Genomic DNA, 72,089 nt, shown 5'->3' with positions numbered 1-72,089 from the left:
GCAACAAAGAGTTAAATATTAGGTTATATCCCTTTATGTCTGGACTCATGTAATTTAGTGGAAAATCTGAAGGATTCGATTAATGGTTTGTCAAAGGCAAAACCTTAAAATGCCTTGCGGGTGGAAACATTTAACAATGTTCCCTTTAGCAATATTGATTTTCCTGCTGCTAAATGCCTTTGTGACCTTGCCAGACGTGACGTATTTTGCACAGACTACTATCCTAGAATCAGTGGTTGTGCTAGGTGACTGGTTTCAGACATTATTAAATACCTTCATTTTTTTCTGTCATTTTATCAAAATGTGAACTCCAGAGTGTATCTGACAGACAAATAAACAAAAGAAATGCTATCCTCTTAAAAGACAATGTTGAACCTGAACCGCGCTGAAAGTTAAGTGCATGGGTGATTGGTGATTGGTTTCTAATATGCTCCCTTCATACAGCTGCCACATGGAACCCTCCCTGTACGCAGCACGCTTACAATTGTTGGCCATTAAACTTTAATTCACCCTCCCTGCACAAACATCCCCCTTGTCTCTCTGAGAATTCAGCCGCTTCTCTGATCTCTGCCCCTTTGAATGCCCGAGGCCCCTGCGTCTGGACAGGAGCAGACCTCAGACCAGACACGCACAGAGGAGACAGATAGAAGGAAAAAAAAAAAAACAGTCCTCTGTGCTCTTTGAAGTCTACAAAAGTCGATGGCCCCTTTCATGGTCCGCCTTTCAAGCCCGTGCTGTGAGGAGGCCCCACAACACGCCCTCTGAAGGTTAAAGAGAGAGGGCCAGCTTGTCTGTGTGCAGTGAAAAGGGCATGGCAGCCAAACACATGACCAGGGAACTGAGAAAAGGGATTATGTTGACTGCAATAATGATCGTGAAATCGCAAGGGGAATGGTGGGAATAATGACAGTAGGAGTGACACACTGCGCTCACTAGAGTTTACTGTATCACAGTTGTCCAATGACGGCATCCAGTCTAAGACACAAGCTGTGATACAATGACTCCAGTAAAGGTAAGGGACACTGGGGTTATGGGTATAAACATTCTGGAATCACAACCACAAAAGCAGGACTTATTTGGCAAATCAGCCAAATCCTACAGTACCACAGGATTCATCCAATTTTCCAAAGAATCCTACTTTTAACAAATTGATCTATCCCATAGGAATGTTTCATTGGTGCATTTCCACATATTGCATGGCATTGATCACTTGCTTAGCATTCCATTATCCCGTACAGTGTATGTTATACATTTTGTTAATAAATCCATGTCGGCATGGCGTGTTTGTGCACTGTGTATGTTTTCCTTTTGGGGTGGGTTCAATGGTGAAAATTGTGACACTGCAGAATGGAGGTGAAGTCAAAGTGTTTTTGTAGCACATTTACGCTGGCTCTGGACTTGACCTCCTATCGGCAGTGAAATGTTACACAACATTTTGCCTCAAACTCAAATGGTTTAGTAAGCACAGCCTCTTCTGAGAACTCTGGCACTTTTCTGGCTGACATTTGGATACCATTTACAGGCAACCTGTGTGTGAAATGTCACTCCTCAAAACATTCAAACAAGACCAAGCCCCTACCCATGAGACATTCACCAACAGCAAAGAAATTCCCATTACTCTACATCAAAAAGGCCTGAAAGAGAAGTACATATTTTTACATCACTCAGTAAGGGAAATAAGGGTACATTCAGGGGGAAAAATCTTAATCTTTGGTATGACAATGGGATTCTACAGCTAAACGCTCCCATTGGAAAATATTTTAAATTCAGTAATTTCACACAGACATACAAAGCGACATCAAATTAAATAAGCACATAGATTGGCAAATAAATAAATAAATAAATAGAGGAAGAGAAAATAAATAATTGTGGTAATAATTACATAGTTTGGTTTCACAATTCCACAAAGTTGTACATCCAAGATGAAAATGAGGACGAGTCTTTAAAATTTCCTCAGTGGATCAACATTACTCTGGAGGAATGTTGTGATTCCAAAATAATGCTTTTTTTATCTTTTAAAAACAGCCATTCTTTATCAGTGTGCTTGACAGTTGTAAAAAAGAGCAAAAGGGACCATTTCCCTCCTTTTTTCCAGATATTTCCTGTAAAAATGGTAGGAACTACAGCATCCTTTCATCATTTTCAAACATGAGAAGTTAAAGCACCTACAACATAATACCAGCATGAAATTACACCATACATGCTGTGGCATAGAGCCTCCTTCACATTGACATTTTTGAAGAGTTGGTTGAGCCAACATGGCTCCATATCTTCCTTGACTAAGTCAATCACTGTCAAAGTTCAAAAGTGGAAAAATCCTTCCCAATACCTTATTGTAGCCGAATCTAACTAACAGGCCCCTGCAGTTTTCTGATCCTGCCCTTATCTCTTTAAATGAACCCTCACTGCACTGTAAAGATGCACCTCTAGTCATGGAAAATACGTCTTTCATGACTTTCAAGGACGGAGACGCTGGGGTATGATTAAACAAAAACAAAGCCTTCACCCCACACCTCCAGGAGAAACAGAACACCAAAAATGACTTTATGTCCCTTTTTGCCACCGAGGCAAGCTATCCAGCTCTGTTAGTTAATGCTTACTGGATCCAAAATCCATCCCTCTGAGACAAAAGAGGTTAGTAAGTTTGGTAAAAAGCACTTCTCTTAAAAGAGTCACTAGATTGAAGGAGTCAGTGGAATTCCACACCATGAATTGGTGTGATAAAACTGACCACAGGGGCCTTAGTAAAACAAGAACGTTGCTCCACTATTGTAAATTATTCCAGATTAAACAATCCACTAACTCACAGTGTATTTGGAAAGTAGGGGTAACACCTTCTTTAGGCAAATCACATTGCCCCAGAAACACAGCAAACAAGGGCCCCATTTTTTGTGAAGATCTATTTAGATCTTGCAATCACCCTTCAACAAGGGGTGAACAACTTTGGTTGATTGAAATGTGCTGAGATTTTTTTTTTAAAAAAGCAAAAGACAAAAACAAATATGGAACCACCCCCAAAGTTCACGTTGGCTTAGATTACGTTGGGGTTGTATCTTATCTGCCTGGGCTCCTGTCCACCCAGACCCTGCCCCCCATCCCGACGCTTCCTCCCTCTTTCCCATCAGGCCGTGCTGCAGGACACAGCAGAGGAGGAGACGTTGGAGCCAGAGGAGCCGGTGGAGGAGGGGCGACCCTCGTCAGCCCATCGGTTCAGGTTGCGTCGGCGGGCGTTCATGAAGAAGTTGCTGACGGTGGAGAGCTCCAGGCCCAGCTGCTGGGAGATGGTGATCTGCAGGTCCTTGGGCGGACGCTGGTTCTCCCTGAAGATGGCCATGAGGGTGCGCCGCTGCAGGTCCGTGAACACAAGTCGTGTTCGCTTGGGGCCCTGGTTACGCTCAAGTTTGTTTTGCTCCTGCTCCTTCCGTTTGCAAGCTGGACCAAAAACAGAGGAGAGATTTGGTTAGCAGTCCCACTGTGTTTAAGAAAATGACTGATGTGATTAAATATAATATGCCATAACTGTCACCGCTATGTATGATGTACCATGACTGTCTGATGTGTTCAGCAAAGCGTAGCTTAGGTAGAAAAGCCCACTGATTAATTTAGTGATGGTATCAGACTTGGTATCAGAAGATTATCTAATCTTTCCATCACCCGAAGCTAGGAATTATTTTTTATCCAGTGGGTACACTGGAAGGTCTATTTGGACAGATCAAATCAGCTGTGATTGGACTATGCTATGCATTGCAATTGTACTTTACCGCTAGATTTTATGTCTCTTGTTATGTGTTGTATATGGGGTCTACGTGTGCTCCACATATGTATTTCTCATTGAATACACCTGATTGAATTAATCTACAATGTAGGTTAATGTTTTTCTCTTGCTATATTACTGCAGTATGAGGCGCTTTGTGTTTTTGGCTTCTCCATCAGTTTTGTGCTGTTTGGCTTTTCCATGAGTTGCAAAATATTCAAAATTTGTATGCAAATACAGTTTTTATACACATATCTATCCGAACATAACATTATGTATTTTGAAACATTACTTTCACTTAAACCTTCACTCTGACAACTGATCATATATACATGAAATCGATAAAGATCTGATTTACAGAATCATTGTGAGTGAGTCTTTACACTTAGATATTGTAGCAGCCAGCCCAGACTCACACAGTCCTTCAGCGGCTGGTGTAAATTAAGATTCCCATCCTTTGGCTTCTCACAGAAATGCCAAGTCCACAGTTTTTCATCATTCATCCCTCATTATTCCTCATAAAAGTCTTTTGCATGGAGTGGAAGGAGTGACTGATCATCACTTTAAGAGTACTAATTTATTTTTTATTGAGATAGAAAAGTCAGAAACCAGTTAAACACACAGAGCCACCCTGCCCAGTGCATTTAAATGGCTAAATGGGTTCGAATATATTTTTGGTGACTCTAGTAATTATCTAAATGCTCTCTTTAAGAGGTCTTGATCAGCAGTGCTTAATGGGGGTGCTTGTTTCTGCTGACAGGAGGAGAGTCTGTCCTCCCAAACATATGGCTCCAACAAGATGGTGCAGCTAATTTTCAAATGCAGGAGCTGCTTCCTTCAGAACTTCAGGGATGAGATGGTATTTTTTCCATGCAAGACATCAGCATCATAGTCCAGAGTGCTAAATGCAGCTTAGATTTTGTACTGAATATCTCTAAAGACCAGTTGAAAGAGAAAGTATGGATCCCCAAAAGTAACTTCCTCCTCAGTCCTCTGCAAGTATTTAAGTTTTTTTCCATGGATTAAACAAAACAAACAAAAAAACTAATGCTAGTGTTAAATGGATATAGTTTGTGGGGTTTGCACTACCATAGACATTTCAACTACACGGCACACAGTATACATTAAGCATAAGCACTTGGATAATTAAACACAAAGCTGTTCATTTCAGTCTGTGCCATAATTACCAGCCCTTAAAATGGTGAACTAATCAACATCTTTTAAATGGGAGTATTCAGTGAAATTATCTTCAAACCCTAACCCTTACCCTAACCCTGAGAACTGAGCTGTAACATTCAGTTACCGTTAAAAAAATGCATTGCGTAAAACATCATCATTGCACATACTGTAAGTACATGTTATCTCTTCCTCTGTATTAGTGTTAAAATCACACTGTATTCCAGACAGTGGTTGTCTCTTCTCTGAAACTGTAGTTTTTAAGATAAGTACAATAGCTTGTGATGTCAATGCATTTCACTGTTTTACATGGAGGATTACAATACTGAACTCCTTATGGCCTTTCTAAAGACAGAGTTGGAGTTCTGCGATATTCCAAAATGTCACTAGATTATGTTGTAATACAACAGCTACATTTTACCACACCCAGCAAAATAAAAGAACTTAAAATTGCTCCCGGACATACACTATACAATAATCACAGCTACTAACAACAAAGCAATGACATGATGGGATTTTTTCTGCCTGTAGCGTGGATTTATGGGGTTACAAGCTAGGCCTCCTTCCTCACTTTCTTTTCTGCCTCCTTCCCTCCCTCCCTACCTTCCTCACTTAGGATCATAACACCAGCCATTAAGTAAATGCTTCCTTATGCTGTAATCATCTGTAAAAAGCCTGCAATTACCATGCTATAAATTCCCGCCATTGGGGTACATTGAGAAACATAAATATTCCCCTATAGAGTCCTTATGATCGTGGGAACGGTAGCTAATCGTGATGTATGCTCCTGTCTCGTGTTGCTGAAACGTGATCGAAGGCCTTTTCCCTACCCCCCAGCCTCCGAAACCATACTCCCTCCTGCCTGCTCCCTTCTACTCTCCCCATTCCAAGCCCACCCCCCACTGATGTCTTGGGCCATGGGCTGATAGAAATTATTGATTAAATCTGTGCAGCTCAGACTCCTAGACCCACCAAGGCAGGTTAACCCCTTCAATACCGGGATTTGTGTCACTCCCGAAAAAGAAAGGGTATGTTTATTTGAGAGTTTTATGGTTGACGCTCATCACGTTTTGCTTTCTTGAATATGCATTTGTTCTACTCTACCAGAGAAGAGGTGACTGAAAATAACTGCATCCTGGGCTGGACAGCATGGCTTCCATTGCTACAACAGACATACATACAACTAATGACACAAAAACCTAGCTTACCTACCTTGGCCATTTAAACGCTAAATTCAGGGCTGTATTTGGGCCTCTATATAATGATCAAAAGTAAGATTGCCTTGTATCTCTTTCCTTGGTGTGTTAAAGTAGAACCCTGGATGGTCAGTATCTCTGCACTCCCTTCTTCAGTAGGTGATATGTTCTGCAAGCAGTCCTGATTTATTATACAGAATATTGTTGATTTGGCTGATGTAATCCATAAGGGTAGAGAATCTCACACACAAGAGAGAATACACCAACAAAAACCTACTGCTATATTTACTTCTCCTTGGCACTATGCACAGTAACTGATTCATGCATGGCTGTGATTACTCAGTCTGCCTTTTTGTTTGTGTCAAAGCCATTTTGACTAGTGGTTGAAATTATAAATGATAAAAAGGCTTACTGGGAAATCAGACATGTACAGGAATCAGATGACTTTTTTCAATACCACTGTATGAAGCCATATCATGGTAACATTTGTAAAACTTCAGCTTTCTTCAGATAGGGGGGATTGGGCGTTGTGCATTATAATCTCAGCCCCGATTTCCTGATGCGGGTGAGGTGTGTGTGTGTGGGCAGTGTGTGCTGTTCTTTCCCAAGGAAATCAATATGTGCTGGTAATTAAACAAAGGGGGTCAGTCAGAAAACCCAACCCTCATAGAAAGTGGGTTGTGAAGAAAAGTGCCCAGGTGCCCGACCACAGCCTTTGTGAAGGACTAAATCTGCAAGGGTTTACTGCACAGAGAAAGCATCAATGCCACATTTGGTCATTCCAGTAGAATAGAATAGAATAATGTCTGACACGCCCCATATATGCATATCAATGTCTGTTGTGTGTTACACCCCAAAGTCTACAGTACAGTGCAAAAAAACAATTGACAAAAATGGCTTGAATAATTGCATTACTCAAAATAGAAGTGTTTAATCAAGATTAGACCGCTACTGCATAAATTACTTATCAATGTAATAGTTAGAACTAGATTGTGGCTGCATAAGTGACTGTGGGGTTATAATAGCAGTTGAAGAAGAAAATAACTAATAGGAAAACAATGGGGAAACAGCTGCCATTGTCACACCCACAACATTATGTGGAAATTAAACATCAACTAGTTACATGCTGTTGATGAATGACTGCTGCTGACACATACAAGTTCATGTGCAACTTGTAAGTGGATAGGGACTGTAACATAACAAACAGACATAAAACTATCCATTGAGTGTACAAGAATACTAAATGGACTGCAGTATTCTAATGGTCTGATGATTAGACCATGAATGTAGTAGTAGTAGCATGCAGTTTGCTCAAGAATTATTGGCCATCTGGTATCAAATGCATTGCAAGATGCAAAGACCGACAGCGCCAAAATTACACACTATGGTTCACAGACCTCATACTGAGGGGCTTGATGGCTGACACAGCGCTAACCAGCTCCCCTTAGCCCATCTCAGTGTTTTCTTGGATGCTTTCCTGCATACAGTGCCATGGTACAATACTGTATTTTACAATCATGGCCTTATAATGCCAAACCACCCATGATGATCTACAATGGCAGATTCAATAGACAGCTTTAACTTTTATATAATGTCATTTTATTCTGGAGCAAGATTTTGTTAAGATCCTGATACTGAATGAGATCTATTCTGCATTGATGGAAATGTGTAAAAAAAAGAACATTATTGCAACCACGCCTGTTATACAGCTTATGCTGTTTTACATGACTACCATCCTGAAATCTTTCATAATGGCACAGCTCACAGCTAGGTCACAGTGATGTGCGGATCTTATGTTTACTGTACCAGCCGTTGATAAAATATCAATGGTGAGTTTATGAAGCATGTAGAATTTCAAGCATGTTCCACTGCAGCATTGGTATTAAATGAGCTTCGCATTTCAGGGACACGCAGTGCATTGCACAGCTGTAGCACAAGATTTTCCTTTCTACCTCCAACAATAACCACATGGACCACAGGTCCCATTGTTTGCAGTCATTGGCATTGATTGTTTTAATATACAATATACAATACAATGTATAATTTACAGTTAAAGGAATGAATTCTATAAATATGGTCAAAATGTGAGTTCAGATTACGTTTTGCAGTGCAAGCTAGAAATTTACCGTAATTCTGGCAATGAAAAATATATATTGTATGTACAGAAGAAGATATATTTTTATGCTATGACTACGAGAATACCAGAGCTTGTATAATGCATAATGTAAATAATGTATATAATGTATATGCATATATATAAACCATCAATTTGATTGATGTGTAGAATACTCACAGACACACAGACATGAAGTCAACCTAACAGTTGCTGTAATAACATTTTACCCTGTAACACCAAAATTATTTCAGCTGCTAACATAACTAAAGCCATTGTGTTAGTTTTGTTCTAGTGATAGATCATATCTTTGCTTTTAGGAGACATTAAAAAGAATTTCGCTCTAACTCTTAAATTATTTCCCCTGTCTATGTATACAGATGACTGTAAATACTATAAGCATTGAAAGTGAATGTAAAGAAAATGAGTATTTCATGTGTAGATAGAAAATAGGAGAGGAAATAATAAATAATAAAAAAACACCCTGATGATCAATGAAGGAAGAAGGAATGTGAGTTGGAATACAGATGTTGTCCGCATGAATAGATAATCTTAATTTAGCAAGAAAATTAAAAAATGTGGCTAAAATTGATAAATCTGAGAAGCATTTCATACGTATCAGGTGACGAATCTCTGAAATCTTACCTTCTAATCTCAGTGACGCCATCCTTTGGAACTCTGGCTCCTGAAGCCATCTGGACATCCTCTTGAAGGTCTCACGGCCCGACTTCAGTTTCCCCCACGGTTTGGGATTCCGCAGAAGATCAGAGAGAGTGCCCTGCGACCTGCACAGCACCCTCTCCGCAAAGATGGCCTGTGGGATGCTGTACCTCTTCAGCTCTGTGATGATCTTCTGTGCCACTTCTTTTGTGTTTATTTCCTCTCCTCCCCCTCCGCTGCTCTGGGAGCTGGGCAGCACGTTATCGTTGGGAGAAAAGCTGGAATGGAGCTCCCCGACTTTGGAGGAGTGCTGGCTTGAGTGGTGGGGTTGATAATGGTGACTGTAGCCATGAGGGTGGTGACTATGACTGTGTCCGTGCTGGGGCAGCTCCATCTTATTTAACTGATGACCAGGTCCCAAATCACCCCCCTCTGGGGGCGAAATTTCTCGTCCGAAATCTGCTGTCCTGCAGAAGATGTTGCCGCTGCCGCTGCCGAGGTGGACCTCATAACCACCTGGAAGCATCTGCCCCTCTGCACCATTAGGGCTACTGCCCAGGCTGCCATAGCTGTGCATGGCTGTCCCAAGCCCAGAGCCCACTGACGGCGGAGAGAGACCCTGTGGCATTCCCATATCTTTGGTGTAAGGGTTATAGAAGTTGCCCCCAAGGCCCCTGTCCTCGCGCATGAGTGTGAAGCTCCCGATAACATTGCTGACTGGCAAACAAGGATGATGATGGTGATGGTGGTGATGGTGAAATCTGTCCTCCAGAGGCTGCAGGGGTGTCAGTGTGGTGTATGTGCTCCCACAACTCCCTGGCGAGTCCCCCCCATAGCCAAGCGCAGACAGGGAATGGTCCAGCCCGAGGGGCCGATGTTCGGGGGACTCCAGGGTCATGGTGGAACCCCCCAACGAGGGCCTTGGGAAAGCAGTGGAGAGGTCACGGGAATGCAGCATCGCTCTCCCATCCTGCGTGTGTGCGAGCTCAGCATGGCTGTGGATGGACATTTCTCCAAGATGTCCCTCCATTTCTGATTATACTCGATTATTTTTGTTCTTGCCCTCTTTTGCTGGTTTGTCAATAGAGTACCCGATGTTTAGCTGTTACCTTCCTGTTCAAGTTGATTATGTATTTATTGATTATTAATCAAATTATCTCTTGGGTGCATGCTCAGGCTGATTAATAATTCACTGTTGAGTCAGTCCGATGATCAGTCCATCATGACAGTCTCTTGAGACGTAGTAAATATAAAACCATTAAATGTCAGTTGTCTTTATCGTAAATACACTCGGACTGCCCTAACTGTGTGTTGTGATATCCTCGCAGAACAACCTTATGAGGTAACATTGGAAAAAATGTTCACAAAAAATACATGCAAATTATAATTCAGTCATACCACTCCGTCACTTTGCACATCCCGTAAACACTAAATTCAGTTTACCAGTACAACGACCGAAATGTAATTGAACAAAACAAAAACACATCGGCATTTCCGTCGAAAAGAATCAGTTCGATTGGACGCCAAAAATCGTGTGGCATTAAAGAATTGGCTCAGAGGTGGTTAGCTAGGTTCAATCAAAAGTTTCCCTGTTTCCCATCGCTTTGCCTAAGTTCTGAATATTCAATGAGTAGGCGATTCTGGGGACATTAGCGCGCGTTACAGGGTTGCTTACCTCACTAAACAGACGATGTACGATGCTGGGGTAGGGTGAAGTAGCCGAAAACATACAGAATAATTTTGTAGTAGATAAATTGCAAAAAAAATAACACGTAAATCCCACGCTGCCTTTTCCAAAAATGCGAGCGCATCTGTGGCTGTTCTAGGTCAATTAGATATTTTTCAGCTCCTCGCTGTCTGGTCCTGTGTGTCCCTCCTCCAGCAAGCTCGTACGCACGGCTCCACACAATTGGTCAGTCCTGGGTTTTGAAGAGCAGATGCACTGAGACGCTAAATCTATTGTAACGAGAGGCCAAACAATCGACTGCTGACCAGACAATCCTTTCCGACCCCGTCCTTTGCTCCTCTTCTGAAAACTGATAGCCTCGCTCTTCTTTCGCTATCTCCTTTTCTCTTTCTCCTTCATTCTCTCAAGAGATTTTCAACCTCCGTCTCTCTCATTCTGCCACTTCATCGATTTCCACACCAACTCTTTCCTCTCCTCTCCTGCTCGCACGCTTGCTCGTTTCAGTACGTCACAAGCTTAAAAATCTGACAGATGTGCAATGAAATTCCAACTTCAATTAACCCTTTCGCTTCGGTAGACGTCTCCGAGGAGGGGGCAGGGTGGGAAGAACGAGGTGAAGACAGACCAAGTCTTGCATCCCTTCTCTCAGTACTGCCTCCAGTCGGGCTTTTGCCAAGTAATCTGCAGCAACACGTAAATAATAACTCTTAATAGCTAACATCACATCGAAAGAGCATCTTGCGATGTAAAATAGCGATAATGTCAAGTGGAGTCCTTACACACCACTATAAAATACAAGTAATCATAATAAGGCCACTCACGTTTTATTCGTCTTTTACTGTTCTTTATATGTTATTATTATTATTATTATTAGAAACTGTCATCAGTATTGTCGTGTGTTAAATAGCTTGGTCAATTTATTGACACTGCTTTCAATAACGAAAAAGCCATTGAATTATTCATAATGCCTGAAAAATTGTCTACATTTTGTAATTATTTGCCCTGATTTTTTTTAACAAACAGAAAAAGATTATTGTAACAAATGTTAATGTCGTAAACGGTTGTTCACACTCTTGTTGAATATACTCTTTGTACCGTAATACATTGCAGGTGTTCAGAATGAATTAATGAATAGCTAAATGAAATTAATAAAATGCACGTTTGTAGCTGAAAAAAAGTAACTGTAACGCTCCTTTGTTGATTTTTTATCGGACCACACTGAATCTTCAAAACATAAGTTCTCAACAATAACGCGTGTAAAATGTAAAATGTTACTTTTTTTCTCACATAGCTAAAAAAGCGATATTGAAATGCATACTTGCAAATGAATTCAGTTCTGGAAAAAAACGATGCAGGCATCCATTACACTACAGTTGCACACTGATAGGAAGTCGAGATGAATTTCAACTTTAAAATGTATATGAAACCAATCGTGACAATCTATGCCTGTAAACCACGCAGCAAATACACGCTTCCACAAAATAAAATTACACTGTCTTCCTCCTTTTATTCAACAGCGCACTTTGTGCGATAAGAGTGTGAACTGGGAGCTCAAGAAGGGGAGAATGGTTGGTACAAGGCATACTAATCATATCTGACTGTCAGTTTAATTTTCAGAGATGAGCAATTCTGGCGTTTGAAAAATTCCAAGTGCGGTGTGGGACCGCTGCCTTCTCAGAACAGATGCTGCCTTATCGATCCGGAGCACGAATGGACGGAGAGATGGATGTATGGATAGCGGGTAGCTGGAGGTAAAATGGTCAGTGGCTCCGGTACAAATATAAAAGGTTTTTGAGGGGGTAGGGGTGAAAGTTCACCTTCTGCTGCAGTAAAACCCGAGCGGACAAACCGACACCAAATCCACTGCACTCAAACGCAAGATAGGACTAGCTGTGAAGATCCCTTAACTTAGTCTTGAACCCCCCACCCCCCCCCCCCCAAAAAAAAAAAAAAAAACAATTAGGGCTGCTTCTGCCAGCTCTTAAAGGCTTTGATTAAAGAGATGTGATTTCTGAATATACTGGTCACCTTTGCAATCATGTACTGTATGTTCGTATTTGGAATAAATGCATTTACTCTGTTTAAACTGTAACCTTAAGTAGGCATCCCAATTGCAGCTGCGATCTTATTAAAACAGAACTTCAAGGATTTAGTTCTATCAGTCTTTACTATTTTTACGTATTGATAATTAAGACTAACAATTATAACAATAATCTTTATTTAGCATGAAGTTTGTTATGAACAGTATGTGTGTGAGTATATAAACATGATTAAATACAACTTTCCTGTTTAATTCTGTTGTAAAATACCTCCAGCTGAAAACTTTTTGTAGTTTGTATAGACATACCGTACGACAGTAACACAATCACCCGTGTCAAGACAGTCCTCCTACCACGGCGTGTGTCTGTCAGTGCACACAATATCCCACGTTCACGCGCACAGACGAGTCCGTTGTCCAGTCGCGATTGGAATCAAACCATCACCTTTAACCTTTTCGTATTAGGAAAAAGAGCAGAAACCAGTTAGCAAAGCTGACCGGCCGCGCAGATGGAGAGCAAAAGGTCAATGGACATGCAAAATCCACTGTGTAATTATTTTCCATTAACAACAGCTAGGCTACAGCAATAATAATGCTAACAACAATAATAATTGTCATTACTATTGTACAGACGTTCGTTTTCAAATGAATTGTAGCATGCACTGACTTTTAGCTACACGTTTTCTGACCGAGGCGAAAGTTGAGCGAAAATAAAAGAGGAAATAAAGAGGCATGAAACGTTTGCAGTGCGTTATATTTTACAGGCATATTCTTGATATTACCGGGAATGAATATTTTCATGGAATGGAATGGACCAGCTTTTGTAGAGATTTGAATTTAAGGGGAAAAAAAATTCAGCACCATGTGGGGTGAACAGTTCCTGGCCTCATGTAGGCTATATCCTTATTGATACCGTTTACATGCGGATATATTGCGCATACAAGTGGATATAAAGTTAATTAAACATAAACATTTAAATTATGTACTGTAAATATAAAGTCGCTTAAAATGCTTTCCTCCCTCTGTAAACACAAATTAAACGTATTCCAATGTTAGAGGCCCTGTGACATGCATTTCTTCAGACGGGAGGGATCAAATCTAACCATTACCCTAAAACAACCGTGTTATAGTTTACCTCTTGGGTTTGCCCTTCTACACTCAACAAATAATATCTGCACTTCGCCAAACAGATAACTTTTAATGTCTGCGTGGATCAATTTTTTCATTTTCAATTTGACTGTTTTTTTTTAATGTAGTGTACCTCGTCCAGCCATTCAGTCCTGCTGTAGGTAGTATACGTCTATCTTTTGCTTATTTTATTAATCTCTAATTTCTGATATTTTGGGTTAGGTAAACATCACAGTAGGTGGAATGTTGGGCTCATGGTTGTCTACTTGACTGTCACTATTAATCATTTAAATAAATCAATAGAACCACCATGCTTTGTAAAACATAAAAACACAAATGCATAACAATGTATTGTCCTCTTCAACACCTATATTCAATTATACCAAGCAATATTTCCGTTGTAAATCATTATGATAATCGTGTAACAAATTCCTATTAACATATCACAACTATTCCAGATGAACTTCGTCCGTTTTCATTTATTTACGCACAATGGAAAAGTATTATGATTTAATAATAATAATTTGATGTCTTTTAAAATAAATAAACAAATGCATTAGAAGTACACAATTAAAAAAAAAAACGGACCAAAACCTTCTTCCCAAATGCCAGATACTTAAATATATATTTCATCTACAACGGCCCCGGTGAAACACACAAGCACGTTTAAGTGTACACACAGTACATGTAAAACATTACTCCCGAAACCAAATACATGTCCAGTGCGTTAATTATTTAAACCATTTTCTTACAGGATCTTAAAAGACACAGGAACACCTCATGTCCCTACTTCACCAGGCTCAAGTGACTTTTCAGTGTGGAGGGGGGCTGGGGGGCTTCATGCTATCACAGTCAATAATTGTCGTAAACTGACACTGTTGTAAATAGTTCAAGCGAGAAATTGTGAGTATTAGTTTATGCAATGAATGATTTACCCTTTAAGTGAAAATCCCATTACATTTCAGAAGGATTAATTAAGGGATAGTGAAGCGAAGCAGTCAACGACGAAAAAGGAGAACATAGTTCGTGCTTGTGCAAGACTTGTGGACGACTTACGTTTACAGTACATTTTTTCACATTGCAACATTCCTACAAAACTTACTATTTCATTTTACTTCATGACTTGTCCTCCGAGAATATAACTGTAAACACTGATAATCTCCAGACCTGTTGCTTGATATTCATTATACTGACGTATTTCTTTTTTAAACCTATGCACGTAACAACATGAATTGAAATCCATACACTTGCCGTTCGGTTTGGCTAAAGCCAAATAGCATTTCAACTCTACTTATGCATGTTATTTTTATCACCATCATATTTTTACCTGATCTTTTTGAGTAGGACGTTTTACCTAAAAGTATGGTGTGTTCGGATGATTGTTGGTTTACTGGAAATAAAGCCATATCCAGCTTTTAGACTCATTATTTTGTTAACAACATGACCTGTTTCAATGTTTCGTACATATGCTCAGGATGACGGAGTAAATTGTTCGGGAGTTCTAGCTGATATGCAAAAAGGCAAACTGGTTTTATTACACATACAATAATAACGTTATGTGACTATCTTGTAACCTTTGTTATTACACATGATCATTTCCATTGATTGTATTTCAATGAATGTGTAAGATAAGCTAACAGATCACACTTTTTTCTCTTCCACTGTAGATAACCGATACACAACTACAACCCAACAGCCTCATATAATAATAATCAGAAACTTTCATTGTTAAATTGTACTGTTTCTAAAACAAAAGCAAAAATAATTTTGGTCCAATAATTTTAACTGTTTCTGTGTCATTTAAGAATACTAACAACAATATGTTATTACATTGTTAGAAAAATAGTTTTAATTATAAAAGAAAAGGAGAATTATTCTTCCCAAAATTACGCAGGGAAATTTCTGACACGACTGACATAATATGGCACTAACATGCAGGCTCAGGTCAGAAAATGGCGTGAAATTTAACTTTCTGAAGTTGGACCAGAATAAATTAAAAGGGACACACAGGCCAAGCCATTTCTTATTATTTTGAATAAACGTATGATTTTGCATGTCGGTGTAATAATTGTTGTCCTTTACTGCATTTCTGCAATTTCTCATTTCTTCAGTTTTTTCAATTTCTCAAAGAAAAATATTTTCTCTAGTTTCATGGCTTTTTTTCTGTTAACATGGAATGAACAGCTTTGTTTTGTGCATGTATACCATAACCAGAAAGCACAACAAAAGAAATGTTAACCCCCTACACAAATCAATAAAATCAATTATTGCCATACGTACTTTAGTGACCTCTGTGGAAAAACAGAAATATGTAGGCTACGTCAATGGAAGGTAAGCACTACACTGTTAATAATAATAATAATAATAATAATAATAATAATAGAAAAAAAACTTAAACCTTTTTTTTTTCAAAAACTCAAGATGCAATCAAACTGTGGACGTAATTGTTATTTATTCTTATATCCTATATTCGTTTTCTTACTGGCAACGCTTGTATATTACGTTTTACTGAGACAGTACAACGGGGGTAAATAGAAGTAGCAACAAAAGCAGAAAATAGGTCAAAGGCCTGAGTTTATCGTTCTTAATGTGGGTTATACTTGATTACCAATCAACATTTTGCAATGAAATATGAAAACGTTCTATAATGTGTTTAATGGCATTACACAAAGTATACATTTTATATTTTTGATACATTTACTGTTTACTGGACATGATAAACTTCTAGCTATATAAACTGATGTGTGGTGAGCGTTTTGGTGCAAAATGGCTGCGTGCATCACCTACACATTGGTGGTGGTTGAGATGATCCCCTTTTCACTATGAGATCATTGAAAGATACTATATAAAGTGCAATCTACAACAACAACAACAACAATGATAATAATAATAATAATAATAATAATAATAATAATAATAAGCGATATGTCAACAATATACCAGAAAGTTTACATTTTTTTGTTCTGGCACATTTTGCTCGCTTCCTCTTTTTTATCATATATTCGCGCAGATATCACCGCGAGTTGATGGGTTGAGTGTTACCGGACAGAATTGTGCCTAAATTAAGCACTGCGCATGTTCATTTTCGAATCACTACAGAAATTACAGGCTAATTATACAGGCCCTACTTCTTACTGCCCTGAATTTATTTAAATTGCTCATTAATAAGAGAACAATTTTCACCTGAAATGACTTGAATTCACAATGTGTATATCTACGACTATAGTTATTGGGGGTTTTATAAAATCAGTAAAACCGAAGCTAAGGTAATAAAGAGCCGAACAGGCCTTCAAAGGTAGCCTATTGTCCAACATCAAATCCAGTTCCTGCTGTCCGGCTGGATGCTTCATTCTACAGTAATCCAACGGTATAACGATTACAATGGAAAACAGGCACGACAACAACGATGTTACAGTACAAGAATATCTTCATGATAACCTATTACCTATTATAAAAACAGACACGATATAATATAAGAAAAGGGACTACGTTCGAACTAGTGCTAGAATAGGACCATTTTCTCAAGGTTCGAGAGGAAATAAAAAACACGGAAATAAGATTTAAACTGGAGAAGCCCTGTTTAAATATTAGTTTTAAAATATAAAATGCATAATTTATTAATAACACTGTTGTCAAATTAAATTTCTCATTAAATAACAGAAATAAAATAATTCCAATATTTCATTTTCCAAAATAATTTTCCTTACATGAATATTTTGAGCCTGATGATATTTGCGTTAGAACCAAATCTTATGTTGTTTAATGAACCAATTGTTGATTTGAAGTGACTGTTTTCAGCTTTCCAAAGCATGCAAATTGTAGCCTTTCAGACATTCTGCTTGTGTCAGTTGTAAAAAAATATATATATTCATTAGTAAGACCATATCAAAAAAAATTACATCCATGCCTCAGCTAAGTTTTCAGGTTTTCTGTTAGGCCAAAGCATCAGGTAAAGGATAACAGGGCCGTGGTAAAAGAATTCAGGACAGTCTGCCAGGCTGTCTGCAGAAATGTGTTAATATGTGCAAGTCATGTTTGACCTCCTTACACGCCGTTACCATTACTTAACCTGCTGATGCCCGCAGTTTCTGCATCGAGGACACATTTAACATTCTTCCCACCATCTTGCCGTCTCTGCGAAGGCAGACTCATGCAACCAAGTGCCTGAAATGTGGGAAAGTCTTACATTAAAAGGCATGTGGCCAACAAAATCATCAAAATCAGACCTGTCTGTCATGGCCCATCCACCATGTACTGCTGTTTCTCGTGAGATGGTGCCTCCTTACACAAGAATGAATATTTGGAATCAATGGTGTGAATTCTGGAATCTAGGCTCCAGTTTTCGCAAGTCAAACTTCAATTAATATCAACAGCAATAAGACTTCCTAGTCCTAAATTAGCTTCCTTGTCATATTTTTTCTAATTCACTTCAAAAAGGCAGAGTTAGAAATGACTTACAACTGACACTACAACATCACAAACCTTCATCTTATTTTATCTAGACAAATATTTTGGTTGAAACAGAACTACTGGGCTGGTGTGGCATGCCTGTGAGCCCTGTGAAAAAGACAGAGAGGTCACAGTAGTGTGTCACTAAGTGTGCAAAAGTCATATTATAATATGCCTTGGACACCATCTAGCAGCATGTTTATGAATGAGAATGAGCAATGAGCTCAACATGTCTCCAGAGACAGAAATATGTGTTAATCATATAAGTAAGAAATTACAATGGACAAATAAAAATGGACTAAATAATTCTTCATGAAATCAGAATATTTTTTACTTGCCAGCTCACAAACTAGTCAGTTCTGCGTTGTGACCACATCATTCCCTTTCTCTCACTGTGCTGCCACATATATACTTACAGATTGTGCGAAGCAGAGTAAATGTGTAATACACACACTGTATTTCATACTGTGGGTAGAAATGTCAGGGCCTTTATGTGCTAACGCCCACTTCCGTACTGTTCTCTTCTGTTCCTCACTAACCTCTCAAATGAAACTATGATAGATGTAAATAATATGAACATCTTACAAATATACCTCAAATGAAAGCTATTGACTTTGTTAAGGGGCATTTAAAAGGTTTTCACACACTTTGGAACATATCCCTGATCTGTTCATTCATTTTAATTTTACAATAGACTGCACAAATAATAAATAAAAGCAGTCTATTGGTTTAGTGTGTATATGTTTAACAAGGGAAAACAATAGAGCAATGGAGGAAGCCATGACTTCATAATGATAATTAAAGATCCATAACAATCAAGAATGCAATACGTTAACCCTTTCAATGAGTGATGTCAGAATATGCAAGCCTTGTATGTTAGTATTCCACAGAAATAATTTGAAAGAGGGTAAACAACCCCCCTACACAAAGCCTCCCGCCCCACACCCACACCCCCGCCCCCTTTCTTCAAGTTCTTGGCTTGCCCCTCACATACAGTTCCACTCCGTAGAGGACTGACGGCACGTAACAACAAGAACATTGTCAGGCATGCATGATAACAAACACCCTTACTGATCAATACATACTGTTCTCCCCTCTGCAAGACAGTGTTGCGTTCCTCCGTGCGTCAGTCTATGGGACTATGGCTTTGATACATACTGTAAGGAGGTATCAGTTTACCAAGGTTGTTGTCCATCAGGGTCTGTTTGGAGGCTCTAGCCCAGGCAGGCTGGCTCTTGTCTCTCCTCCTCACAGCGCCGCGTGAGCGCCGGCCGCAGTCCGTTCCCCACCTCCTCCCTGACCTCAGCCTTGTAGCGATCCCGCCGTCTTGCCGGAACAAAGCTCCCCATGCCCCTCTCCAAATAACGCTCCACTCCAAACGATTCCCCCCTTGTCCTTTCTTCCCTCCCGTCATTTCTGCTCCATGCTTTCCTGTGCTTCTCCATCCGTTCCTTCAGCAGGGATTCTCTCTGCCTCTCCCCTGCTTTGGATCGCTCAGAAAGAGCCTGCATCTCTCCCCCTGCCTTCTGTTTCTCTCCCTTCTCTTTTTAATCAGCATGTTAATAAGAAAGGTAACTAATCAATACGGTCAATGGCTAGGCCCGGCAATTGATACCATCTCGCTCAGTCCACCCCCCCAAACACACACACACACACACGCAAGCACATGTATACATACACTCAGGCTCAGAGCACTCTCAGCTACAGGGGCCCTTTGGTGCAGATCAAAATAAATGATCATTTCACTAATGTGAAGAGTGAATTTGTCACACTAGTCCAATTAACAAGCAAACCACTGGGCTCTATTTTCATTCTTGTTTTCTTGTCTCTGTTTTTTTGCCCTGTTGTGAAACCGTGGCTTTGTTTTGAGGGCTCAGGTCTGTAAACCCCCATATCCCTGAAAGGTTGTGTTGTGTTGTGTTGTTTTTCTTTTCCCTTTAAATCCACAATATCCTTTAGGGCAAAGAATGTTGGTCTCCATGGGAAAACACTCTTTTGAGAGAAATATACACAGCTGAGGGCTTCAAACAGAGAGGAGAGAGAATAGCTCTCTCTCTCTCTCACACACACACACACACACACACTCTCTCTCTCTCTCTCTCTCTCACACACACACACACACACACACACACGCACACACACACACACGCACAAACCTCCCAATAACACAACACTCCCACCCTGAATAATAAAATTCCTACTCACCCCAGGATATGGAGTCAACAAACATTTGGTCCCGCATCTGCAGAGACATCTGGAGACAGACATAAGAGATGTGGCAAAGGATGAAGGGAAAGAACACATACAACAACAACAGAGGAAAGGTTACAGATACGAGGAGGCCTCTCAGGTTGACATGACAGTAGTATCTGTCTGATCATGAGCCTGTATGCTTTTGCCTTCCAGTAAATTTCTTCTGTGGTCCTGCTTGGTTTTGCAAAACCTTTGCCTTTGATTCTAAACTTGGATGCTTTTTCTTCAATTCCTTTGTAAATCAATATACTATAATTTTCAGAGACAGAACTGGAACCAAGAATATTTGAAGAGATGGAGAAGTTAGAAACAGTTTCATGGGCAAAGGCCAAGTGAGATGTATGAAGGAGTTTGCTGAAAAAATCTTTCAAAACTCATCAGGTTTATTTTAGATCTCTCATACTGTTTATACAGAGAATCCCATAGTATAAGTAATTGGGTGTACATGTTAAATCAGAGATGAGGCACTCTCCCTAAAACCCCATTCAAGAGTTCAATGTCTGCTGCTCTTCTATCACCCCAGGGGGACTCAGAATGACCACTGCCCTAAGTGCACAACCTCCCCTCTCCCCAATCCAGTGCCCCTTGGGTTGTCGCCCTTCATCACCCAGGCCTCCATCTTGGATGTTGCAGTCGCCTAGCAACAGTAACCAGGGTGGCCGCTCAGAGGCCAGGGGCTATCGATCCCGAGATAATAAATGGACCACAGCCAAACTCAGCTCATCCCCTCCCTGTACACTTACAGCTTTGTCAGGGCCCTGCAGTTCTCCCTTATTTTCAGAATTCATTTTGTAAACACGTCGCCTGTTCCGGGACAGCGGGCTGAGAAACCTGCTTGTTCAGCCCTGGAAACCTCTGAGATCAATGATTCTGAAACCAAGCCACCATTCTGCTGGCCCTTCACTAATGAGAGGAGCTGAGGAGAGGGAAAATAGAGAATAGAGAAATAAAAAATTGTCAAGGCAGGCAAACTGACAGGAAAGTTCCTCTGAATTAACAGTAAAGGTTGATGTGGGTGCCAAAGGCGTAGCACAATTGCTGTAACTCTTTGTTTGGTTTAGCACAGGCTGGACATAAAATAACTTACATGAAGTAATAAGCAATACTTAGGCCTTGTTCCCTGGCCACAATTATGTGGGATAAAGAAGATTTAAAGATTTTAATTTTCTTCTAAAGAAGAAAATTCTAATCCCACTCAGGGTGCATTTGAGGGATGATAAATTAGATAAAATGAAATGTATAATTTTCTTCTCCACTTCATACAACCTTATTGATTTTATAAGTTGTATACACGGAAGACAAATATACTTGACAATCTCTTTAATGCAACTGTTGGTTTAATACATTCTACAGCTGATGCCCAATTCAATCTATTAGAGACTTCTGTCTATGCGCTCACATCTGCAGTTTTGAGCAAAATAGGTTTAGTCGGACACAATCTGATATCCAGATGGAATTATAACAGCAATGTTATATGGAGGCATTATTATATGTGAAGACACAGATAAGTGTTCTGTTGCAGACTTGTTTTTTTCCCTCAGATTGTTATTGCTTTTCTTATTTGTATTCTTCCTATCATTTGTGATAAATTACTCATGCTTTAATACCCCCACCATTCACAAAAGAATGTGAAAATGTGAAATTGATCAAATTGTATTAGTTATATGCAGCTGTACCTTTTTCTACATGTGATTATCCTGTACGAGCATTGGCAGTCTGGTTATATAATTGTGAGCATGGAGATCTCCCATAAAAGTCATATAGCTGATAGAGGTGCTGTCAGTCAAGAGATTTTTTTTTTTTCACAGTAAGTAAAGCCTTGCCATAAAATGTCCAGAAGCAGCCATGAAAACTCTGTTATGTTCCTGTATACATCCAAATCATCATAAAACTAGCATTTTCCTTAATAATTAATATAATATACTATCACCATTTTCCCATTTGACCTATCAACAGCTACAGTCAAAAGAATGGATATATATATATATATATATATATATATATATATATATATATATATATATATATAAAATACAAAAAAGCACAGAAACAAGAATGTCAATGCTGCCGGCTCACCACCATTCATTAGAGATACTTGGCCTTTAGCATTAGGCAGGGGTCAATCCCCTTTGATCTCTCCTGTCTTAGCTAGGAGGACATTGTGAGTACAATCATATTAATCAGTTAAAGCAAGAAAGGCAGCAAGAAAGAGGTGGTGAAAGGGTGAAGTTTTTGAGAGTGAGGTAATTACAAACCAGAACTAATGCATTCTCCCTAGTTTTGCCCACCATATAGACCTATCTGACTAAACAGTATCCATTACCCACTCAAATTTGACGACTCTTCAGACATGAGCTATAACCAAATTATCACACATACATTGTAGCTGCACAACTTGATATTTTTCCACACAGTCATTGAAAATTCATCATATGATAGACTTCAGTATGATTATGTTAATGTTCTAATGGATGTTTAAAGGGTAATGTGAATAATACAAAAATATTTCAAATCAAAAAAATTCATGATCAATATCATTATTTTCAAAATCAAAATGTTACTCAGAATATACAGAGTCCTCAGATGGGAATTTAATTCTGTTGAATAGGTCATAGTTTCTATCAAATACAAGGGGTGCTTGATTTCAGCTACTACAGATGAAATCAAAATTTGATACATATTTTAGGATTTCTCAATAGGAGTATGTCCAAAATATTTGAAGCCAAAATTAATTATTAAGGACTCTTATTTCTATACTGAATACTCATTGTTCAAAGCACTGTGCATGCATGAAAAACTTTAATAGGCATTAAGACTCCTCTTTAAAATGGTAACACAGGATGCATATTTGGTGACATCACTCAAGATCAAAAAGGCACCAACATCCTTAACAAACTCGTTGAAATACAAATGACTTAACCTGCAGTTACTTTAACAACATTGTCAATGCACATTATTAAACAATGTGCACTTTTTCAACCTGGACTGCACACACACAAAGCTTCCAGGAAGTACAAACGGTGCCGAAACAGCATGCGTAAAAATCGAGCGATTATCTGCGTGTGCTTTGTTGTATATCCAAAGCAGTCACGCATGGGCTGTGGACACAGATGGCCATTTGGCACGTGGCTGGATGTGGGCAGCGGAATGACCTCCCAGCTGGACACTGCGGACAGGTCAAGCTGCATTCACCCACCCCTTCTGTCTTTCAGGACAGCTGTCAGCAGGCAATGCTAATGGAGCACCCCCCCCCCCCCCCCCCCTCAAAGAGGCCAGGGTAGAAGGACTGTCCAGCTGCCCCCATCTTTTCACTGGACATCCTGTCTGCATTGGGACAGGGCTGTCAGCAGAGCCACAGATAACACATTAAGGCTGCTTGGGGGGGGGGGGGGGGGGGTGGCAGGAGACTCTGCACAGCAATCAGCCGCATTATAGAAAGAACCTTTTCACCACACAGATGCAGGGACCTCTGAAATACTGCATGTTTTGTATTTCACTGTGTTTTTTTGCACCACTTGTCCCACTTGCGTCTCACATGTACCTTAAGTAGATTGATTGGAGGAGGCTCTGTGACAGGGCTGAGAGGTGGCCGTATAAAACATGGGGACGGCAGAGGGCATGAGCAGGAGGGGAACAGGAGGGAAGAAGGGTGCGAAGAAGGGTGCGAAACAGTGCAGCGAAGTTGCTCTTTCGCTGCTACTTTAACGCGTAACAGCGGGAAGCAGCACAGATCCAGAGACAGATTGGAAATTTCTTCAGGTGCCCGTGATCAAAGGACCCAAACATCATCAAGCGGCAGCCCCCTCTGATGTTGCGAGCCCGATATGGGGCAGGAAAACACAGGGAGCGCTGCCGCTGAAGTCCGCAGGGCTGGAGCCTCGCTGCCCACTGAGAGGCAGCTTTGGGTTTGGCTGCCTGGAGTAATGTCGATAAATCAATAGGACACACGTCACTGCAGGCCTGGGAAGCCACATAAGCTTACCATTGATCGGCAGAGGGTGGGGGCGGGAGCTGGGGGAGGGAGGGGGAGGGGGGTGGGGAGGGGGGATGAGCAGGGAGCTGAGGGACAACCCCTGCAGTGGCTGCTGGGATTAAAGGTCAGCAGGACGGCCAGCGGCCCCCATTGTCAGGCTGCGGGGGAGACAGAGACACGTGCCCATCAATATCACTGTCACAGCTCACAAAGCAGGAGTGCCTCTCCATGCCACAATGCTCCTGACCTCCTCTGGCCCCCCTGAACATCGTGCACACTAATGTGATTACTGTATCCCTAGGAATGCATGGGTGCATGGTGATCTAGAAGGTATTCATACACTCCCAGCAGTTTGTGGCAAGCTATACAGTTTTAATAATACCCACAATTACACATTTGCGCCTGCTATCCATATTCATATCTATAACTATGTGTTTAATATTTTAAAGGACTATGTGAAAATATAGTATCATGAGAAGTGTGTGTTACATGGCCTGTTTATTTGAACAGTTTCCATATGACCTTTGTGATAGTGAAGAGATGGGAAGTTAAAATTAATATAAATGGAGCTGCCTTTGCAGGCCATGTCTGATCACCATTACCATAATGATCAAAGCAGTACAGAGGCATTATATCCCTTCCCACATGCCAGCTCAGTAACACTTGTTTTCAATTCAACAAGGAAAAGTCATGTGACTGTTTCAGCACACACACTACTAAAAAGGTGCACGTCAAGTGTGGCGTCAAGTTCTTGTCTTGTTCTTCACTCTCATGGTTGTCCCAGTGCAGACAAAAAGTCAAAAGAGGCTTCCTAAAAAGAAAGAAAGGGTCCTTCCTGCTGCCCCCCCCCCCATTCTCTCCCCTGCTTCTGTCCCAGGATGAGCTAATGGCTACTGCATCGATCATGTTTGCATGACCTTCGAATTGGGGTCAACCACTGAAGCCCTCTCTCTTAAATGTGAGAGCACAACCCTGTTTATTTCAACATTTGTCCTGAAACACATGCAGACATTCAAAAATCTGCTGAAATAAAAACACTTACAAAAAGGGAACATTCTCTTATTTCATGCTTCTCCCCCACCACCAAAAAACAATTCAGAAGTATTCATGTTATGTTTTCAAGTAGAGGTTAAGGTACTGATTTGTAAATTTTAACCCTCTGTGTAAATTTTAAAATTTAGCTATTAGCCTATAATGGCATTTGCTGACAGTACGTCATTTAAGGGTTGCAGGCATCATAAACGTTCACTCATCCAGACAGAAAGATCAGACACCTTACCTTGTTATAACTATATGACAACTAATTCTGATGAAAAAAAAAATATTAGTAGAAATTATTGAGTGTTTTGATACTCCTTGATATGATTCACACTTCAAAAAATGGTGGCAAGAAGGAAAACCTTAAGACCTTTTTTCATCCATTTTCCTGACCCTTCGGCCACTATTATCCACGTTCTGTATAGAACTGACAGGTGTAAATAATGGCAGGCTCTGTCCTCTTTCTGCGGGTTTCCATGGAAACGACTGATGGAGTACACTATCGATCGTAGTGTCCAGTCGGAATTGTGTTGCCCCTGAACCGACATTTTTTTCCTGCTGTGATGGGCGTGGATCGATACCCCCATATTGTGTGTTTTTTCTCCTTCTGTCTCTCATAACTTCAACATAATGCTATGAGGAGAATATAACATAACATAAAAGTAATATTTCAAAATATTAGTCAATATCAAATCATTAATTAACAAAGACATACTTTAGACATATTTATTTGGTTTGAATTTGTATTATGCTGCTATGACATTTTAGGCAATGTTCTGAAGTATGGCAACACGGAGAATCTGTAAAAAAAAAAAAAAAACGCTATTGTAATATTACGCGGAACTACGAGAAACTACAGGAAACATTGTTTCACATCGATTTCATTTGATTGGTGTGACAATCCTCCCAGGCGCACCTCGCAACCACCTGCAATCCAAAATTCTGTCGTCGCTCTTGTGCATTGTTGCGCGCAGTCAGTCGAAATCCACTCAACCCTATTTGTAGCAATTCATTTGTCTTATTTCTGTCGTTCAAATAAATAGAACCAGCATCAACAGAAAATACAAGTAATCCTCTAAAACTTTAGGGAGCGAGGAAAAAAACTCGAGTGGACCTGAGGGAGCTCGTTTAAACTTCGCCTGAAGGATCCCTCTGGCCAAGGGTCATGGTTGGAGTCATAAAGCGCAGGATTCAAAGGTGGCTGCCCCTTAAGGTGTTTCTATCGCCCCGAGGCAGAGTCATCACAAGTCCAAGAGAGGTGAGAATGTTGGTACGAAAGTGCACCGAGGACAAGAGGGATTGCGGCTTTTATTTGCTTTTTTGCCACCGTTCGAGAAATGTTCCCATCAATTAAGCAAAAGCCTTATAATGACGCCAACGGTAACATCAATAATGTTCTTTGCTGGCAGACAATTATTGTATCGTTGATGGAATTCATCATTACAAAAAATGTAATGTATTTTATGATGACATGCAAAAGAATGTAAGTGGAAATGCAAGTTAATTACGCACCACATGAGTGATAATTACATAGTGAACTTAAATTGATTCATCGCAGGATCATTGCAGCAGTCGTTTTTGAGATATTACATTTATTATTATTTTGAACTTCTTATTTTGAAATCATACCTAATAAATATGAATAAATTCGTATTATTGGCAAGTTAATATTACGGATTTTGAAACTAGCGTCTTCCTTTGACACAGAGAAATAAGGGAAAGAAAGGGGGTAGCTATTATCGATTGGAACTCCAGTCAGTCACGGCAGGAGAATGAGGAAACTGCGGGAGCGAATTATTTGGCGTTCTCGCTCCTGTCTATCTATGGAGGGGTCGTGGATGTGGCACGAATCGCACTGTCTCTGTGGAGGAGAAGCTCATTGCCAGTAAGCGAGAACAACAGGGAGAGGAGTGGGAGGAAGGGCCGAACTGAAATATGCAAGGCCATGCCTTTGTGGTGTTCGTGTTTTCTAGGTTTCAACAGAGCACCCCCTTGGTTTCACCCAGACTGATGTCAAAATATTTGCACCTCACTCCACCTTCAACCCCCAGATGAAATTAGTAGGGTTGATATGTTAATTTAAACAGGCCAATCCATATCTCGACTATTCTATGCCCATATTAATGGAATGTTTTCAATTTCAGAGGAGATTATTTTGCATTTAATTATTTTGTGGTTGCTGCACATTTTTAAGTAACTTACTGTAAGCAAATCTTAACACTTCTATCATATGTGTATGCACTACCACAAATGGTGAACCTATATGTTGTATCAATGACAGTATAGGAGAAACCTAGGTGCATCAGAAAAATAAACTACAGTGCTAGTGACAGTTTTCAGGAAATTTTCAGAATGTTTTCAAATCTACACTGCTGTTTCAAGTTCAGGAATTCACCTGTAATAAGAACAGTTTATTGTGCAAAATTTGTCTGTTCTGTGTATGTTGTATGTTGTATATTCCTGTGCTGTTCAGCTACAGCCACAGGAAGGACAATATATCAGCAGATTTTGAATGTTGCTTTTTTGTTTTGACACAGGATGACCATATCTACAGTATGATTGTCCCAGATCTGTCACTTTGGGCATTCCACCAATTAGAGAAAAGTGGCCTTTTCGTGTGAAAAGAAAGGCAAGATGTCCATATTCTCTGAATTAGCACTCTAGCCTCACAGCAATCAGATCTGATTTTTTGCACCTGGTGCTGCTCCTGCTCCACTCTGAAAGATGCCCAGACTTTTTTTGGATCAATGCTGCACAGATGCTGTGCAGATCTTTAAATTATCTGGATGGCTCATCCTATTTACTAAACCCATCATGTTAGCCATTCCACACAGAGGTGTATACAATTATTGAATCTGCACAGCATGTACCCTAAAACTCAACAGAATAAACCAAATTATGGATGAAGCTACAAGGTTCTATCAGTGACTCATTGATTTTAAGCAAATTGCACTCCTTTCTTCTTTGACTCTTCAGAATATATACTCCCTATAAAGATATTGTAAGCTATTTGTAACTAGTGTTCTTCTTGAGTTAAAAGTTGACAGTTGATGGCCAGCTAGTTAGTATTAGCTTGTTAGTAAAGAATGTTCTACTAATTATTTAGCTGATTTAACTAATTATTGACAACCTTAATTTACTTGGTTTACTAAGGTTTGGAAGCTGAATGTTTGATGAATTTATTCCTTTTTACAAAATTAAGAGAACAATGTGAGGCTCTCTATTACTTGGCTCTTTTGCTTGCTAGCCATCTGTGTAATGTGTAATGTGTGTCCAAACAATTTTACCTTAACAAATATCTATCGGAAATATCTACATTTTTTCATCATATCATAATTTTTACCCTTTAAATAATGGTAATGGTAAATTAGAGCAATTTTCATACTAATTTCAACGTGGAGAATGTGAGGTATTACAGTAGTACACACTTAAGAAGCTTTGTAATACAGGACCTCAACTGTGTTCTATCAGGACCTCAACTGGACCTCAGGACCTCAACTGGTGGTCTGGCACACTAGTCAAATTTTGATCCAATGAACAAGCTTTTTCTATGTCAGTGTTACCTTATAGATATTGATGTGTTGTGTTTTACTGTTTGGGAAGAGATCTGAAGTGGTTCAGATGAAAATATGTATATATAAGGCTAAAATGTGAGCCTTGCAAGAAGATCACTAATGCCAGTCAAATCAGTACAGTAACAGGAACAAAACTATTACGAAATTAAGAGGTGATCACAATTGTTTTAGAAGAAAGGTGGTGTGTTCTTCAAATTTGCTATATATCTGCAGTCATTTGAAATGTATAGCATGCCATGGAATTGTAAAATATGTGATCGTAAATAGGAGTTACGAGATTGCATAGGGTATCTATGCAGTAGACCTGACCAAGTGTTATTTCAAATGTGTCTCCAAGGCTCTCCCTGTGCCATGCGCTCTCTATTGGATATATGCTGTTATCTGGCTGTTTGCCTGAGGTGTTGTGCTCCTCACTGCAGCAGAAATGTAAATCACTGTGTGATTGTGTATGCTGGATAGGGAGGGAGGGAGAGAGGGAGCAAAGTGGCTGCCTTCAGATCCCACAGAGATGAAAATCCTGCAGCCCGAAGAGAAGGAGCTGCTACAGGGGGCAAAAGTCAGCCGCTCTGAGCCTCCACATGTGGGAGAATAGGAATCAAGGAATAAAACTTTGCCCTCCCTCAAGCACTTAGCATTCTGGTGTTGTGTATGCAAGAACATAGTTTGAACTTATCTGCACACTTCTCACTATACAAACTTATGGAACAAGTATCCATGTAAATTATAGTAGTGTCCTGCTTTTGACTGTATTAATTGTCTATTAAAAATGGGCATAGTTATTGATTATATCTTAATAAAATGAAAAATAAGACATGTCTGATTTTGGTAGCATCATGTTAACTGTATCATTATAAGTGGGCAGCAGTGTGGTACACAGCAAAGGCCCCTGTGCATTTGGATTTCAATTGGATTAACATTGTGCAGCACTCAATCAACACAGTCTGATGTGTCTGATGAATTCTCGTATTTATATAGCAGCTTTCCTAAAAATGATCCATGGTCTTTGTTTCAGTTGAATCATCAACAGAGAAGCTGTATCTACAATTGGATATACAGTTATAATGCAAGTAATTCTGGGCTCAGGGACAATGGGGTATTTCTACATGATGTTAACATAATGTGTTCTGGAATTAACCAATTATGTTTCCTTGAACATAAGTGCAGTCTCCTTTCAAGGACACTGCTCATACCAAATTTAAAATGAACATCTAAAATCATTTTTCCCATATTTAGGATGGAGATGTCCCGATATAGTAATGCATTTCATTGATTGTTTCAGCCGAGACGTATGCTCTCACAGGCAATGCATTGTATTCAAACAGACAAAGTAGATGATCTCTTATGTCATATTTTCGCTATTTTTGCTCGAGCCCCTTGAGATGCGCGTTAGGAAGGAGGTTGTGGTAAGTAACTCTGACATTTAAATCTGACCAACCTTCAAGTCAGCTGGGAGGAGGGAAATGTGCATTTAAGTAGAAAGAAAAAGAAGGCAGCATTCATTCAGCATATTCCCCTGAAATCTCAGGGTAGACCTTCACTGATTGCGAGCTCCAATGTGAAAAGCTGGAAATGGACAGAGTTCATGGACAGAGACACCTTACTTTAAACATGGTACTTGATGCATTAATGATAGTTAGTGTAATATTTTTTAGGAAAAGTACTCTTAATTTTATAGAACTTTTTACCTTTACCAGACAGTGTCTGCTATAATTCTAGAATGGGTGCAATTGACAAAAATTTATAATTTGTAATCATAAAATCAGTGTTGGGAATTTTAAGTTTAAACTGGTTGCCAAAATGCCATGTGCTGTATAATGTGCACATAACCTGTGATATCAATGATGCGATGTGTAAATTAAGTTTGAGAAATGCAGGAGCTACGTGAAGTGCCCAAAATATGAGGTAGTTTTTTACTGTGATGTTGTGCATTGTATTGTGAATCCACACAGTGCCCTCTTGTGGTGATCTATATTTCTCAGCTTCAGCTGAACTGCGAAGCAAAACAAAACCTGTCTCAATAAATTTTGATGTTTGAATCCCCACATAAGTTACTTTAATGAAATACCAGTTGCAATGAAAAGTGAATATGATTTACATTGATAACATGCACAGCTCTAGTCTGGCTCCTGTGACATGTGACCTTTTAATTTTGTCAGGATACCATGTTTCTCCTACAAGGGACTCATAATTCACAGTACACCAGGATTCTTCAACTGATGTTTTTGTTTTGTTAATAAGCTGAGGGCAACCTTAACATTACACATAACACGCAATATGTCATGCAAATGTCTGTTTTTTTGGCTTAGTAAGAGAAATTTGATTTCATCTTCATTTTGTACATTTTGTTTTAGTTAATTGTCTGCTATAATTTTTTCAGCATAATGTATGCTCATTGTTCTGAAATCAGCATTCATTGATGCTCTAGTACTATTCTAGCACTAAAGGGTTAACTTTGGCCTCGAAGGTCTGCAGAAAAAAAACTCTAATCAGATCCTAAACATTCACTGCCCTTCTGGCAAGGTCATGGGGGTCACGATTCCTTGCTAACTGTCCTGTCCCCCTGTCCTTCCCTCGGGACACAGCCCTTGAGGCGTAATCGTGATATCCAGTGCATGGGACCTAGAAGAGGCTGTAATCCATGCCCAGGGGAAGAGTAGGGCCTCTTTCAGGTGCACCTGCACTGATTTCAATGACAGGTCCACCCTGACTGACTCAGGCTGCTGACCTGGATAAGATAAGAAGTAATCTCCTGAAGCTCTGCTTGATTAGCTAGTTGCAATTTGAAGTTCAAGTAGTGTATACCATGAAAGCATTGTTTTCTTGTTTTACTTACATATAGGTGCATTCAGACAAAAATGCAGGACAGAAGAGTAGTCATGTAGGGACCAACACCGTTTGGCCATATCTATAAGAGTGATAATCCAGGTCCAAGTGTAACTGCACTGAAATTGCGGTAGATTTCCATTCTGATTGTCAAAGTGGTTTTGTTCTCTTTTTGATGGTATTTTTCCCATGGCAACCCATCATTCTAATAACAATATTAACATTAAACTACTGTTTTCTGTATAGTTGACCATGTTTTAGTAGAAAACAGTAATGCTTTGGTTAAAAATAATACAGGAAAAGTGACAGGAATTCTGAACACTAACTGGATTTGCATACATTTCAGGGTCAAACAGATAGTTAGAAAAAATGAGAACTATATAACTACAACATTTATACAACAATTTATAACTGTTTTTAATAAAATCACGAGCTAATCTTCTGAGACTTGGCATTCAATATTTGCATTGGTAATATAAGAGAACCACAGAACCATAGCGATAATTATGTATCAAAATAACAATTTAAATCCACCTGTCTGCTATGCATTTATCATCTACTTCATACTGTCAAATTGACAAAAGGCATTAGTCACTGCTAAAGCTAGACCATTCATCAACACACTTTAAATGATAGGTGGAATAAGTGGAAACTGCAGAGAACTGTGACCGTAAGGTTAGTGAATGAGGTCAAGCAAATTCATTTCACACATGATAAAGGCTACAAACTAAATGGGGGTGGTCATATGAGGAGGTAAAGGCACTAGTTATTGATTGTTTTAGGCTTACATTTCGGAAATCCTAGTGATGTTCACTGAAAATAACAAAACAAAAAGTTACTTTCTAGTTATCATTTAACATGTGCAGGAGGTAGATCAAAGACTGGAAACACCAAAAGAAAAAGTACTTTTTTGAAGCAACTAAGTCACAATTAAAAAGGAGTCTACACCTGTTTCACATTAATGTCAGCACTAATTACCAATATGTATCTGTTCTACAATGCAATTTAAATTTGGTGAAAATCTGTAAAATTCAAAATTAAAATAAATAAAACAATGAAATTCTGAAAAAAAAATCAGTTTGAACTTTGAACATGACAGCCCATAGACATCACCATTGATGACCAGCTAGCTAGCAACAGCAACTGGCTAGCAACCAAGTTTAGCTAGCAACTAGCTAAACTTGTACACACTCAGAAATATTAACCCCGAAGTGTACAAGGCAAATTCCTAAGTGTCTACATCATACCACCACCCATATTACTTCTTAGTTAGTTTCACTAATAATTTTGCTGTACCTAACTAGCAATTTATGTTTATGCACTTCAGATTAATGTTTTTTCCAAGTGTTTTCCCCAGATACAGTTAACTAGAGAGTAGATAGTGGGATTTAGGATGGATACTTCTACTACTTAGGATGGATACTTGAAAAACCAAAAAAACAAAATGTAACAACCTCTTGTGTCTATGAAAATGGAATATTGGTCAGGAAATCACCACAGAAAGCTATATACAGACACTCTGTTGTTGCTTTGATGAAGAAAGAGAATAAATAATTATTTTACAAGAAAACATGGTCTTTTATTTGACACAACTATCAAAAATAGCTACCACGCCTTTTCAGTCTGCCAAACAGGAAAATACACAAGGAGAAAATTCCATTCTGTAACGGGAAACATGGTAAAGTAATGGAACAAGTGGAATGAAATTTGACCATTAATATTTCAATGTAATAACTGAATTGAAATCCTCATTTTCTGTTCATTTACGCAACTAAATAAATCTATTTTACACCCAGACAGTAGAAGGAAAAGTTTTATTTTGTATGGCCAATCTAGACCCCTGATGTCCTCTTTCATTCAGGTTTTACCCTCACCAGTCACCAGCAGTCAGTTGATTCACGGAATAACAGGTTATCTAAATACCTACCTATCAAAGACTGCAAAAGCTTGAAGAACATGAGGCGGACTGAAAAACAGGAACTACTGTGGCACTTGTGGCTGAGGACAGCTCCCCACTACTGTAATCTACAGTAGTTTATTGTATGAAAAATATCTAAACTTCATAAATGCTAAATTTAAGACAAAAAATCTAAAATCCCTACTCTTCATCATTGGTAAGGAGCAGCAGTGGGCAGTATATTCCAATTAGGTTGGACACCTTGGGCCATTGAGATAACATTGTCCTACTACTCACAGGGCCATTTGGAGTAGGTAGTATTTTCAATTTCCCTCTTAAGGCAACAAAACAGCAGTTAAATAATACATACCTGAGGACATAAATGGTGCTTATCCATCAGGGACATCACTGTTTTTAGTCATAACTACATACAAAGTGTCATACTTTCAGCTTTTTGAGACTTCTTGATGGGTCTTCATTCTTCCCCCATCAAAGGAGTCTGTGTTATCAGCCCAATACTGATAAACCAAATAACAAGTCTGACTGCCATAGTGTGATTTGGCTGTCATAGCAGTGACCTGTAAATTCCAGCCTAACATGGGAAATGTGTCCCATCACTGACAAAGTCATTTAGTAGCGCTCCTTGGGCTCGCTGAACTTGCGTTTCTTTGGGACAGGGGCTTCACCTTGACTGAAGGGAAATGCAAATTGGGACATCTGCAGATCAAAGATGGAGAGGTGAGGAGCTGACATTTTAGGTTCATCAGAGCATCAAAGGTGTTACAAGTGAATACCTTGATAATGCACTGGTAATGTATTTTATGCACAATACTGTTGATTTGGTTGAGTCAGAGCAAAATGCACTCTGGTCTGGGTACCAAACACATAGACAGGGAAATACTGGGCCTCTCCTTTATATCCACAGAGGGACAACAGATCTTCCTCCAAGACCTCTTGGCTGCAATTACTTTTTATCAGTGCAGATGTTAAGAATATATTCCATAGTACACAACAAAAACACCAAAGTGTAAAAATTGTAGAACTGAAAAACAGAAATGGATTATTAATGTAAATTTTAACAAAGCATCAATCAAACATGACTACCAACAAAGACAGATTTGAATCCTTCTACTGAAAACAGAAAAGGTACCCGCAGATTTGCCGAGGGCAGAAGGTCAAACAGATTTTAGGTGACATGTTAATGACTTCATTAGTGCTGTAAGGATAATCTCTGGCTCTGATCTGGTTCAGTTTGCCTTGGGGGCGGAGATGTGTGTGGAATCTTTACCTCTTTGTTCCCTTGTGGAGAGGACCTGCTCCTGTTGATGCTGCATGCCTCTGTGTCCTTCATCTGCTGCACAAGCAAACCACAATTGTCTCTTGACACTATGCACTCATTCACAATGGAAAATGATAAAGTACACGCACACAGAAATTGCTGTTCTAAAAGTGTTCAGATATAAAGAACACTTGTTCAATGCACAAATTAGGTTACATATCCAAAATGTGAAGGTGATCATATTTCCAAATACATACATGCATACATATGTGAATAGGTGCATTTTATTGTTTTCTGTGTGTGAGTAAGCCTGCTGCTGAGTCATAATCCTCTGGTACAAACAGACATATCACATGTGCTTCAGGTCAGAATATGGTAACAGGCTCTCAGTCAGAATGACACATATAAACTACAACACAACTTCACAAAACTGCACAGCAACAGAAGAGAACTCCCTTTATCAGCTAAGGTGCAATAGGAAACAAGACACACCCCGTCACAAACCTATCACGAGTGATGCTCTCAAGGGCTCCATTACATCAAATCAACCTGTCCAGACTTGTCATCATGACCTGACTGGTAAATCTAACACAGGAGTGGAGCACTGAAAAGGACTGTTTCAACCGGCAAAATACCGTCTTGTGCCTGCCCACACTTGTGCTATTTCAATGCCGCTAACACCTGCACCCATGACATTTTAACAAAAAATATCCTGCTTGTGCCCACAGCACTATATTCCTATACTTCTGAGATAAATGTCAAAGGCTTGATGGATATTTCTATCCATACCAAAGCAATACAGTAATAAATCTAAAAATATTCAAAGTACCTAGTGGGCATCAAAACACCTCCACATAATCTATCACACTCAGTTCTGTGGTTTTGACTAGATTGCCATGAATAAGCAGCATGTCTTCTGTTTCTGTAAGAAACTGAATGAATTCACATATGCTTGCTGAGTTTTCCACATTAGGCTGCCAGTTTTCACCATTAGTCAAACACCAATACAAAACATTTACACCATTGCACACTGCATTGTTAAAGGTATCACAATATTACAATATTGTGGTATTACAATAGATACTATGTATTATCCTGAATTTAAAGCATCACTCAAACAAAAAATTACATACTGAGAATATTTTTGTGAATATATAAATTTTTTTGCTCAATCGATATGTTGAAAATATGTAAATTATTTCTGTTTTGATATACTGAGATATACTTCTGCAATATATTCTTGGGCTGAACACATATTTCTCAAGATATTACAATATATTTCATTTTCATATGGGCAAATATGGAAAGGAAGGAGCACCATCTATGAACTAGGAACTGAAAAGAAGCAGAAAACAAAAAGGTATTGCAGTTATAAATTCATTCGACTCAGTTATGCAAGGTAATCTGAAGCCTATCACCTCTGTTCAGTCATTTTGACAATGGTATTAAATGTATGTTAGCCAGCCAATTGTAAATGTGATTGTTACAAAAAACATAATGACTTAATCACATTTATAAAATGCTCTACACAAAATTTTCCATGACTTCCCATGATTTCTGGGATGAGGTTCCCCCAGGAATGTATGACATATAGTCTAAAGCTAATCACATATTTGGCCAAGGTTTATAGTATGATTCCTGTCTGGCCAGATATTTGCCTCAGTAAAAAGTGTAGTTGTGGCACTCAGGCTTCATTTAAGTCTCAAGTTACTGCTTGAGAGACATGTAGTTCCTAGCATTCATGCCTATGACCCCTTTTCAAAGACTAGACATGCTGAAAAACAGCACCAGAGTGGGATGTTATATTGCCATGGTAACACATTGGCCAGAGCAGCAGTGAATGCCTGAGATATTCAGGTCTCTTCTTAATGACAGCAGATATTTTCAGACTGGCTATTATGCAACAGCCAGATATTGATCAGCTCTTTGACCCATCACTGTATCAACATGCTGTGAATGTCACTGTGAGTGAAGAAATATAATGACTGAAGTATAGGCTAGTCAGACATTGCTTCTAAGAATTAAATGTGTCTTCCTAAAATTAAGTCAACTATATGTTGTTTAAATATGGTGGATCACCTCATTTCTGCCTTTTTTCTGCTATCTGCTAATTACACAGAGGTACTGTTGTTAATTTATTGGAATTCCCTCATTTATGAGTGAGGAATACTACCATTTCTACACTACAGAGGGCAGGCAGAAGCCTGCATGTGTGAGAGTGCCTGTTGGGGTAAACTTGCCACTGAGGATTTAATAATGCGGCCACTCCTTGTCCTCCTTATGGCCACCTCCATGTCCGAGGTCTTCTTCACCAGGCTGTCCACCTGTGCACAGGACACTCTTATTCAGCTCCTGCCTCTGGTTCAGTGCAACTGGTCTGGTCTTAACTGGTATTACAACTCTGAGTAGAACCCTCCAGGTCCTCTTAAACAGTGATGTGACACTGACACAAAAGATGCAATTATTTCAATAGTAGACAGATATGTGTCTTTGTACTGCAATAATGTTAAAATATTTTGGCAATATATTCAGCCAAGAAGGATTCAGCATTCAGTTTTTATTGAATGTGATTCCTTTAGTGAGTTTGAGTGGGCACTCACCTGGGAGAATTGTGCATTATCCAGCTGAACTTCTTCATGACCAACAAAAGCAACAACAAACCATAAAATTAAATTATGTTTTTAAAGCAGTCAGTATTTCTACAGGCATTCCATTTAAAAGTTACAAAATACTGTTCTTTTACTATATCATTACAGTTTTTCACAACTGTTCCTTTTCCATAAAGGACTTACCTGAATTTTCAAAGTCGGTTTCACTGTGATGATTCTTCCTGTCCTTTTCCACTGGCAAGTGATCCTTAAATAAACATGGGTGTGCAGCCATGTTTTAATAAACTACATAGATTAAGGTAAGCTAAGGTGAGAATCTATACACTGCTTTGTCAGCCTTTCTGATTAGAATTAAGAAATGCAGTTGACAGTTTTTAACCCAAAGCAAACAAGCTAGCAAAGCTATGAGAAGTTGCAGTTACCAGTAAAGTTTACCAAAATGAAGAGGCCAAAAATTTGTTAAAGACTAACTCACAATATAAAATGCAAATGTAACTCACTGGCATGTTATCATTGCAGTGCATCTGTTCTCAACTAATTAAACTAATCCATGCCAGATTTTGGTGGCTAACAAACAGCTAGCTAGCTTTGTCAATAAAAATGCAGTTTTGTCTTCTTATAAGGACGAAATAAGAAAATGTAGGTCCAGCTAACATTACCAATTGTCATTATTACTGTTGTCTGATATGCTTTCTGCAAGCAACCTTGCTGGCTAACTAACTTTACTTAGCACTGCTTGCTTGACTAGCTACCTAGCTGCTATACATCCTTAGTAACATACTATACTACCTGTAATCTGCCCACTCCAAGCCATATCACTAGGGAGATAACAAAGGACTACTTTGGACATGCTCAATTAGCATGGAAATCCATTCTAAAAAATTATATATTCAGAATACTTTTTCACATATTCATTTACATGCATTGTATATTCATGTATATAATGTTTTAATTGTATCTGCAATATATTCTTGGGCTGAATAGCATATTTCTCAGCATATTACAATACATTACATTTTCGTATGAGAAGGGAGAAAGGAGTGTGTGTGTATGAGTTTTACCTGTTTGATGGGTTGACATTTGTTCATGGAGGCCTGATCTTCCACCTCCATCTTCATGGCCCACTTTTCCTTGTCACAAATAGACTCCTCCTCATCCACCTGCCCAGAGAGTAACAGGTGCCAACAAAGACAACTTCGTCACCACCCGAGCATCACCTTATTATTGTTCACATACCTACTACTTGATTTAACCGATTAAAACACTGACACTGCGCCTGAGCTGCTCTGAAAGTTGGAAAATTTGACTCCAAGTCCCTCCAGGACAAACATCTCAAAAGTATTACACGTGGTCGTTGCTTTTAAGACATAATGCTGTCTGGAAATCCCTGCGGTAAACCAGATCATCAGGAATGAATCTAACTCTTATTTTCCCACAAACAAACAACAATAGAAGTGCTAGAACTACAAAATAATAATTAAAAAAGGCCAGACATATCTGGAGTATGACCGAGTATGAGGAATGCACGCAATATCTCAGTATGTCAAGAGTGTGATGTGCCTGCCATAAGTTTGAAAATTTACAGCACAATTTCAGCATGTAAGGACATGCACTATGTGCTGTAAGATGTGGGGCTGCTTTTGTTCACCTGGATTAGTTCATATTAAATAGTTGTGCACTATTTTAACTGAGGCTGTGTTCAAACATTGCTTGCTGATCAGACGGGAAATATGTGTGCTGTGTAAATGTACTGCACAATTAAGTAAATCAACAACAACTACTGAAAGCTCTTGTCTCTTTTTTGTAATAGGGGTGGGGCTAGGGGTGGGAGAGGCAAAATACATTAGTGACCAAACTATATCAACTGCAAAAATGTTGCTACTGTAGGCTGATCTGGGTAAGGACATTTGGAAAACAAACAGTTTGGTAATGATCTGTAGTAATCTGCAAGTGCAGCTTCTTATTTTGACTTGACCATACCTGTTCCAGCCTCTCCCTCTCTGTAGTCACATCCACCTTGAGTGTGTGAAACGGGGTGACCACCTCCCCCATCGTCAGGTGCACGGGTTCCTTCTGAAACACCATGCTGTCACTGTCTCCCTCCTTAAAGCCAGGAGGTTGATACTCCTGAGGGGTAACTGAAAACAAACTCAAATGTGAGGTATTACCTACCACACTGCCTCCTGGTGTTCCTTTATGACACCTACAACAGCTGCTGTTTTGATACACTTGCATCATAAATAAACATACTGGCTATCTTTTAGAGATGGCAGCTTGTTCATAATTACAATCATATTGAATAAGAAGTGTCAACTGAACACATGAGGATTGTCCTCATGATTCCAGATGGATATTGGGAAGTGAGTTTTCAAAGAGCTCTGGGCAAAGTCAATTTTTTTTTAATCCACATGGATACAGGAGATATATTAGGATTACCTTCATCATAGTATGAGAGTTTCATGTTGAGACAAACGCTGTCAGGTAATGGCCCCAGGTTCTGCATTAGCATGTAGAGTTTGCGCACTAGGAGGATGCTTGCTCTCTTGATATCACTACAGCCCATCTTTGCTACTTGCCTCTTGTTGTTGTGGCTATGAGAATGGAAAATTGTGAAACAAGCTGATGATTGTTTGCTTCATTAACAGGTCAGAAATTAAATGCCAACAGATCTACCAGGCAAACGCTCACAAGTGTACGTCCCTACAGGAATTCTGAGGTATAAGGGATAACAATATATTCGGACCAATACTAAGCCCTTTGTACAAAACAGTAAGTAAAGACCTTTCATAACTGTTACAGTACTTACATTCCTAACTGAATGTGAAATAAAATTCAATGCATAAGATACTGTATCTGTCTAAAGTTAATCAAGCCTTACCTTTCAAATTCAATTTGCGGTCCCTTCTCTGTGTATTGGATTTTGAACTGGTAGCATTCTGTAACCTTCTAAAAGTGAAGCAGCAAGAACTATTTTCACATCATAACTCTACGTCAACAGCTGTCAGTTCTATAAAATCTGATCCTTCCGCACAATGAACTGTCAAAGACTTCTGTTTGCATTTAACATAAAGTTTTAATAATAATACGAGCACTGCCTTGTTTTTTCTGAAAAATATACATACATACATGCATATATACATATATATTTATAAACAAAATAAAACAAGATTTTGAGTCACTTGATTTATTACCTGAGGATTCTCTGGATCAGTGTAAATCTAGGAAATAAAAATATGTATTTCAGGTATTAACAATAAGCAATGCTTATAATGTTGAAATTGTGATATTTAAAGTCTATTTAAATATACTTACAGAAAGAACAACCATTCGCAACTAAGGAAAATAACATTAAGATATTAAATTAGTTGAAGATAAAATAAATAACGCAATCAACACAATCAAATTTTCTTTAAAATCCAATGTATGAATCCATGTTAAATTACGACAACACATCATTTTACTATTAGGCAGAACAAAAGCAACTATGTTCCAAATCCACTGGCATAAATACAATCCTAACTTAGGTCTGAAATATAAATGTTACTTGTCTGGCATATGAAGACCTTACTTAATGACTTACATATTTTTTCTGAAGGGCATCAAAGCACCCATGCATCCTGTGAACAGAAATGATAGCGTTTAAAAAATACCTTTACCTCAACCTACTTCAATATGAAGACTGTGCTGAGCTACTTAACTTGTTTTGTGGCTCAGAGCCACCATATTACCAACTATGAACACATCCTTTCAACTAAATCAAACTTCCAGGACAGCACTCCCAAAAAAATTAATTAGATGACTAACTCATTAATACTCTTCAGCTGTCATACTGGACTCCATGTGTCTCCCTCCATGTGTTTATCATGACTCGCACCAAAAAGTGAACTGTAATTGAGGCACTTCCCTAAATCTGCTCTGGGTCTCCCTCCAAACTGTCACAACCTGAAGATGGTTTAAGCCATGAAATAATTCAGGTAACACATTTACCACTGGACAATCTGACTGGCTCCTGGGCAGCTTCGCTCCTCCCTCAGTATCATCACCTTTTGCTCTGTAAGAGAGAGCACACTAGAGTTCCATACTTCTTTTTGTTTCCCCAGTGCTAGTTTCCAATTCAATGGTTACTCTCACTTGAGATAGATGGTAATCATTTATCCATAGAGCACTGAATAGCATTATTCTAGAAGTTGAGTAGAGGTGGTAGTGGTAGCTGAGTGGTATAATTTTGACATTTGCCTAACTTGCTGAGGAAAATCTTTTTCCTCAGACAATCCTATCCTCGATACAGTCCAAGACGTTGTTCCAGTGACTTGTTTCCTAGCAATGGCAGACAGGACTGCGGTTAGCCATCGACATTTGCAAGATAGCTGTTGTACTTACCTTTACTTAGTGGTCATCTTGTGGATGAAAAAAAAACTAAAACCCAACCAGATTTTTTTTTTATTATTTTTTTAATTATTTTCTTTTAGTGACAAACATGAAGAGCAAATGTTTTTATTCAAGAAAGTTTGTGACATTATTGCCAAATATACACTGGGTTCTGAGGTTCTAAAAGATACATGTATAGAAGTGTACCGAACCATTATGCAACTCATATGCAACTTTTGGTTAATTATAAATTATATGTTGGCTAAAAACAAGTACATGTACTTTCCACCACTTTCCATATGTATCTTGTGTGATGACACTACAAAAAAAAGTTTGCTCCATGTTTTGTGCTTTACCTTCAACGTATTTGCTCCCATAGGCTTTTTCAGGAAACAGACCCCTAAGGTAAGTGATGCAAGAGACTGCTATAGCCAGAAGTTTCTTCACCACAATCAAGGACTGCTGCTCTGTGGCAACTTCATTTGGCAACATCTGTGTACTCTTTAAAGTTACAGAACAGAAGGAAATATTGAACTATGGACCAAAAGACTTCCATAATGCAAGTGGTTTAACCAACAATGAAAGATCTATAACCAGTGTTCAATAACACTTCATTTAAGCTGGTCTAACATTATTTATAGAAAATATTACTTAGTGTCTAGCTATAAAAAAGTATGCCCAACCAGAAAATACGCATATTGCAGCCTTTCTTGTTTTTTAGTCTTTGCAGCTATCAATCTATTTGATGTATAGTTACCAAGTCTAAAATTCAGTAAAATAAACATCAATTGTGATTTTCTGTCTAAAGACCCAGTTAAGCTTATTTTGATTGTGAGAAATTTTACCAAGACTATAGTTACCTGGGTTTTCCTCAAACGTTGCTCACAAGCCATGGCAAAGGCGTTTGGTTTGAAACCCTAACGTAGCTGACGTTAAACAGAAAAGAGGGGACGTCATTGTGCTTTAAGAAGCTAAATTACGTTTTATTCTCTAGCCCTACTCAGCAAATTAATTAGACAGCGATCAATCTAACTTACTTAGCTAGCTACTTCCCTATCTTCTTTAGAATCACGAATAGTGGCTAGCCAGCTGGTTATCCTGAAATTATACTTTGGAATGAAAATACCTTCGTGAATATTTATGTAATCTAGCTATGTAATTTACACAGTGCTAATCATTCTAAGGTTAGATCCATGTACACAAATGTCTGGTATTTGCTAACGTAAGACAGATAAAGATCTAGCCAACTAACCTTGGCTGTCTACCCAGTACTATGCGAGCAATATGTGACTATTACGCTAGTTACGTAGTCAGTTATGAGCCTTAAAGCAATTACTGAAATGTATTTTAAAGCTGTTTAAATTAATTATACTCACACGTAAGTTTAGTAAATTGATTCAGCGATAAGACGACTATCTTCACCAAAACCCCTGACAACCGTTTGTCAGGAGCGTCTCTCGAGCTTCCCGCCACAGCCACCTCGGTACTCTATAACCAATCATCTGCAGCGCCCTCCTCTTGTTAGGTAAGGAAACAGCACACTTTCCAAATATCAAATGCTGATAACTGGAACGTTAATGTCGTTGACTATACAGCACCTACATAACAAGTTTAGCTTGTATACATGTATGTACGTACATGCAGAACTTGTTTGAGGGTTTTACCCCATTGTTTAGCTAGTTAGAATACCCTGGAATGCTGCAGAGGCTGTCCGACGCGCCTTGACAGTACTTGGTCTTGGCATGTAGATTTGTCGGTACGCTTTCCGTAATTGACACCCACAGTTGACACAGTAGACAGCTAGCTTGTCTCTTTGGTAAGCACCCTTCTCCTCTTGGTCTGTATTTCCATTTCTGTATTGGGTCGTCTGTGGCTTTCATCTGTATAACAAAACTTTTGTTGCCAACATTAGGTAACTAAACATTAACATAGCTGCTTTATAATGAACAACCTTTATTTTGTGCTGGAAATAATGTTGATCATTATAAGTCTAACAAAAACGGATGTCAAAACAACTATTGCCTGTCTCGGGTTTGTGTACACATAATTACACACACTCGTGGCCTTTATATAATCTCCATAGCAACGCCTTCGTCGTTCAAAACGCCATATTAATTCACATATGCTACGCACTTCTCTTTAAGCAAGTAGATTTGCATAAATAGGCCTTGCACTGAGTAAATCACAAAAATAATTCACATTTTGCAAGTCTTTCTACAGACTATACAGACTACTTAATATGTATGAGTATCGTTTAAAGTTTTTATTTTTCTCTAAACTTTTAAAAAAATATATCCAGGCCGTTCAACTGGATCTTCGTACTGAGATGAACGAAATTATTTGGTTAAAAAAAAGCCGAACTCACTATTATTCACTGACATGCCCACGAACAGACCCTGCTAAGAGTGAGCCGTAGAACATGTTAGTCCAAACAACCCACGCCCACTATCCATCCTTTTATGGCCATTGGATAGGTAGACATCAGTCATCATAGAAGAGTTTACTTGAAGTCAGACATTGGGTATTTTGTAACTCTAGCAAGGTCGTTTCTCAGATCATTGGCTACTGTAGATAGAGTCTTTCAGGGTGGGCGGTCCCGCTCGATGACGTCACAGACAACTTTCGCCATTTTGGAAATAGCAGACGCGAACTGGGATAGGGATAGCGGGGTAGCTAGCAAAACACCTGCAGCCCCTCCTGTTGAACCAAGGAAAAGGAGCGCGACAGCCTGCTAGTTAAAACATGTCGTCAGAAAATCAGGAGACAGAGGCCCAGTTGGAGTCTGGCGAGGAAAAACAGGTGGGTTTATTTATATATGGTATCAGTGACCAGGTAGCTCGCTAACTTCACCTGGCACGGCGTTTGTATTTGCCTGAGCCCACGTCAGTCACTATGGTTCAGTTTGTGTGTTGCTAGCTGTTAACCATACGAAAGGCTTCATACGCGGCTAGGTAGGTAGAAACGCACATGTAGTGTTTCCAAGTCTTGAACAGCACTGCTCAAGTCTTATTTTTAACTGGGTAGCTAAACATGGAAATACACTGGTTAGCTGGCTACCACTGTCTTGCTTGGACTCATATCTCGATTGGCTTGTGAGTTGTGCGGTCACAGAAACACTTGGATCTCATTGGTGTGTTGTTGTCAGGCTGCAGAAGTGTCTTCCGGGTATGATTTTGACAACAAATAGGCGCAAAAATGGTAGTACGTTGGAGAGGGCACGTCGTTAACAATGAGTAACAACACTTCTTTAACTAACAGTCCTTAAGATTTGTTGTGTATAATTGAATGTCAGCTCTTTTGATATTTACCAAACATACGGAGCCGCCGGGTATCTAACTAGTGCGGTTAGACAACCTAAGAAGGGAAGTTTTAAACGTGGAAATGTCATTAGCTGCCTAGTTGGTTCGCTGACAAGTTTAAAATACACACTTCAGCAATTATTGTGAGAAGTAGTTGGTGTACTTAGGCACCCTTTTTTGCATAACAGTTTCCTCTGACACACTGGTTAGTGGCCAATGACTTAATATAATTTTATTTCATGGGTGTATTAATAGCGACAGATTCAAGTTTAAAATAATAACCGGTGGCTTAAGGTGGACAAGAGATTAGCTGGAAGAATATGCAGAAGAAATACAGGTTTTGGATCTTCAGGTTTATAAGGGCCAGCGCCTTCCGTTCCTGACTTCATAAATTAGTTATTTAACTCACAGTTCCCTCAGTAAATATCAAGCTGTATAAATGGGCAACACATAAACACTGTGACTGTAATGTAAGTTGCTCTGGATAAGAATGTATGCTAAATAACAATAATGTAGTGTATTGTAAGGCTGTAGAGACAGAATACAACCTGAGGTGCAACTGTGGCTTACACTGTTGGTAGGTCAAGTAATGAAATGCAGTTTTGGAAAAATATTCATTATTCATTAAAAAAATGAGAGGGATGTGTACATTTGGTTTAGCTTTTTGCCTGTGGTTTGATGGCAGACAGCAAACAACTGATGTACCATGTGATCTGCAAAAACAAGATGTTTAATGTCCTCAGCCAGTGAACAGCGGAGGCTTAGACCAGTGGCATGTCCTATGCTGTGTATGTTATTGTGAGTGGAGTGGCTGACATATAGGCATATGTTTATGTCCTGTATTGTTAGGGATCCACAGTACAGAATCTGCCAAAGCTGTGAAAACAGCACATCAGCTTCAATTAAGAGCTGTTTTGTTTGCCATTGGTGTGTTCCTGGAAGAGATTCACAGACCCAAAACACACAGTGAACTCCCTCTTCAGACAATGCATTTATTGAACTGTTTGCTACTAGTGCATGTGCTAAAAGGAACCTTTGGACTCAATAGAATGCAAGTATACATTGCAAAAAGGATGACTCATGACACGTGATTGTTTTCTTTCGGAGCTGATTTCTGTTTTATAGTCTGAATTTCCCATGTGGGCTGCTTGGTTATGGCTTTTCTCCATATCATGGATTTCAGAGTGCTCTACAAGAGAGGGAGTGTTAAGAGTTTACAGCAGTATGTCACACGTTGCTGGTGGTTTGCCGCATAATACTGGGAAAGGAACTGAAAATATAAACAAATAAATCATTCTTCACATCCTTCATATGCACAAGTTTGGTTGAAATGTGCCTTTTAATATCTGAAAATGTTTTTTTTTTAAGATCCTGCTAGGTCATTCCTTGTGAAGGAAAGGCTATGCTTTTACTTTCTAAGCACAGCTAGAGATCAAGGGAATATGAGAATATAACTGCAGCACTCACTCACCGTTATTTTCACTGTGTTTGTTCAGAACTTTATGAAAGGGTGGGAAAAAAACTCCCTGGAGTGCGAGGTGAAACACCCGTCCTCTCTGTTCATAGAGGGTTTTGTATAGAATTATAGAAACTTCATTGTTTTACAGGAATCTCTGTTGATTCACGTCAGTGTCACTGGTTTCGCCTTATTACATATTCTGGCCACGTAATGAGGTTCAGGACTGTTAGGTTCATCAAAACAGTTCTTGCATTATTCCCGTAGTCTTACACCATGTTTTTTTCTGTCATTGATTTTCTCACTGACATACGTTTCCTTAAAGCACTGAATGCGGAGTCAGTTACTTTTGTCAGATTGCATCCCGCCGATTGGGCTTTTTTTTAGTTGAGAGGGTTTTATTTAGTCCAGTTTTGCTGATGACAAAGTGGGACCAACATCCAACTGGAGGGTAATGCTAGTGGAACCCTAATAATAGGATTAATTATTTTATTGTGCATGCTAGCGGGTGATATTTTGTTTGAGAACATACCATGTTCCTCTGTAGCTCACTTTAATCAGATGATTGTGAGGAGTAATTTTCTGACAGGATTGTTTCTGTCAGCAGGACTCCCAGGAGAAGAACTCAAATCCAGTAAAAGAAGAGGAGGCCAAGCTGAAAGCCAAGTACCCCAACCTGGGGCAGAAACCAGGGGGCTCAGACTTTTTGATGAAAAGGCTACAAAAAGGGGTAAGCTGAGTCCTCTCAGTCTCACCCCACTGAAAACATAATCATGGTTATACAGTGTGGTTATACAATATATCTCAGCCAAGCTGTCTGGATTATGTCCTGTACCCAGAGTTTGTTCTTTGCACATAAATTATCAACAAGTAGAAAGAAAGTACAAAAAAATCCATGAATTCTGTTGAATAAGATTTTTTTCCAGTTTATTTATTATATCAAACTTTGTTTGACACATCTAAATGCATGGAGTTATTTGACTTTGGGGAAAATGTTTATCATTCAACAAATGTATTATACACAATTAGACAGATGTCTTTGGGAAATTAAACTGGAACTGAAGCAATATAGTTGTGGACTGACAGAGTGCAAAATGACTAGACCATTCTAAAGAAGGGAAACTTGTCCACATAACAACACAGAATGTGTGTCTTTTGGACATCCATACATTCACTCTTTTCCCAGTAATCTGTTTGACCCAGTGGAGTGTAGTTGTATTTGTATGCATCCACCTGTTCCAAGACTTAACTCAGATTATAAATATTGGTTTTATTTTTCATGTAAATCGCTCTCTTTAAATGGCAAACAGCACATTATGAACATTCTTAAGTTAATGTCAGAAGATCAGCCCAAGTCATTATCAGTGATAACAGGCATTAATGTGGCATCCTGTCTCCTGCACAGCAAAAGTATTTTGACTCAGGTGACTACAACATGGCCAAGGCCAAAATGAAGAACAAGCAACTCCCCACAGCCGGGCCAGACAAAAACCTGGTGACAGGAGACCACATTCCCACGCCGCAAGACCTGCCCCAGAGAAAGTCGTCCCTGGTGACCAGCAAGCTGGCGGGCTAAGCACCTTGACTGCACCTCTGATTCCCCCATCCCGACCTAACCCATGCTCCTCTGCTAGGCTCCTCATGGTGATACAGTCTGCAAGAGCCCCGGAGTCAGCTCTGCCTCTAACATTCTGTTATGCAACTTCTCTTCCATCTCAGATTGGCAAATTTTGAAAGATCTAAAGATATATGTCGGCAAAGAATAACAGCGCATTTTCTCTGTGTGTGCATTTGTATCACTTGTAAGCTGAATTGCTAAACATCCTGTACAAGGCTGTCACAGGAATCATGCTTATGATGCATTTTCTGCAAGTGTAATCTTGGAAGAGCTTTGTAGTCATGGAGAAAAATTTGGAATGATCACAAAAGAAATTGGTGACAATGAAGGCAGTTAGTGAATAATGTTGTGAGGAAGGTCTTGAAAGTCTTGAGACAAGTTTGATTGCAGGCTTTGATAGCAGGATAATGAAATTTACAATCACTAACAAGCTTTCTTTTTAAAATAGATGCATTGATGCAATTTATCTGTTCTTACCAAATAAGAGAGGAAGTAAGAAGTAGCAGGCAGCCACATGGAGCCCAGGTATTCCCTAAATCCCTTTACTCTCTACCCTCTCTACCTCCACAACATACCACATCTGCTACCCCTGCCCCACCTCCTGTATAACTGCACAGACAAAAATCAATGACTGTACCACACTGCAGCAGGGACAGGCGGCATCTTTTCATTTTCTGCTGCACTCTGACCTATGTGACTTCTGGTACCGGGACTAGTCTGTGGGGCCTCTCGATGTTTCGTTCATTCTCTTTGGAAATCAGTCAAGACGACAACCATCAAACAGTGCATGTGTCATGCCTGTGGAAGTTCAAAACTGCAACAAAGGCAAAGGAACAAGATTCGTGTTCGAAATCAGTTACTTAGTCTTTTAGCTCTGTCTTCTCTCTTTTTGTGTATTTGAATGGCTTGCCACCTCGCGTGGTTTTGGTGTTGGTTTTGTTTGAAAACCCTCCTAAATTACAATGTCTAAAGATCACTGCTGGTTTGGCTCAGGTAATGGCCATTCTCCTAGATGGGGAGAGGGTGTCCGAAAGTTTGTTTGAGTTTAAAATTAAAGACAGCCAGGTCAATGTGTGAACTGAATCCATTTCCTTTGCTTTGGGAAATGATTTCCAGTGAAATCTGTGAAAAGGTGTCCCTCTCCTGGGTATTAAATGCTTTACTTTCTTAAATCAGCAGTAATTAATTTGTGTCCCCACAACAAGCCTTAATGATTAGTATGAAATTGCCAGACATAGAAACACACTGTGTTTTGAATTATATTTTTGTACAGTGTTTAGAAATGGGACATTTACTTGTTTCACAAAACACTTCATGTCTTTCTCTTATATGGGAATATATTTCATTATCAATATATCCACGATGATATACTGGGCACAGTGAAACTTTAATCCACATCTGTTGCACATTTATTCAAGCATTTTCCACAAAAAAAAGAAATTAAGACTAGATTGTGGTGTCAAGTGTCACGTTTAAATAGGGACTCCTGATTTTGTCATTGTTTTTAAAATCCAGTAGCTTGCATAATGTATACAAATAAGAACAGCCCAGCAATCTTCGCCATGATTAATTGTATCAGTAAATATAATATTGATTGTTCTATTTAAAGGTCATAACTGACTCCAGGTATAGATTGTAAAGGGAGGCTGTCTCTCCACAAGCAAGAAGTGGGTTAATGCATGCCCACATCTGCTGGCCGCAAGCATTAGCAAGATAAAACTCACCTATTTCTGCTTCCCAGTTGTGCTGTAATTAACCAGTTCATTTTTGACTGAGGGAGAGGGTAAGGAAAAAAAAATCAGACAGGGATTGAATGAAAGGTTCTTGCCATGTTGCTAATAACCAGGGATATGGGGTGATGGGAGCAATGAAAGGGAACTGTTTTGTATGTTCAGGAGCCAGAAAATGTCTGATATAAGCACTCCAAAGCTGTATGTGATTTCACTTATTATAATTGAGTTCATGTGGGAAGGTATTTGTGAGTGTAGGCATGTCAAACTGGAATGGAAATGGAAATGTAATGATGGGGAGTGGAAGAGGATGTGAGGTGCTTAAAACTGATAGAGTCTAGAAAGCATGGCTAAACTACTGTACGAGCTTTAAGCACAAAACTTTGGATTGTGTGATTAAATTTCAGCGTATTTAGGTAGCAGTGCTGTGTAACCTAACTGACCGTTTTAGCCTGAATCACAGAAAACTTTAAGGCTCAGCAGTCAGCTGAGACTTACGGCCATAATATAAGAGACACATGGTGAATCCCTGGCTTGTGTTCAGAGTGACAAACTACACTGGTCGCTTCTGGAACACACTGTACTTTTTAAGGTGTGTCAGTTTGATTCAAAACAATGTAGGGTTTCGTAATTCCCTGAGAAGGCTAAATGTATGCCTGATCTTAGCTGATGAGACACCAGTTTGGCTGTGGGTATCGGGTGGATCATGGCACATATTGAATCAAAATGACAGAGAATGCAATTAGGTAAAATATAAAGCTTTATAAGATGTATTAACTAAACAAGGTATTCATGGGCTATATGAGGAAATTATTGGAGAGGCTTGACTCGATAAACTATCCATTTTTCATATTTGTCAGGCCAGTTATGTTGACAGTGGAATACCAGTGAGGGATTAAGATGATGGAGACTGTAGTCACCTTGAAAGCCTGGGGTAAATAAAGAGGATAGACACTAAGTGTGCATGTGTGCCTGTGTTTAAGCATGAGTGCTTGTTTTCCTTTCTCTGACTGTTTTTATTTCATGAATTGCCATGGGGGAATCTGCTTATGTCATAGTCACGTTGTAAATAGACATACACTTCTTTCATTTTGATTGTTTTTGTAAGTATTCTATCTCAGTCAACTGTCTTGTCTGTACTTTTCTTCTCAGAAAGAGTTCTGGATTTTATTCTCATTGGGACATTTGTGTGTGTGAGGGCGTGGGGGGGGGGTGATTTTTGTGCTCTTTTACTTAGTGTTTTTTTTTTTTTTTCTGTTTTTTGACACTACTTCCACTGCACCCATTGCCTCCTTGGCTCTAATGCTGTGGCCCAGATGGTAGGGAAATGCTACTATGTACAAATATAAATAAGTGTAAGTGCTGCTGATTAAATGAATGACACAGATGGAAGCATATTCATGTTGACTTCAGACTTGACTCTAACCTCCTGTAGAGCTAAGTATTTATGCCAATCAGTTATAGTTTGACAGGCTTTAAAATGTGGTCCAAACCTTGACTGGGTAGGCAAGTGTCAACTGCTAACTAATAAATAGTAGATATAATGTATTATGATCCAGAGGTGTTAAGAAGAATGGCATGTCTTCATGACAGGTCTGCCAGCAACCTTTGGGACTTACCAAGGAGCCTGTCGTTAAGATAAGGTGAACCAAAATTAACATACAAAGCCTGGTGGGTGGTATCAGTTGACTCATAGTCTTTAAGGAATGTGGGTGTTGTCTGGGATCTTAGGAGCAGGTAAAACAGCCAAATCTAATTTATTGGGAGAAAAAAAAAAATGAGTGCTGGAACAAAGGCAGTGAGTAGAGGTGGACTGATTGGAAAGTCTAATTAGATCAAGACTATCTTTTCTAGGGATACATGTTGACATCTTTATTACATGTTTCAACCTGATGATTCAGAGGGTTCATTGTCCATTGGATATTAGGCTATCTGTGGAACAGTTGGTCATGGAGTGGTTGTGGCTCTTGCATGAAATTGCAGAGATTGCACAGATTGAGGTTTCTGTGCAACATAATTTGACGAGCAGCAAACTTTGTCATTATGTTAAAATGTCTGCTGCCATTTAGTGTAGTGGTAAATTATGCAGAATCAGAAAGTAAGTCTGAATATTGATATTCACATTGATTATTAGTATGATGATAAAAAAATCAGTGGGTATCACAGATCGTAATGGTATGGACTTGTTTTGAAGGCGACTAGCTTTGAGGTGGGTGATTATTTTGGGGGTAAAGCTTTGTAAATATTACACAGTGCAATGAAAGCAAAAGAGTAACCTAAACCACTATGTCCTGTGTCTTGTGCTAAGACATGTATGACATGTATGACATATACGAATGTAAAACAAGTGACAATGATACCTTTATACTGTAAAGATAGACTCATGTTTTCTTGCTCTGCCTAAATGTCGAGTTCAGTGACTAGATTCTGATGCAGATATTTTTATTCCTGTTTCAAAGGCAAGCAACACAGACATTGGACCCTGGCACAATATGCATGTCAGGGATTTTGGGAGCCCTATTGTCTCCTAGCATTGCAGTTTACATGTTGAGCAAGAAAATAATCCGTAAGGTAAAAAAGGTTCATTTCAAAAATTTCAGATTTATAAAGAATGTTTCATGTGTGGGAGAAGTGCTGAAAACTATTTGGCAGTATTTAAAATAAATTTTTACATAAATCTGAGCAGTGTTTGGTAGATTTCTTCATGTCTTCATATTTTGTGCTGTACTTAGCAGTTTTATTGCAGTGTTGCTATATGGGACAGCAGTTGCAGTTGCTTGCTTCTCAGATATTTAAAACAACTTGCTACATTTGATATCAAAAGCTGACGGTCTGGAGTGCAACGATGCTTAATAAAAAAGATATATTGGATGTTTTCAGTTATGCAACAGCAGTACTTCCCTCTGCAATCACTTCACGGCATAGAACATCAACAAGAGACAATTATTCATTTCCATGTCCTTGTTACAGTTTCCATGGCACGCTTTGTCAAGGATTTCAAATATTGGTAAGCGCAAACAAAATTTGCTTACATTATTAGGTCCTCTTTTATATAACAACATAAGGGACTGGTAAAAGTCATAGTGGGACCTTCTGTTAAAAAAGCAGAAACGTGTGAGTGGCTCAGTACAAGAAAATTTGAATGACCTCATAGTAACACAATACAAAATGGAATTTCTTGGCTGGATAATATGAGACCAGGCACAGTAATCGAGAATTTTCTGGATTTCTGTATCTCACTTGGTCAATTGCTTCTGGTAGCCACTAGAGGGAAGCAGAGCAATAGTACAGTGATGGCGAATTCCATAGAATGCTTGGCGTATGCTAGACAAATGGCGACACATAGAATCTTCGGAATAGACCTTGCATATGCCCTCGATGTTTGATAATCAGATACTGTTTAAATGAAGTACACACTTAAACTGTGCAGTGTACTCACCTTTCCTTCACAAGCAATCAGCCATGACAGTAACATTGTAAAGTATTAATCCGTTGATAAATATTAGATTATTATGTTTCAACAGATGCTCTGTTTTGCCCTGTTATCTACCCATCATGAAATGACTTTTGATTTCTCTGCTCAAATGCATCTCGAAAAGCTACATATTCTGCAAAATAATTACAACTGCACAACACACTCTGGCTCTGAAATTCACCTCTGCTCATAATGTTAATCAACATTCACACCATGTCACTGAAATAAAGTGGATACAATGAAGTATGAATAACACCACCATTCCTTTTTACACCCAGAGATACAAGATACAAGTGGAGGTGTGGAGTCAAGACTATTGTACATTTGGGAAATAAAAGTGCCCTTTGAAAATCAATTGTATAGTAAATGGACAGACATGCTGGTCAAACATGTAGCCTAGTGAAGGTGAATGATATATAGGTAATAAGCAAGAGATAACTCTGACAGAGGCTGTTCTCTTTTATGAAGAATACAGGCAGAATCAATTGCTGCCAACACTGTGTAAGTAGTAGTTACATTCTGTTGTATGTCATGCAACAATGGGAATTCAGAAGTCAATGTTTTAATGAACATAGGTTGGGATTGGGTTAGACTGTAATATGTTTAAGACGCGTATGCAAACAAACGGACTTCGTCATGTTTTATTTCAGGGAGGGGCGGAGTACAGTGTATGAGGAGGTTTAAGGTCTCATAGGTTCCATTGGTTGGCTATAGAAATGAAGGGATACTACTATAAACTCGGTTTTTCAGTTAATCGATATGTTTAACTTATTAAAGAGGAAAAGGTAAGATGGCAAAGGATCTGATTGATGTGACCTTGTCATGTGCCCATTATTCTTCATACATTTCGTGTAGTTGGTTTCAAATATAAAACTCCATGATTTCACCTATGCGAACAAGATGATAGTTTAGCAACACTATTTGTATTTGTAAAAATTGCCCTATGACTCAGAGATGTTCAGGTATCAGAATGGATTTGTCGTTCTACTATTGCTGCCACTATTACGATCGTCACTATAATAATGATTGTTGATGCTGTTGTCATCACAGAGCGGACTGGAAAAGCAATGTACGATTCGCTTAACTCTCAGTAGTATATTTAAAAGAAAATCACTGAGTTAGATTAAGGGGAAAACCTTTACTGTTTTCTTTGGGAAACATTTCAGTTTTTAGATGTACATACACACTATTGATCCATACGCTGGCTGAATTTTACACTTCCATTATTTCATTCGTTGCTGGGTATTTCCGACTTGGAATGCATAGAAAATCCCGCCCCCTATGTAACCGTGACCATTTATAAACCCAGGTTCAAGCCTTTCACTTCCGCTGCATTTTCGAGAAGGTTGGAGGGTGTAGCCAGATAGCTAGCTAAATGGGAAGAAATACTTTGTAACAGACGAAGATTTATTGGGACATACTCTAGTGGTACATTAAATTGATTTTTCTTCCACAAATCACAATAGAGAAACGGACTGTCAATATGAGTCTGTCGACAATGAAGCGTGCCACGGCGAGTGTTCTTAGTATTTGGTGTCCCAGCGTTCAAAATGGAGTCGTCGACAACAACGCATTTATACACTGCCTCGGTTCGCCCACTGGAGCTGCGGATCCCAACGCTACGACGTCTCCAAAGGCCGCAACAGACAATGAAGTGGACAACGGAGAAGCGGACAGATGTCCCTGTGCCATGGAACCGGAGAAAAATGTTCGTGTGAAGCCTCTCGTGTTGGGAAACAGGTTTCCGGAGAGCACCAACGAGGACGGGTCTTTGCCCTCTTCCCCCGAAACGCCATCTGGCTGTGGGAAAATGCCCACATTCCCCGCCGGCCCCAACGGACGGCTAGATCAGGAAACACAGGAACTTATCTACGTCCTTTATCGGATACATACTGGACTGTCTCGGCCAGGCAGTAGCCGAAACAAGGCTTTGGCTACGATGAAACGAGTGGTAGAAGACGTTATTGAGAAACACCACTACGCGTACAAGGGTAAGTGAAACTGAATTTCAGATAGACTACCCAGCAATCTATTTTTGTTCGAGTACACGCCGACAGTTTAGGGGATGATGAACTAACCTTAGCTAGTAAACCTTAGCTAGTAACTTAGTAAGTAAACTTAGTTAGCTGTTTGTGTCTTGAATGAGTTAACGTTGGTAATGGTTCGTCCTTGTTTTATGCGGTTGTCGCTGGCGAGCGACATTTGGGCTGTTTAGAAAGCGCTCGTCAGTAGCAAGGGCTTGCTACCCAGCTATTTAACCAACCAGCTATGGCTGGTTCGTTAGCCCCGTTGTATTTGACCTGCCCGGAACCTCGTAACGTAGGCAACGTTAGCTGCTTGGCTAGCACGCTGAAGTGGAGCTGACTGTCAGTATTAAGATGACGTGAACAATGTGGATAATGTACTTTACGTCGCATTTCAAGACGACTTGGCTACATTTGATACATTACATTATTTCCATATAGTAGACGCTCTTATCCAGACCGACTCGCGTAGGTTACTGTGGGTTAAGTTCTTTGCCCGAGAGTACAACGACAGTGCCCCAGCGGGGGATCGAACCAGCAACCGAACCCAGCACTATCGCTATGCTACATTTCTGCTAGATGCACAGGCGGAGCGCGTAACTTCTGTAATGTTAACGTGAACTGGCTGTTTAGGGAACAACAAAAGACATAAATGGTCCCATGTTTGTTCAGCAGTGGTGGGTGTATTAACTGCTGTCGTTAATGCATTTAACCCGATGTACTTGCTAGCCTTATTATATCAGCGATGTTAGCTAACAAGTTCTGAATGTAACACGTTTTAGCTAATGTTTCCTTCCAATGCAGCGTGAGTAAGGCAATTGCCTCAGTGTGCTCTAACAGTCGCTGAATGTAATATAGGGGCATTTCCGGAAATGACTGACTAACGATTGCGATTTCCTTTTGTAGTTGCTAGGGGGACGTGGTAATGTTAGCTAGGTCCTGCTCACTCTCAGATAATGCAAGGTCATTTTGCGACTGTTTACTGCTTATTAATGATCATTACGAATTTAGGTTGCTTCGAAAAAACTAATTTAAAAATCTCACTGCGTTGAACCTTGTTCGAAAACATGGCCCAGTGCATGCTACTGAAGTATTTGGATCGACAAAAGGCGTATTATATGTTAGAATTTGGTAAAGGGCATTTGCCATTTTGCTGTTGCTGTTACCTTGGGGATTGTTTCCATCTAGGCTGATGTGTGTCTTGGTGAATGACTGATTCAGAGATCCCTTGCAAATGACAGCCAAACAAATGGTTATGTTCTTGTAGCTGCAATATTCTGTACACACAGTGGGAAATATGTGCCGCTTAACTTTCCCATGAAATATTTACGAATTGTTAACATGATTAGGAAGGTAACTCTCTCCATGCTATATTTATCCAAGGCCTCATTGGCTGTTAATAACAAACTCTGTCCTTGTGCCTTATATTTACTATGCAATTAACAATTGGATAATTTAAAGTGAAGAGCTGATCAGAATTTTTTTTTGTGAAGGAAAATTGACTGAGCATTGCCGTAACATCTACAGTATTTTGTCTTAGACTCAAAGGCTTATCCCCCTGTGTATGTTTGGCTTCTTCTGGTGTTCTGCCAGCATCTGTCCTGCACAGGGTGTAATTGCATTCACCAACTCCATTCCATGACCAGAGTGAAATTTGCCACCCATGTGGAACAGTGCATCTTTCCAGAGATCTAGGAGGTAGCAGGTTTAGAGTGGTTCTTCCATAACTAAATCCACAGTGGGGGTGGGTGGTTCACATTGTGTCTGCCAACAATCCCAGACCCTACATATGTCAGCCCATTGTCAGGAAACTTGCCACTTACAGTCCAAAGTATGTGGTTTGTCTTGCACAAATGGCATTTTTCAGTCCTGTAGATGCAGACGCATGGTGGTAGAAAACCATGATCATGTTTTCCAGAGAATCAGCCATCTCAGAAATGCATGGCCACCTCAAGTTCTGCTAAATTGTTTCCGAATGTGCCATTAGCAGAAAGGGGACGTAGAGTCTCAAGTCACTCTACTCCAGATCTCCTCTTAGTGATTTCCTAAGGGAAATTTGCTAAGATAGTCTTTATCAGATATCCTAGATGGTCCAAAGGGCATCTGGGTGTGTCTTGGTCTAGCCAGTTGGTTATGTTCATAAAATCTCTTGCTCAGTTACTTGTGGGTTAGAGGGTTGGATTTTCCCCAGTAGAATTTCCTGAAAGTATGGCAGTGGACCCTTCTTACCAACATTAGTAGGACAATCACTTATAGTAGCTGAGAAATAAGTCTTGTGGGGTGTACAAGGGCTGGGCTCTAGAAACGTTCAACCTTAAAGCGAAATTGTTTATTTTAAAGCTCTGTTTTAACATCCAGCCAAGGAATATGAGACCGTCAACAAATTATGCAAGGATTGCTACTCTCAAAGTACCTCAGGATGGAGTGTTTTTTGTTGATTGTTGCCAAACGTTATGGCATCTTAAGCATATGATTCATAGGGCACAGCGGGAATGGGAAAGAATTGGTCATCGGTTAAGCTAGGCTAGAAGCTAATGGAGTCGGCTTACTCAGTCATGACTCATTTAGCCTGTGCTCTCTGTTGGAGAGGTCAATTTGGTAACCACTTCCCTTTTGACTTACAGGTATGATCCAGAAAGTATGTTTGGATCAACAAGGGGACGACATGAATTTCGTCACATACATTGCTAAGAACATCTTCAGTGATGGAACAACCAACTGGGGCCGCATCGCCAGCCTGGTGGCATTTGGCGCTGAGCTGTGCAGACACCTGAAGGAGAAGGGGAGGGAGCACTGTGTAGACTTAGTAAGCCAGGAAATCTGCTCCTACCTCCTCTCTGACCAGCGGGACTGGCTGATCAACAACAAAGGCTGGGTGAGTGTCAGATTAGGAGAAACTTCCACTCCCATGTTACATCTGAAGTCATGATTCTCCTTTATGTTTGGAGGAGGATGTAGGGTCAAGACACAGATGGCAGCCTTCTGTTCATTATGGGCATCCATAAAGCTAACCAAGCTGCAAATGTTTCCTCTGTACCCAGTTGGTTGAGATGGGGAATGGATTAATGTCCTGTCAGTCAGTTGTAACCCTTGCTTCTGTGAAAAATATTTGCTCTGCCTGATTGCCCCATCTGTGAACGGGGACAGACGTTACCAGAGGTGTGATAGCATTATTCAGGGACTGTCATTTGACTTTGCTGTGCCAGTGGCATGTGATGAATCATCTTGCATGCCTGTCTAAAATATAATCCTCAGTGGCACAGCCAAAGTATAAAAGCCCCACATCAATGCAGATGCATTCCCTTAAAATCCATTTCTCTGTTTTAGATGAAAGCGACTCAGCTGTGTATTGTCCTAAATCTTTTGCCTTTTCCGATTAAGAGGTTCTAACTGTCTTTTTTCCCCTTTTTTCCTCAGGAGGGATTTGTAGAGTTCTTCCACGTGGAAGACCCAGAGTCCGTGGTGAGAAATGCACTCATGGCAATCGCAGGGGTGGCTGGGATAGGGGCTGGACTCGCGTTCTTGATCCGATGAATCTTTTGGACCATACGTACCTCCACATTATGGACTAATCAACCATGCTGTCAGTTTCAAGATGACTACATAGTGAAGCCCTTTTGATGTGTCAGCAGTTGAAAGCAGGATGGAATGTTTGAAGGAGCAGTTTAGGGGTGCGTATTTTGTTATGGAGAAGGTGTTTTCCAATTCATGCCCCATGTTTTGCTCTACAGCCTTTGGTGGGCTTTTCCCCCCCACTTGTGGCAAGCAGAATGGAAAAAAAAATGAGTGACACCAGTGCATCCAGTATTGACACTGATTCCTGAAATTGACTCCTGAATCCTGCCACCAGGACTCATCTGTGTCACTTGTAGATGATTTTGAACCTGTTCCTGATTCCTTTTTTAATTTAATGTACATTTACAAAATTTTATTTTTCTATTAAATTTTATTTACAAGCAATGTTGTCATTTGCTAATGAATAACAGACCTAATTTACAATGTACACAATTCAACAGCAGAACCAAAATGCCAGTGGCTCATGTACCGTATAGATGCTTAGGTCACATACTCCTGGCTTTTGAGAGTTGAAACACATTCATACAAATGTAGCCAATTAATACACCATTATTAAATCATTAAAAACTTTGTGCTCATGAGCAGATGGATACAGTTTTAAGTTCATGTTATGAAACTTGTATTTTATTTTTAAAAACATTTTTACATGTTGGCCATATGTAAGCACTGTTGCCTCTGGTTTCAGAATTGTCCTCAGCAACACATTTGGCAAGCTGTTCTTTATAGGTGCTAAATCACACTGCTGGAAAAAAAACCCACAGGGATATTTGCTTTTAATAAACTAGATATTCCCTGCCTTCAGTGTGAATATTGGTGTAAAATGTGAACAAAGTAGTGCAAAATTGGTCTTGCGCTATGCTGTATTACCAAAGCTTGCTTTCTTGACCTCCCTTTCACAGGTCTGAAGACTCATTTTTGGGGGTGGGGGTGGGGGTGGGGGGGGGGGATCTCAGTTTCTGTACTGAGCTACAGATCTCAACATGCAAATGCACCGCTTGGAATCATGTATTCCTAAAAGTGATAAGCTTGCTTGTTTTGTTCAGAAATGTGACTCTTCATCACGTGTGAACCAGCCTGATGCTGCTAGGTTACATGTTGCTTTTAAAATACAGATTTGTCAGGAAATGTAATCCGTCCCTCATGGAGAAAGTTCTGCCGGTGTCTCTTTTTTCCCTTCTTTCCTTTAGATTGTGTTGGAGTATATCTAATGTAACTTGCCACCTACTATGAGGAGTATGTATTAGTTCCACCCACATCGCATTTGCTACAGAAATAATTGCCAATTTGTCACTTTAGGAGGCAGATTAAAATTTGAACAACTCCCATGCACTCAGGTTACATGCACATTAGCTGTAGCATCAGCTGTCTCCGTATAAATCAATTTTTGTCGATTTGAAAGCACTCAGGATTCTCCTTCAAAATATTTATTCATGCTTGAGTTCCTTTCTTTTGAAACTTTTTTTTTTTCCAAATTGAAATTTCCATTGTATTTGGCTTCAGGCTTCTGCTCAAAACAGGGTGGAGCTCAGGCCTAGATCTGGATTTGCATGGCAGTGTAGAGATGTCCTGGTTCATGACGCAGTGCAAAACCAGTCTTCCGTGCTGTGGCTCAGGCAATGAGAGGAAGATGGAAATTTCTCAAACTGGAAGTACCACAATGACACCCTTCCCATACTAAGCGCATATTTTTCAACATTCGTGGGTACGTTCAAACCATGTCATTGACAATTTTTGAACCGTGTCATTGACAATTTTTTTGACTGCATTTCTCTTTTTCTGTTCTAAAGCACACTTTATAAATTATTGTTTATATACCACGCTGTCCTGTTCTGTCCTTTGTAGGGTTTGGATTTGTGCAGGATGGTCATTTTAGAAGTTTTATTTTTGTTCTTTTCCCAAAAGTGCAGTGAGCATTTTCAAGAAATATTGCATGATGTCAGATCAGCAGACCTGGGTGAATTGGTAACTGAAGTTTTGTGCATTATATAGAACTGAGCCTTTATCATTCTTTGTTTTAATGTTTGAATGATAGAAACATCTCAAGTTGAGTGCCACTAATCAACAAACTTCAAATATGGATGAGACAAAAATAATTGCAACCTTTGATGACCGCCCCCCCCCCCCCCAAAAAAAAAAAACTTCAATAGGGGAAAGACATCAGTCATTTGAGTTTAACCCCTAATGGTGAAGAATGCATCTCTCATATTCTTCTGTAACTCTAAAAACTGCTCAGCTGCAATCACCTTTGGTTTGTCATACATTAGAATATAATGTAGAATTTTTCATGCAGCTCTTATTGGTTTGATTCTGCTTATTTATCTCGGTGGTAAATGCTGTTTCTCATTCTTAGAATTAGCCTTAATTAGACTTTGACTGATTGGGTGAATGTTCAAGTGTTTTAATGTTTAATGTTCTACAGCACCTTCCTCCTTTTAAGCTGGCTGGTTTGGCTTATTTGAACCTTTCCCTACTTTCGTCTTTTGTAGTGATAGAATTTGCAAGAAAGACAAAGTTACATTATAAGACATGACAAAAAATTTGCCCGTTTTGTTTATATTCTCACATGCTGCACATGCAAATGAAACTGTAGCCTGAGGGCCCAGGTACTCGCCTACCCTTTCAGAACTGAATGTCTGAATCTATGCCAGGGCTAGAAGCCTGTCAGCTGTTTTAAGCTGATGGCAGCTGAAGTTGTTGCAGGTGCTGAAACGCTTATGTTATGCTTTGTGGGTTTCTACCCAATAGAGGTGTTTTCAGCATACACACAAACACCTACTCACACATGCTCCCACACTGTGGTAGTTATTTTCGGCAAGTGTCTGCTCGGTGCCTATCTCTCTATCGCTGCTCTGCCAGCCCATGCAAAGTGTGTGCAGTAGACAGCTAGCCCTAGTTTCCTCCTCCGGTCTCCGCAGACTTTGCATTGCATTTACATTTTCTTTTCATTCGGTCTTAGTTTCATACCCTCATTCAAATTTGTTTGTACAGTAAATATGCGTATAGTGCCCTCTATGAATATCAGAGTCCCTCTGCTGTGTGTGTGTGTGTGTGTGTTTGCATATAGGAGTAAAGTGGAAACACCAAATGAAAAAGGACTTGTATTTTGAAGCAAGAACATCACAATTAAAAATGACTCTACAGGTGTGTTTCATATTAATTTCAATGCTCATTCTCAATATGCAGGTGTGGATGAATTGCAGGTGTGTTTGTCATAGAAACTGCAAAATTATTAGTCTGCCAAGGGGAACAGTGTCCAATGATGACTGCGTAGGCCAAACCAGGGAAAAACTGCACTGAGAAAGGTGAACAGAGGTCAGAGCCCACCAACAGGTATGGACAGACAGTAAACAGGATAGTTGCTAAAAACCACAAAACAGGCTCAAATTACTACAGAAATGAATTGACACCTCCATGACTCCCTCTCAACAAAAACTGCATCAACATCACAAATCTGTTAGTTATGGTAAGGCTACCATTCGGATACTGCTTGTGATCCAAGGCCAGTGTGCAACAACGCATAACCTGGTGTAATGTGCACACCACTTGGACTTTTGAGAGCAGTGGAAGCATGTAATATGGTCTGATGAGTCATCTTTTTCTCTTTTTCCTGCCTCTGGACAGGTTTATGTTTGGAGAAAACCAAAGGAAACCTTCAGCCCATATTGCCTGTTCACAACTGTTAAACATGGTGGTGGATCTGTTATGGTATGAGCAACTTTTTTGTGGGAGTCATTACGTCTGATTATTACTCTACATAGCAGAATTACGATGAAGGAGTACAAAACCACTTTCGGCAACCAGGTGCATCTTATCGTGCAAACATTGCTTCCTCAAGATGCTCCCATATTCTAAGCCAGTAATACTCCCATACATACTGCTAAACACATTCAAGAGTGCTCTCATGAACACCAGGATGTCAAACAGTTCCCATGGCCTCTCCAATCACCAGATCTAAACGTCATTGAGTCTTTATGGGAAATTCTGGAACATAGATTAGATTTCCACCTGCTTCATCTCTATCTATTGAAGAATGGTCTCTCTAGAAACAGTTCAGAACTTGTATAATAACATTCCAAGAAGGACTGAAGCTGTTCTGAAATCAATGGGCAGCCCAGCTCCTTATTAGTTAATAAATAGTTGTGATTTTTGGTTGTTTCCATTATTTTGTATATCCCCTGTATATATTCAGCTCTACTTGTCACTCTACACAACTCCTTATAAATAAAGCTGTCCACAAAAATATTTTCCTTACTTTTTAGCTTTATAACGTTAACCCTGTTCCTTGAACATGAATCATTGTTAGACAATTTTTTTTAGGTTTTCCCACAGGTTTATATAAATTATTTTTACATTTGTAATGGGTTCACAGTCAATCTTTTTGATATCCTTTTTTTAGCTGTATTTATTGTATATGGGGTCCTACATCCAAGGACCTCAATGCACTGTACATTTTGGGGACAAGTGGCCTACTCCACCACCAATGCACCCATGTTATGTATGGCAGCCAATTTGCACTCTAAAACTCACCAGATATCAGTTGCACTGGATAACCTTAGCCATTCACACTTAAACTGATCTGGCAACCAAATATAGTAATTGACCAACATGCAAGGATAATCACCTCTACTATCTTCCAGAAGTGTCATGGAGCTTTAAATCACCATAGTGAGTCAGACCCTTATCTGAAAGATGGAGATCAATGAGACAGTCAGTATGTTCTCAGAGAGGATTACGCAGAAGAGGAAATGCTACAACAAGGAAATTAGGGGATTGTGTTACAAGGAAACCAGAGACAAGCATCCAGTATTGAATGCTTATGGGTAATACAATGAATTATCATCTAATCTAATACTATTGTTGTACAATTAGCACTGATATTTTTAAAGGTAAAGGCCCATGACAAAAATTTGAACTCCGCAATTAACAGCTGATAGGTTTGTGGTAGAGTGGTGGCCCTTGAGGAGGCTATTGATATTCAGTCTTTATTGTCACCCAAAACAATCTCTCAAGGCACTTTCATACAGTCACAATTGAGGTGCCAACATGTTACTTCTGCATATTTTTCCAATGGCTACAAATATGGGCCTATATTGCCATTGACATGGGAACAGTGTAGATATTACTCACTTACTCTTTACAGGTAATGTCATGTTTATCCCCAGTCTTCTTTCTTTTCATCGTTTTTGTTGTATTAACAGTGTGCAAAATAAGATTGATCATGCAGATCTGCAGGTCTTCTGAAACCTTTTGTAGAGAACCTTCTTGATACCTCAGATGGCAGGTGATTTAACTTTCTATACAAATGATGAATTGAAATATTTAAGCTTTGTACTGAGTAAACACCAGTAAAGCCTGAAGGGCTGCAAATAATTTAATGTAAAATGCTGAAAAGGTTAAAGAGATTTTCCCCTTGGTTTTCCATAGTAAGAAATTTTGGAATGCTTTTTGCTCCTCAAATATTTATTCAGCTGAGAATGGTCAAAACACTGAGACATCCTATTTTATAAGTTTCTAAAGGACCACTGTTCATGGGAAAGTTTTTTTTTCCCCCCACTTGAAGTCTACTATAAACATAGCCAGTTATCACAGTTATTACAACAATCCTTAACAAGGGATTTCCCACAATAGCGGGAACTGTAAGTCTGAAAGAGGAAGAAAGTATGAATGTTTTATTATCCAGATGACACCTTTTTATCTAGAGTGACGTTTTATGTGGGGCTTTGACACCTACTTCTCTTTCACCATGCCTTGTTTTGTATCAATTATAAAAGTTTACCTAAGACCATGTGCAAATAAGCACAGTCATGGACACATATGAGATCCTTGTTACAAATTGCAGTGTTCTTGCATGGTAAACTAAAAAAGCTGCAACTGATGCAAATTTTGAATGATTTGAAGCCACCCATAATATAATTTTGTTTTTTCCTCACACACCCTCTTACTGTAAAATGCTGATGTTTTCTGCTTATGCTTAAGGCCTAGCAAGTACAGCATCCTTCTAGAATAAGAACTTGTGGTTGCTTTACAGCTTACAACAAAGCTCAGAGAGCATTAAAATGTTTAAGAACAGTGAGGCAAACATAGATTTCCTTCTTGTTACCTTGGTCTCCATGGTTATTTGTAAGTAGCTTAATTTGTCATTTATAGGGAAAATGAAATGCAGTGAAGGAACCAAAGAGCAGAGAAAAAGCAGTCTAGGATATAATAGTTAGCCATGTGTCCCTAATGATCCTATTTTTGTGAACAGTCTGAGGTCTACGCTGTTCGGTGGCAGAGCTGGGCTGAGAGAGGCTTTACTTTATCCATGTAAATCAGTACTGCACTGCAATTGTTTGTATCTTACTAACAAGGTTATTGCTCTGTTATCTTGTAGTGTCTTCAGTAGGCCTTGAATGCAGACCTGATACTGCTCTGATTCTCACTGGCTGCTACTCCTGACTTCTTTCAGGGTAGGCTTACCAGGCCTGCTGAGGTCCCTGGTTTTCATTTCACTTCAAGGCTGAATCACATGTAGCTAGGGCAATGCTCATGTATGAAGTTTACCTCGCAAAGTGAGGTTTATGTCACAGCTGACCTGCATCTTTCAAGCGCTTGCGTAGTCTAAAGCACTTACCTGCCCTGATCCAAGCAAATATGCTTTTGAACTGAAAGCTGAGATCTGAGCAAACTGAAAAAAAACTTGTTTTAAATAGAGTTGTAACACGGATGACGTAATAGCTTTACCCTCTCCTTGCAGGGTAGGTCTCAGAGGCCCTGATCTAGAAGGAGGGGGGAAATTTGTGTTTGGGCTCCAAGTCCATGGAGGCTAGCCACATGTTGTTTGTTCTCACCACACACCGGGGATGCCTGCTTGCTATTTCCTCGAAAACACGCAGTTGACACCAGTAACACCTCTGCTCAGCATCTCTCTACAGTCCTTACCAGAAATGCTGAAAAAGGACTAACAGCTCTGTTTGGTATGTGCCCCTCCCTCACTGTACAGAAGCTAAGCCCAGCCATTATGAATTCATCTTCTGTTTTGCTGTCTATAGGGATGTCACAGATGTATTCCAGCAGCTGCATTATGATTTTTTTTTTCTTAAATTATTGGTTGTTTTCTTCTTAAATGGGAATCAGTTTTCATAAATGGCATACTAAACACAAAACAACAACTATGTTTATGGTAAGTATGGAAGTAGCATTTCAAAATGTATATACAATACACAGATTTTTTAGAAATAATTTGAAAAGCCCTTTGTTTTTGTAGTCTTAGCTCCCCTTGTGTTATAAACTTATTGACTATTTTTAATGCTTTAATAGTTTGGCCAGACATTATATATATTCTTCTGAAGGCTTTCTGGTGTCTACTTGTAGAGTAAATAGAGTACAGTAATAATTAGGATGCTGGAGATATGCCAGAGGGTTCCTGTTTTAAACACAGGTGGGACAGTGTTCTTAAATGTTTCAGCAAGGCACTCTCTGTAAACAAATGTCCCCAGAAAGGTACTGCAGAGCAAATAATGAAGATGATTTTGTTTTGGCTTGCAATTGTAATCCAGGCCTGGATAACATTGTTTTATCATTTCATGGTGCTTAAAACAACAGAGTGAATAAATTCCTGACAGAAGTGATTGCTCTGTGGATCAATCACTTCTGCACACAGTTTTTAGCTCCCACGCTATATTAAAATTATATATAGCCCTGTGGCAGACAATTTATGATCTTGTACATTAGAGATGAATTACAGGTATTTCATTTAAATGAATATTAAACCAAGTGAGTGTCTTCATGTTTGTGTTTTGTGTATCAGCACAGAAAAAAGCCTCAGTTTCCAAGGTGCCTGTCAGACCTGCTGCATTTTGTTTTAAAAGCTACTTTTCTCAGTAAGACTTTACAAATTCTTGTTGGTACAGTTTTAGTTCCAACAAGTTTTTTTAAAGAGCACAATTACTATTGTTCATGTGCAGAAAGAATATATAGCTCTATGCTATGTAAACAATGTAGACCATTAAAATGGCTGTCATCACTGAAGGAAGTATTTATGAACCTGGGAAACCAAAACATTCAAGGTCAATGAGTGAACATCTGGTTCACCAAAGGGCCTCTCTCTCACTTTTACATATATATTTTCTGTTCAACTCACTGTCTACTTGATGACACTAGATTTTTCTGTAACAGTAGCTATAACATTGACGTGGAGAACAGAAGCCCCAAACACCGGTGATTTTACCCCCCACCCCAGTAAGTGTCGCTTGCCTGTTTCATCACAGTAGGGCTGTGGTCAGCTCTGTTGGAATGGTTTGAGAGGGGGTTTGCTTCCTCTGCAATCAATATGTCTCTAAACACCTGAAGAAACATGACAGATTATATAGACAGATGACAGATCATACAGGTGTTCTGCTAACAGTTACAGTGGAGTAACTGTAGACATACACTTTTCACTGAAAGTTTCAGTGATCCGGTGTCACTTTTAATGGCAAAAACAGCTAAATAAAGTACCTTTTTGATAATGTGTACAGTACTTTATGTTTATCTGGCTGTTGGTATAGAGAGACCGATAGAGGTGTGTTGCATGTCTTCCTTTAACATCTGTAGCCGTAATACCTGGCCTAATGAGGTCATTCTCCAAATACCTCTCTCAACCTGCCTAGGCCTGAGGCCAGGTTATGTGGTCACTTTGAAGTGAGGAAAAACAACAGGCCAACACCTCATATCCCATTCCAGGACGGCTCCATCTGCTGTCCCTGTGTTTCAACACTGCTTCATTTCACTGTGATTTGTCATCATCTCACTGTTATTCTCCTCTAGTCTGGAAGGAGTGACAAAATCTCCGGATTCCACATTTGTATACTTGAATAGTAGCCTCCCCTCTCTCTTTTTGTCTCTTGGTCTTTCGCATTAAATCTCTCTGTAAAACATTGAGTATGAAGGTTAAGTTCAATGTTCACTCTGCACAATTGCAGTCTTCACTCAGTTTGACGAGGGAGTGGAAGAAATATCAATTTATTTGTGTTTTTATTGCATTTGTGACAGTTAATTATGCAACATGTAAACGCATTACTTTATTCACATTATTATTCGCACATCTAATAAAAACTGTGCACCAGGTCATACAGTGTAAGCTCAGCATAAGACAGACAAGGGGATTCTGGATGTGTCATATGCATGGAAGCTGCAGAAATAACATAACAGGAATGAGGAACAAGGAGTTTTCCAACAAGTGAGATTTTGTATTTTTTTTTCTTTTGTTACAGACATTTAGAAAATGATAATATTCTCATTGTGCTCTTGAAGTTCATGGCAGGAATTTTTATCTTGTGAGCTTTTACATCATGTGAGTTCACAGAGGACAGTATTGTTTTTCAGAGGCTTATAAGCTATTACAGGTTAGTTCTTTAAAGGTTATTTCATTTTCTCTCTATCTACATACTGTATGTACACTTGTATCCCACATTTCATCAAAGAAATTTCATCAACTTTGCCAGGTGCTTCTTAAGAACTATTGATATTTGTTAATAACCAATCAGTGCAAACCAATCTTGACAGTATCTGGTCTAAAAACATGTTAGCTAGGAGAAAGGCACAATAGCTACAAAAGACATTTTGCATAATAAAGACAAGCAATCTGGATAAAAAGGACACAAGATTATGAATGTTAAACCAAATCGACTGGCCAACAGTCAGACAGAAAGAAAACAATTTGGAGCCTGTTACGAGGCATTAGAAAATATCTGGTAGAACAAATTAAGTTCTTTCTTGTACACTTCATGAAAAATATGCATTGCATCCCCTAGCATTACCTTGTCTTAATTCTAGATTGATTGTAATCTATAGATTCACTGCCTGCTAGAGAGCTCTGGCTCCTATGCAACCAAAAATACAAAAATGACATGATAGGTGGGTTGTGACAGAGTGCCGTCACTACATTTGAGTATGCGCTCTGACAGCCATACCAATGAGCCTGGCTCTTTGGCGTCGCGGTCAAAGTGGCATGGTTGGTACCCCATAGACCCAGGTTCGAGGCCAGGTGGGGTGACTGCTCTCGCCCTTTGCTACAAATGGTGTTAGCAGTGGGATTGCTTGCCGCCAGGCCATCGGAGGCGTGCCCGGTGTGTTGTCCCCGGTGTGTGAGGGACCCCAGAGATAGGTGAAGCACTGGTGAGTGGGGCACCCTGGGATGGGAGAAGTACAGCAAGAGAATGCGTGAGGGATGCCATGGTGCGTGAAGTGCATGGGCGCGCTTCCCGAAGGGGAGGGCAGTGTGACGGAGTGCCGTCACTACGTTTGAGTATGTCCTCTGACAGCTATACCAACAAGCCTGGCTCTTTGGCGTTGCAGTCAAAGTGGCATGGTTGGTACCCTGTAGACCCGGGTTCGAGGCTGGGTGGGATGACTGCTCTTGCCCTTCGCTACATGGGTATACATAAGCAATGGTGAGAACAGAAACCCGATGACCAGCGTTGTATGTTTTAGTTTGTTATTGTTGCTTTCATCCAATCAAGAACCACAATTTACATGGGAAAGTCAAATACAAGGACTCTTGGGCAATGTAGCCATTATAGTCTGCTGCTGTGTCACACGGGAACCACTTGACCAAGACCAGCTATTTTCTTCTCGTTTTTCTCTCAGAGGAGTTGGGTTAATTTTAGCCACTATAATGGAAACGAACAACTAAGAGACCTCTGCTCTTTGTGTATTCTTAATTTCTCAACCAAATCTAAAAGTAGTAATTTCTACAGGATAGTGAGCTCTACATGTGTTATCATGTTGTATCATGACTTGATTTGGAAACCAGTACTGTGGAGCCATACTAATACAAAGAAAGTATTTTTGTTATAGTTCATGGTACTGTGACCTGTGCTAATTTATGTTATGAAACAGTAAGTAACAGTATGTAACAGTTTGGTATGTTTTGCGTCAAAGAGTTTAATGGCCCCCAGCAACTGCAATGGTCCTGTATGCCTTGAAGATATGTCTGTAACTGTCATACCATGTGCCAAGCTATATACACTATTAGGGAGAATAGGTTATATACATGCAGCACAACAGGTCAGAGAAATGTCAGCATTATAAGTTTGTATCTAGTGTGGAATATAGGAGGGAACCCTCAGTCAGTAAGTAATCAGTAATTTCAATTAAATGATTGCTACATGAAATATAAAGTATAAATAAAAAAATATATATATAAGAACATATTTACATTTCATGGCCATGGGTCTATAAACTCAAGCTGTTAAAGAAAATGCAAAACTGTTCAAAATATTGCAATGAGTAAACCACATCTACCCATAATGGCATATTCTAAACAAATGACTACTCTATAGCAATTGAAAAAAACAAGACCCAGGGTCTACCATAGTTGTGTTGTCACACTACACCATACCATTTTCAGTCACCTTGTGCCAATATGACAAAGCTCTTATCACATGCTATGCAAATGTTTGAGCAAAGTAGGGAATGTTGCAGCAGTAAAGCCTAATGCAATGGTGTAGGCATGGAATGGTGTGTTAAAGATTAAGAAAACTCCATGTTGGGAGACTGTGTTCCGGAAATATCACTGTGCTCTTTACTGCCTGTGTGACCTATTGTATTGCAAAAGGTCATGTCCTGGGAATGCTGTGAGAGAAGGCTTTCCCCTGGAGGTGTAGGAGGAGAGCCCAAGAGATTCAGGATGCTGAAGGGAGGAAGCTTCAGCCTTGGTTGTCTAATCGGGGATTGATATGGACAGCTATGGAAATCCAGACAGAGTGGTCATTGTTCTTTGCGTACAGCTAGTCATCTAAGGGGAAGCTGGAGCCATCATATTAGATAGTATTATCAGGGGTCAGAATGTGAAGGAAATGTTGCTGAATGGGTCAATGGGTATTCCTCTCTGTCACTGTACAAACATTTCTGTACAAGTTCCATTGAGTGTCTGGGCAAATATAATAAGATGAGGCACTCCCAGCTGCAAATAAAACCATCATAAAACATTCAGGTTTCTGACAATCAGCAACGTCATGCTTCATTTTTGTAATTTTGATTTCATCTTCACTAAAGGCCACTACATTTCAAAAACATGTATGGCATTTGTGTGTGGAAATGAAGCCAGGTGAAGTGTTTTAGCTGAGTATAATCCACCAAGGATTTATAAATGAGGGATATTTTTTATGTTAAGCTGATGTATGATATAATCCACTTAATAATTTGGGGGGCATCCCAAGCTGCCCTTTAATTTGGGTGACGTGGCCTGCTCTTAATGTTACATCACTTGCTCAGGGTCTGTGAATATGAGGACCCCGGCAGATGGATGTATATAAGCTGATGTAACTCAATAACACCCTGTTCGGAGCCCTTGATCTCCCAGTGTGTTTTTTTTTCTCATGGCATTGCATCCCCAGTTTCCCTCCCTGCGTCTCTGGTTACAACACAAACACGCAGTCTATCTTTAATGCAGGAGGCCTCTCCATGGTGATGCCACTCACTGGGCCTCAGCTAGCGCTGCTGGGCACTCCTGTGATTTCCCTGGTGCATGCTCATTAGTGCTCTGCCATCAGCTGCAGCAGGGAACAGGATCTGAGAGAACAAACAAAGCAAGGAAAACAGCAGCAGCACAAGGTGGTACGGCTCCACATCAGCAAAGCCACTGTAGACACAGAGGTCCACTTGAAGTTATTAGTTTATTTTATAGTGTGGCCTGGTCAGGAGTAAGGATAAAAATGTGGGTGAGGGTAATGTGGCAATGCACTATGGTATTTTCCTCTGTTATACTTGGAGGGGATTCCTCTCATGGATAGAAAAACACTCCCAAACAGACCTCTCACACCTTACAGCACTACACAGCTACAACTAAAGCCCTGGGTAAAATGTTATGACAGTGAGAGTACTATACATAAAGAGATGCTGCAACCTGCCCATCCCTGTTACCAAACACTGT

General features: G+C 39.6%; 4 protein-coding genes across 5 annotated transcripts; 2 read left to right on the top strand and 2 right to left on the bottom strand.

The window, feature by feature from the left end:
- Nucleotides 1-3,121: 3,121 nt before the first annotated feature.
- On the bottom strand, nucleotides 3,122-9,929 carry onecutl (one cut domain, family member, like). Its single transcript, XM_036539862.1, has 2 exons — nucleotides 8,885-9,929; nucleotides 3,122-3,432 (listed from the first exon to the last, which is right to left on the bottom strand). The coding sequence occupies exons 1-2, from the start codon at nucleotides 9,927-9,929 to the stop codon at nucleotides 3,122-3,124; spliced, it is 1,356 nt and encodes a 451-aa protein (XP_036395755.1).
- Nucleotides 9,930-34,390: 24,461 nt separating this feature from the next.
- On the bottom strand, nucleotides 34,391-42,909 carry hormad1 (HORMA domain containing 1). Its single transcript, XM_036538688.1, has 14 exons — nucleotides 42,877-42,909; nucleotides 42,373-42,517; nucleotides 41,636-41,699; nucleotides 41,229-41,265; nucleotides 40,961-40,981; nucleotides 40,840-40,866; nucleotides 40,527-40,594; nucleotides 40,085-40,239; nucleotides 39,629-39,786; nucleotides 38,710-38,808; nucleotides 37,832-37,895; nucleotides 37,280-37,377; nucleotides 35,049-35,114; nucleotides 34,391-34,477 (listed from the first exon to the last, which is right to left on the bottom strand). Exons 1-14 carry the CDS (start codon nucleotides 42,907-42,909, stop codon nucleotides 34,391-34,393), a joined length of 1,122 nt encoding a protein of 373 aa, XP_036394581.1.
- Nucleotides 42,910-44,648: 1,739 nt separating this feature from the next.
- On the top strand, nucleotides 44,649-51,296 carry ensab (endosulfine alpha b). 2 transcript variants are annotated; one of them, XM_036539774.1, is made up of 3 exons: nucleotides 44,649-44,815; nucleotides 47,379-47,501; nucleotides 48,177-51,296. In XM_036539774.1, exons 1-3 carry the CDS (start codon nucleotides 44,759-44,761, stop codon nucleotides 48,345-48,347), a joined length of 351 nt encoding a protein of 116 aa, XP_036395667.1. In that variant the 5' UTR covers nucleotides 44,649-44,758; the 3' UTR covers nucleotides 48,348-51,296. The 2 variants fall into 2 exon arrangements, with proteins under 2 accessions (XP_036395667.1, XP_036395666.1); XM_036539773.1 differs by having other exon boundaries at nucleotides 47,376-47,501.
- Nucleotides 51,297-54,903: 3,607 nt separating this feature from the next.
- Nucleotides 54,904-59,948, top strand: mcl1b (MCL1 apoptosis regulator, BCL2 family member b). Its single transcript, XM_036539010.1, has 3 exons — nucleotides 54,904-55,585; nucleotides 58,243-58,493; nucleotides 59,036-59,948. The coding sequence occupies exons 1-3, from the start codon at nucleotides 55,078-55,080 to the stop codon at nucleotides 59,150-59,152; spliced, it is 876 nt and encodes a 291-aa protein (XP_036394903.1). The 5' UTR covers nucleotides 54,904-55,077; the 3' UTR covers nucleotides 59,153-59,948.
- The last annotated feature ends 12,141 nt before the right edge of the window (nucleotides 59,949-72,089 follow it).

The sequence above is a fragment of the Megalops cyprinoides genome, chromosome 10, assembly GCF_013368585.1.
Source record: "Megalops cyprinoides isolate fMegCyp1 chromosome 10, fMegCyp1.pri, whole genome shotgun sequence".
Taxonomy (NCBI): Eukaryota; Metazoa; Chordata; class Actinopteri; order Elopiformes; family Megalopidae; genus Megalops; species Megalops cyprinoides.
Note: the sequence above shows the minus strand (reverse complement) of the source record. Positions and strands in the feature narration are given on the sequence as shown.

Coding starts and splice junctions, on each gene's coding strand:
- onecutl (XM_036539862.1), bottom strand. CDS start 9,929: ATGGAGGGACATCTTGGAGAAATGTCCATCCACAGCCATGCTGAGCTC. Junction 3,433..8,884: donor GGCGTCACTGAGATTAGAAG/GTAAGATTTCAG, acceptor TTTTTGGTCCAG/CTTGCAAACGGAAGGAGCAG.
- hormad1 (XM_036538688.1), bottom strand. CDS start 42,909: ATGGCTTGTGAGCAACGTTTGAGGAAAACCCAG. Junction 40,867..40,960: donor TGCGAATGGTTGTTCTTTCT/GTAAGTATATTT, acceptor TTTATTTCCTAG/ATTTACACTGATCCAGAGAA. Junction 35,115..37,279: donor GCATTATTAAATCCTCAGTG/GCAAGTTTACCC, acceptor TTGCTTGTGCAG/CAGATGAAGGACACAGAGGC.
- ensab (XM_036539773.1), top strand. CDS start 44,759: ATGTCGTCAGAAAATCAGGAGACAGAGGCCCAGTTGGAGTCTGGCGAG. Junction 44,816..47,375: donor AGTCTGGCGAGGAAAAACAG/GTGGGTTTATTT, acceptor TGTTTCTGTCAG/CAGGACTCCCAGGAGAAGAA. Junction 47,502..48,176: donor TGAAAAGGCTACAAAAAGGG/GTAAGCTGAGTC, acceptor TCTCCTGCACAG/CAAAAGTATTTTGACTCAGG.
- mcl1b (XM_036539010.1), top strand. CDS start 55,078: ATGAGTCTGTCGACAATGAAGCGTGCCACGGCGAGTGTTCTTAGTATT. Junction 55,586..58,242: donor ACACCACTACGCGTACAAGG/GTAAGTGAAACT, acceptor TTTGACTTACAG/GTATGATCCAGAAAGTATGT. Junction 58,494..59,035: donor TGATCAACAACAAAGGCTGG/GTGAGTGTCAGA, acceptor TTTTTTCCTCAG/GAGGGATTTGTAGAGTTCTT.